Source organism: Oncorhynchus tshawytscha, linkage group LG25 (assembly GCF_018296145.1).
Source record: "Oncorhynchus tshawytscha isolate Ot180627B linkage group LG25, Otsh_v2.0, whole genome shotgun sequence".
NCBI lineage: Eukaryota > Metazoa > Chordata > Actinopteri > Salmoniformes > Salmonidae > Oncorhynchus > Oncorhynchus tshawytscha.
Genome location: NC_056453.1, coordinates 15291665 through 15360070, shown reverse-complemented (window position 1 = coordinate 15360070; position 68406 = coordinate 15291665). Strand labels below are relative to the sequence as shown.

Below are 68406 nucleotides of genomic sequence, written 5' to 3'. Positions count from 1 at the left end.
TAGAGATGAAACACACGTAAACACAGAGAAAGTTCATAGAGCATGTGTCCATCAGGGTCAGCCCATGACCCACGGCCCCTAAAATCCAATCACCATGACAAGCAAACAGACTCTGTTATTTAGGAAGGGTTGCACAGCTAAGTCATGAATATAACGACTCCTTGCAGAACTTGCCCAGCAGCTCAACGTACTTTACATTACATGGGAGGGGAAGGGGGAACTTGCCCGGCTTCTACCAATGTGTCGCACCCACCTGGCTGATGCCACAGCAGTCATTTTTGTGCCAGAGGGCTCAGTTATCGTACCAGTCATGACCAGGCAGGCAGCGCAGGACACAGAGGAGGGCAGAACTCTGACGGCCTGATCTCGCCATCAATATACACCTGCTGTTCCCTAGCCTGCAACTGTTACTCCATGATCTGCCTCCCCGTGCTCCACTCTTTTCCACGCATACTCATACCATTCTGTCCCCACAGCTCACCGTACAACAAACACACAGCCTGTTGTTCCACCTACCCCACTCTACCCCACACACAAGTCGTACCTTGGACACCTGCAGCGGTGTTTGATGCTCAACTCCTCCTTGCAGTCTGAAGCCCCATGGAGCCCCTCCTGAGAGAGTGACCACCACCTCCTCTGCTACCATCACGACTCAGTGACACACACACACGCTGAGTCACACTGCACACAGAGTGTATGTCTCTCTGGTTCTTCCGACTGCTCTGTGTGTTTGCTGTCTCTCTGGTCTGACATACTTCCTCTGTGACCCAGCCCACTCCACCCAGAGAGGGGGGTTGAAAGGGAAGGGGTTAGAGAGAAAGAAAGAGAGAGAGAGAGGAACTGGTTTCCGTCTGCTAACAGTGGAATGCTGTGTCGACTGTCAGGGGGGGCACAGGGTGTGTGTGTGTGTGTGTTTTATATCCACCACACGTGTCATGTCACTCTGCAGGATGCTGATAGATCCTCCCAAAATAACCCCCTGACCCCATCGCACATACTGCCCCGACCCCCAAACCAGCCCTCTCCGAGGCTTTTTGTCCAACTGCCCTGAGTGAAGAGGACAGAGTGAGGTTGGAAAGGAGAGGGTGAGGGGTATTTTAAGAGCAGAACATAAGTCTACATATTGTGATCCACATTCACAGTGAGCGAAGGCCCGCCTGTCATAGCGGGTCAGTGTTGCTAGGGGGCGCTATTACACTGCTGTTATGATAACACCAGAGATTTGTGTCTGAAGCGTAATAACAGTAGCCTACTGATCATATTTTTTTACCGTGACGTCAGCAACTCGTGGCCACATTAAACTGGCCACACGTTTTTCGGATTTAAAAACCTGCGGTCAAATGCTATGTGATTAACCAGGTTTTCATCCATTTTTTTATGCGAGTAAATGCATGTCGGAATAAACGAATGTAATGACAGGCCAGGCCTGATGGAAACAGAAAGATGTTCGGTAAACTTTCAAAATGTCGACAAAACAAAATACGCTAGACAAGGTGGAATCTTTTTGTGTCGGTAAAACGAATTATGCGAGAAATGTCGGTGGATATAATAACAATCATATCGAATTCAACTTGGAGTGACACGATGACGTGTGGTCCTCGCACTACGACTTGTCAGGAAATCATGCTGATTATGATGAACTTCACAGGGCGGTGAACGTTGATAAGCTTGATGCTCCTTTCCAATAAATATCGAGGGTCTTATTCTGGTGACATGATCATCGATGCTGGGCTGCCGTTTGACAAATAAAAATAATCTCATCATGGAGACTATACCGTACAGTACGTGTAATCTTCGCACTGTTGGCTAGAGCGCACGTGCCAATTCCTGAGTGGGCACACATTTTTTTGTAGGAAAACCATCAATAGAGTTGAAAATGCGATGGAAACCCAATTAACTTGTATTTTGTATTCAGTACATGGGAATTTAACTGCACGATGTATTTTAATGTGCACCTCGTAATTACGCACAGTCATTAATCTGCAACAAGTCAATTTGATGGAAACATCTCTGTGGGAAAATGCGCATATTGTTTTAATGCGGAGTTTAGAATATTCGCATGAAAATCTGTCGCCAATTGGATGGAAACCAATCAATATTTTTTGCATTGCGTTCCTTTCATGTCTCATCTGGTGTTCATGAAATATAACTTGATTTTTTGCATCAAATCCCAACGGTATATTGGAATTGGATTTTGCCCCCCACCCCAGTTGTATCATTGGAATGTGATTTGTTTTTTTAACTAGTCAACAATGTGCTTTAGGACCATGCGGCCGCCTCAGAGCGACCGGGTAGGCTGTTTGGAGTGATTATCTGACTGGATAAATAATAATAATAATGTCCCTCCCACTTCTAAAACCAAAGTTGCACCAATGTATTTGAAGGCCAGTCATATTAGACTACATAACAGCCATGCATTATAATGAATGTATAAAAAAATAACAAAGATGTGAAATAATACAAATGTATTACTATTATTCCCACGATACCTTTTAAAAACGTGAACAATTTAACTTGTGTATCTTTATATTACTATCTACTTTATTATTAATATTAAAATATTAGGTCTTCCTCTTTAGACTTCCCTTATAATATTATGTTAAAATGTCACACGTGACAGCTTTAGAGATTTCACATACTGCAATTGTTCTATTCTTACGTGATGAAATCTCTGTTTGATTGCGCAATATCTAGAATAGGATACTACACACTTTTTGCTTAGCCGAAATAGTGGAACTGGCAGTGATCCAAATGTATTGCAGTAGTAACACTCTATTAGGCTCATTACTTTATTTGATCATATTACATTTTTCAGTTTTTTATTAATTCCATATACTAACTTATACATGCGAACAACAACTTACAGACTCACACAATCAGTGACTACATCTCATCTACCCAGACCCACATGCTCACACCCCCATCCCTAGTGCCTGCATTATTGTTTGCCACTTGGCCTTAAATTGTATACATGTATTTTTCTCGGTCGCCCATGCTATTTCAATAATAAATGATTTGATTTTTCCACTGTGTTAGTGATGACAGATTGCTTCATTTCCACGTCTTTGGTCCCCCCCCAAAATAAAGAAAATCGTCCTCATATTTATGCCATGTCTTGAAATATGTAGACAAACGGATTGAAAGTATACCGATAAAAAATATGAACACTAAGATTTTACTATGTTACAGTTCATATGAAGAAATCAGTCAATTGAAATAAATTCATTAGGAATCTGTGGATTTCACATGACTGGGAATACAGAATGCATTTTTTTGGTCACAGATAGGCCTACCTTAAAAGAAAAGTAGGGGCATGGATCAGAAAACCAGTCAGTATCTGGTGTGACCACCATTTTCCTCATCCAGCGCGACACATCTCCTTCGCATAGAGTTGATCAGGCTGTTGTTTGCGGCCTGTGGAATGTTGTCCGACTCCTCTTCAATGGCTGTGCAAAGTTGCTGGATATTGGCGGGAACTGGAACACGCTGTCGTACACGTTGATCCAGAGCATCCCAAACGTGCTCAATGGGTGGCATATCTGGTGATTATACAGGCCATGGAACAACAGGGACATTTTCAGCTTGCAGGAATTGTGTACAGATCTTGCGACATGGGGCAGTGCATTATCATGCTGAAACATGAGGTGATGGCGGCGGATGAATTGCAGGATATAGTCATGGTATCTCTGTGCATTCAAACTGCCATCGATAAAATGCAATTGTGTTCGTTGTCTGCACCTTATGCCTGCCCATACCATAACCCAACTGCCACCATATGGCACTCTGTTCACAACGTTGACATCAGCAAACCGCTCGCTGCTTTCCTTCCTCCATCAGGCTCATTCTTGATCTACACAAGCAATAAGAGCACATGTTTGATTCTACAGTCAAAACCAGGTAAAAGTAAAATCTAGTTTAGCTGGGGAGCAGCGATTTTCTCTGTGGTCAAAGGGCACTTATTGTTACCGTCCTGTGCAGTTCCTCTAGTAATGTGACAGAGGGCAGTGCAGGTCAGATGAGGAGTGGATTGTCTTGCACTACCACTCTCTCCACCACACCTCCATTAGGAGAATTGGGGTAAGGTTAGGAAAAGGATTAGGGCTAGCTAAAATGCTAAAGAAATTGTCCCTGAAGCGACTCTAACATGTCTAGCTACAACCAGGCCTGCCCTGAAAACAGCAGTGGTAGAAAAAGTACCCAATTGTCATTTGAGTAAAAGTAAAGATACCTCAATAGAAAATGACTCAAGTAAAAGCGAAGGTCACCCAGTAAAATTTCAAAAGTATTTGGTTTTAAATATACTTAAGTATCAAAAGTAAATGTAATTGCTCAAATATACTTAAGTATCAAAAGTAAAGTATAAATAATTTCAAATTCCTTATATTAAGCAAACCAGGCGCCACCATTTTCTTGTTTTTTTACATTTATTTACAGATAGCCAGGGGCACGCTCCAACAGTCAGACATCATTTACAAACAAAGCACGTGTTTAGTGAGTCTGCCAGATCAGAGGCAGTAGGGATGACCAGGGTAGTAGTACTTTAAAGTATTTCGTACTTAAGTACTTTACACCACTGGAGAACAGTCTTGCTTTCCACTAATGTGATTCTGAGCTCATCACTCTTGGTCCTCAGCAGATGTCTGTCCATCATACTCATTTAGCACCATGTCCAGAATTGTTGTGTGTTATTACATACAGCTGGAAAGAACTTTTGGATATCAGAGCGGTGCGTAACTCAACAGCACTTTGACCAGGAATATGACTTTCCCGAATTGGATCCTTTGTTTGTACCCCCCGGGGCAATTGAACGTATTCCAGAGGCTGCTCCAAAACACTGGCGGCGGAGAAGAGGTATTCTGAGTGGACTTCTAGTCCAACTCAGGAGGTGTGAACACCATCCACCGCTTCCAAGCATATTACTTGCAAATGTTCAGTCTCTGAATAATAAAGTAGACGAGCTCAAGGCGAAGATCTCCTTCCAGAGAGACATCGGGGATTGTAACATACTCGCGGAAACATGGCTCTCTCTGGATATACTGTCCCCGTCCATACAGCCATCTGGGTTCTCAGAATATCGCACTGACAGTAATAAAGAACTCTCTGGGAAGAAGAAAGGCGGGAGTGTATGTTTCATGAACTACTCATGGTGTGATTGTGATAACATACGGAAACTCAATTCCCTTTTTTCACCCGTCTTAAAATACCTCACAATCAAATGCCGACCGTATTACCTCCCAAGAGAATACTCTTTGGTTATAGTCACAGCCATGTATATTCCCCCTCAAGCAGATACCACGACGATCCTCATAGAACTACACAGGACTTTATGCAAACTGGAAACCACATATCCTGAGGCCACATTTATTGTAGCTGGGGATTTTAACAAAGTAAATTTGAGGAATAGCGCTACCGAAGTTCTACCAAACACATTGACTGTAGTACTCGCTCTGGAAAAACATTAGACCACTGCTACTCAACTTTTCAAAATGTCCTCCCATTGGCAAATCTGATCACGACTCAATTTTGCTCCTCCCTTCCTATGGACAGAAACTCAAACAGGAAGTGCCCGTGCTATGGTCTATTCAAAGCTGGTCTGACTAATTGGAATCCATGCTTCAAGATTGTTTTGATCACGCGGACTGGGATATGTTCCGGGTAGCCTCTGAGAATAACATTGACGAATACACGTATACGGTGACTGAGTTCATCAGGAAGTGTATGCAGTGGTGGGAAAAGTACCCAATTTTCATACTTGAGTAAAAATAAAGATACCTTAAAAGAAAATGACAAAAAAAAGTGAAAGTCATCCAGTAAAATAGTATTTGAGTAAAAGTCTAAAAGTATTTGGTTTTAAATGTACTTACTGTATGTATCAAAAGTAAAAGTATAAATCATTTAAAATTCCTTATATTAAGCAAACCAGAAGACACAATTTTATTGTTTTTTATATTTACGGATAGCCAGGGGCACAGTTCAACACTCAAACATAATTTACAAACTAAGCATTTGTGTTTAATGAGTCTGCCAGATCAGAAGCAGTAGGGATGACCAGGGATGTTCTCTTGATAAGTGCGTGAACTGGACACATTTCCTGTCCTGCTTAGCATTCAAAATGTAACAAGTACTTTTGGGTGCCAGGGAAAATGTAAAAAGTACATTATTTCTTTAGGAATGTAGTGGAGTTAAAGTAAAAGTTGTCAAAAATATTATTAGTAAAGTACAGATACCCCAAAAAACTACATAAGTAGGTTAGTACTTTAAAGTATTTTTACTTAATTACTTTACATCACTGTGTATAGGACATATTGTACCCACTGTGACTATTAAAACCTACACAAACCAGAAACCGTGGATAGATGGCAGCATTCGCGCAAAACTGAAAGCACAAACCACCTCATTAATATGGCCGAATACAAACAGTGTAGTTATTCCCTCCGTAAGGCAACAGGCAAAATGTCAGTACTGAGACAAAGTGGAGTTGCAATTCAATGGCTCAGACACAAGACATACTGTATGTGGAAGGGTCTACAGTCAACCACAGACTACAAAGGGAAAACCAGCCATGTCACGGATACCGGCGTCTTGCTTCCAGACAAGCTAAACACCTTCTTTGCCTGCTTTGAGGATAACACAGTGCCACCTACGTGGCCGGCTACCAAGGACTGTGGGCTCTCCGTCTCTGTGGCCAACGTAAGATATTTAAGCGTGTTAACCATTGCAAGGCTGCCAGCCCAGACGGCCTCCCTAGCTGCTTCCTCAGAGCATGCGCAGACCAGATGGCTGGAGTGTTTACTGACATATTCAATCTCTCCCTATCCCAGTCTGCTGTCCCCACTTGCTTCAAGATATCCACCATTGTTCCTGTACCCAAGAAAGCAAAGGTAACTGAACTAAATGACTATCGCCCCATAGCACTCACTTCTGTCATCATGAAGTGCTTTGAGAGGATAGTTAAGCATCATATCACTACCTTACCTGACACCCTAGACCCATTTCCCCGCACTGCACACTGCCCTATTCCATTTGAACAAGAGGAATACATATCATCAAGGACATAAACCACCCAAGCCCCGGCCTGTTCACCCCGCTATCATCCAGAAGGCGAGGTCAGTACAGGTGCATCAAAGCTGGGACCAAGAGACTGAAAAACAGCTTTTATCTCAAGCCATCAGACTGTTAAATAGCCATCACTAGCCGGCTTCCACCCAGTTACGCAACCCTGCACCTTAGAGGCTGCTGCCCTACATACATAGACTTGGAATCACTGGCCACTTTAATTATGGAACACTAGTCCATTTAATAATGTTTACATACTGCTTTATTCATCTCATATGTATATACTGTATTCTATTCTACTGTATTTTAGTCAATGCTATTCCGACATTGCTCTATCTAATATTTATATATTTCTTAATTCCATTATTTTATTTTTAGATTTGTGTGTATTGTTGTGAATTATTAGATACTATTGCACAGGGGGTCCCTATTGTAAACTGGATCTCTTTCCTCCATTGGAAAAGCCTATAAGACTGTCCAACTTTAGCTACTTCAAGTTGTCCTACTTTAGCTAGCTACAGTATGATTGGTAAAGTGGGACATCAACAACAAAAAATGGGCAACTTTATTATGCATTACATCACAATTTGGGACAGTCTATTATTTGACAGTTTTATAAACTTAACATCAAAAAAAAGAAAAAAAGCTATGTCACTGATCTGTGCTTTGCGTGGTGAGCTTCCTGTTTAAGGCTTGCTCTGCCCTCTCTATGATGTAACACCAGTTATGTGATTTTGGTCATGTGGTTTCTCTGCAAGGGCTTAGTAACAATAGTTTAGATTTTCTCTCGTCAGACCAAGAAATAAACACCTCAGGATATATTTTTTGTAGTTGTATAGCCATCTCTCTGTAAAGTTGTAAAGAAAGGAATATATACAGATGGGTCTATGAATGTACTTGATGTTGGCCCCAAATACGCCAAGCTCGGTTAGACAGGGGCTGAGTTGGAGTGGCGTCCGCAGTCTCAGGAGGAAGTTGTGAACAGGCCGGGCTGAACCTTGTCCATCAGATCATAAACCAGCCATACTCAACTGGCGGACTGCAGTCCGGATCTGCAACCAGAACAGGGTCAATACCAATTTATTTAAAAATTTTACTTAGTCAGGCTTTCAATATAATGCTGTTGAGAGTTGCAATAATAGAATGCACAAGGTGCCATTTCGAAATGTGGTAGTGCATGGGCAGTGGTCATTTACAGACAGATGTGAAGGTTGGTAAATTAGGCTAACTATCTATCTAAATCTTATTGTGGCCAATTGATTTTGTTGAGTCACTCAGGTATTATACACACATAAGACATGACAACATGTAGAGAATTTCAGGAGATTAGCTTTAAAATTGCAAAAAGTTATCTCCGCCTCATGGCAAAATGTGTAGAATTGCAAGAAATTATCTTAAAAACAGAAACATTTTCTTTCCACCAACAACAGGGGTGTGAACAGTTTGGGGTTGAGCGGTGGGGGTTTGTTACTATGACGATAAATTACAATATCCATCCGGACCTTTTCCACCTAGGACCTTCTCCAATAGTAGTTGAGTAGACTACCCCTGATATAGGCCATCCTCTCAGTGCTCTGCTTCACACCCTCCACTAGTAACTGACAGATCTCAGCTACAAAGATGTTGTTGCCTACAGGAGAGGAATTCATCAGCAGACAGGCCAGAGCTTGACTGAGGGCACATTCAAGCAGAAACATTTTTGTCTAGTCAGTGACCATCATTGGTCACCGACTTTTAAAGTGTGAACTTTGCAAAAACCATATGATGAAAGGTCATGCAATTTTTTGATGAAGATGCCTTCAAGTCACTGCAGATGCTGCTCACCTACTTCTTTGTGTGGTTTTCGGGCAGACAAGACACTTTGTTGTACAGTTGAAGTCGGAAGTTTACATACACCTTAGCCAAATACATTTAAAATCAGTTTTTCACAAATCCTGACATTTAATCCTAGTCCCTGTCTTAGGTCAGTGAGGATCACCACTTTATTGTAAGAATGTGAAATGTCTGAATAATAGTAGAGTGATTTATTTCAGCTTTTATTTCTTTCATCACATTCCCAGTGGGTCAGAAGTTTACATACACTCAATAAGTATTTGGCAGCATTGCCGTTAAATTGTTTAAATTGTTCAAATGTTTTGGGGAGCCTTCCACAAGCTTCACACAATAAGTTGGGTGAATTTAGGCCCATTCCTCCTGACAGAGCTGGTGTAACTGAGTCAGGTTTGTAGGCCTCCTGGCTCGCACACACTTTCAGTTCTGCCCACAAATCTTCTATAGGATTGACGTCAGGGCTTTATGATGGCCACTCCAATACCTTGACTTTGTTGTCCTTAAGCCATTTTGCCACAATTTTGGAAGTATGCTTGTGGTTATTGTCCATTTGGAAGACCAATTTGCGACCAAGCTTTAACTTCCTGACTGATGTTTTGAGATGTTGCTTCAATATATCCACATCATTTTCCTGCCTCATGATGCCATCTATTTTGTGAAGTGCACCAGTCCCTCCTGCAGCAAAGCCCCCCCACAACATGATGCTGCCACCCCAATGCTTCACGGTTGGGATGGTGTTCTTCAGCTTGAAAGCTTCCCCCCTTTTCCTCCAAACATAACGATGGTCATTATGGCCAAACAGTTATATTTTTGTTTCATCAGACCAGAGGGCATTCCTCCAAAAAGTGCGATCTTTGTCCCCATGTGCAGTTGCAAACCGTAGTCTGGCTTTTTTATGGCGGTTTTGGAGCAGTGGCTTCTTCCTTGCTGAGCGGCCTTTCAGGTTATGTCGATATTGGACACGTTTTACTGTGGATATAGATACTTTTGTACCTGTTTCCTCCAGCATCTTCACAAGGTCCTTTGCTGTTGTTCTGGGATTGATTTGCACTTTTCGCACCAAAGTATGTTCATCTCTAGGAGACAGAACGCGTCTCCTTCCTGAGCGGTATGACGGCTGCGTGGTCCCATGGTGTTTGTACTTGCGTACTATTGTTTGTACAGATGAACGTGGTACCTTCAGGTGTTTGGAAATTGCTCCCAAGGATGAACCAGACTTGTGGAGGTCTACAAAACAAAAACAAGATTGCTAAATAGCCAATAAAATGGCTACCTGCATTGACCCTTTTTTGCACTGACTCTGTGCACACACTGGAATCCACTCACACACTCACACATACTTACACTGACAAACCAACACACACACACACAAAGAAGAGGTATTCGGAGTGGGCCTCTAGTATTTCTTTTGATTTCCCCATGATGTCAAGCAAAGAGGCACTGAGTTTGAAGGTAGACCTTGAAATACATCCACATGTACACCTCTAATTGACTCAAATGATGTCAATCAGTCTGTCAGAAACTTCTAAAGCCATGACATAATTTTCTGGAATTTTCCAAGCTGTTTAAAGGCACAGTCAACTTAGTGTATGTAAACTTCTGACCCACTGGAATTGTGATACAGTGAATTATAAGTGAAATAATCTGTCTGTCAACAATTCTTGGAAAAATGACTTGTGTCATGCACAAAGTAGATGTCCTAACCGATTTGCCAAAACTATAGTATGTTAACAAGAGATTTGTGGAGTGGTTGAAAAACAAGTTTTAATGACTCCAACCTAAGTGTATGTAAACACTCCACGTTTTCCACCGAAACTACACATTCCTTTGTCCCATGCCACCCTGCACACTTCGTACACCTCGGAATCTCCCTCCTACATACTGATGCAACATGACCATAACCTTGGAACCTGAAACACCGTAGTTGGTTCGGAACAAAAGCTCTTACGGGATAACTGATATACTCTAGCATGATATTATCCAGCAAACACTCAAAACACTGAGGATCCTCAACTTCAGTCGATCCACCTCTCAGGGATTATCACCATGGCTGTTTACATTCCGCCCCAAGCCGACGCCAAAAAGGCTCTCAAAGATCTTCATTGGACCTGGAGACTGCATTCCTGGAGGCAGTGTTCATTGTTGCAGGGGACTTTAACAAAAGTAACTTGAGAACCCGTGCTCCCAAATTATTGCCAACACATCGACTGTCTAACTCATGGACATTCTACTCTTGACCACTGCTAGACGTCTTTTCGTCACGGGTATAAGGCCCCCTTTCTGTCCATGACTCTATCTTGCTTCTCCCGCCTACAAACAAAAACTCAAGATGGATGTTCCGGTGGTCAGGTCTGTACAGCGTTGGTCGAACCAATCAGAATTCACGCTCCAAGACTGTTGATCACATGGACTGAAATATGTCCCATGTCACCTCTGGAGATAATATCAATGAATACGCTGACTCAGTCACCTGATTCATAAAAAAATGCATAGATTACATGACACTGATAATGTCTTTAAAAACGGTTCCCGAATCAAAAACCGTGGATTGATAGCAGCCTTGTAGGAAAACTGAAAGAGCGAGATGCTGATTATAAACAGGGCAAGGTGACCGGGAACAATAGTTTGGTTAAACAGTATAAATACAACCTACGCAGATCGATCAAGATGGCGAAACACGTATAGGGACAAAGTGGAGGAGCAATTTAGCAGGTTGGACACAAGGCGTATGTGGCTCCTAACGATCACGGATTACAAAAAGAAAGCCAGACACATTGCAGTCACCAACGCCACCCTACTGGAGGAGCTAAGCCCCCTTTTCTCACGATTCGAGCTGGCGAGGAGAGCCCCCAATGACAACGTGGGTTGCACACGCACAGTCTCCACAGTGGACGTATGTAAGTCATTCAAACGTGTTAACCCTCGTAAGGCTGCCGGCCAAGACGGCATCCCTAGCCGTGCCCTCAGAGCATGTGCAGACCAGCTGGCTATTGTGTTCTTGGACATTTTCAATCTCTCCCTAGCTCAGGCCACTATACCCACCTGCTTCAAGATGTCCATTATCCTACCTGTGGCAAAGAAAGGGAAAGTAACTGAACTGAATGACTATCGACCAGTAGCACTCACTTCCGTCATCATGAAGTGCTTCGAGAGGCTAGTCAAAGACCATATGACCTCCTCCCTCCCTGACACACTCAGGCCTTCCGCCCTGGCAGATGCACGGACGACGCAATCGCTATTGCACTTCCCTTACCTACCTGGACAAAAAGATTGCATATATGCGGATGCTGTTTATCGACTACAGCTCGGCTTTCAATACCATAGTTCCCTATAAGCTCATTACAAAGCTCACGGCCCTGGTTCTGAACTCCTCCCTTATGCAACTGGAAGTCCTGGACTTCCTGATGGGCGTCCCCCAGGTAGTGGAGATGGGCAACATTAACTCCTTGACACAGATTCTCAACACGGGTGCCCCACAATGGTGCGTCCTCAGTCACCTCCTGTATTCCCTGTATACCCACGACTGCATAGCCTCACACAGTTCCAACTCCATCATCAGAGAAGCTGAAATGGGTGAACCACACGGACACCGTGGTGAAGAAGGCACGACTGTGACTCTTCAACTTCAGGAGGCTGAAGAAATTTGTCCTGTCTCCGAGGGCCCTCACAGTGTCTACAGGAACACCATTGAGAGTATACTGCCAGGCTGCATCACAGCCTGGTACGACAACTCCATTGCCGTGGACTGCAAGCGCTTCAGAGGGTGATACATGCAGTCGAACGCACCATTGGGTGCACACTGCGTGCCCTACAGGACACCTACAACAACAGGTGCTTCAGGGACCCCAGCGACCCAAGCCATGCCCTGTTCTTCCCACTTCAATAATTCAGAGGCGGGCAGTACAGGAGCTTCATGGACAAAACTGGAAGACTGGCCAATAGTTTCTACCCTCAGACCATCAGGCTGCCAAATAGCCACCACTAGTCAGCTACCTGCTCCCCACTCCCCCTATCTACATTTCCCCCCACACCCCCTCAGCGGTAGACCTTACATGCTGCTCCCCATGGACATTTTCCCCCACCTCCCCAAATTACTTTTACTCTGCCACCACCCCAACGACATTCATCCCTATTGCAGTTGTTAGTATGTATATTGTGGATTTTTAAAAATTAGAATTGTAGTGTTTACTTCACTTGGTCCCCACACCCCCTCAATGGTCATGCTCCTCCCCCCTATGGTCAGTCCCCAACACCCTCTAAGCAGTCTTTACTCTGCCTCCACCCCAATGGACATGTATTTATTCATCACTGCTAGTTATGATGTATACTGAACAAAAATATAAATGCAATATGCAATAATATCAAAGATTTTGAGTAAGGAATATATAAGGAAATCAGTCGATTGGAATAAATAAATTAGGCCAAAATCTATGGATTTCGCATGACTGGGCAAGGGCACAACCATTGGTGGGCCAGGCTGAGCCAATCAGAATGAGTTTTTCCCCACAAAATGGCTTTATTACAGACAGAAATAATCCTCACTTTCATCAGTTGTACATGTGGCTGGTCTCAGATGATCCCGCAGGTGAAGAAGCTGGCAGTGGAGGTCCTGGTTACATGTGGTCTGCGGTTGCGAGGCCAGTTGGATGTACTGCCAAATTCTCTAATTTGAAGTTGGAGGAGCTTATGGTAAAGAAATTAACATTCAATTACCTGGCAACAGCTCTGGTGGACATTCCTGCAGTCAGCATGCCAATTGCACGCTCCCTCAAAACTTGAGACATCTGTGGCATTGTGTTGTGTGATAAAACTGCACATTTTAGAGTGGCCTTTTATTGTCCCCAGCACAAGGTGCACTTGTGTAATGGTCATGCTGTTTAATCAGCTTCTTAATATGCCACACCTGTCAGGTGGATGGATTATCGTGTCAAAGGAGAAATGCTCACTAACAGGAATGTAAACATATATGCACAACATTTTAGATTGGCCAATAGAGAAATAAGATTTTTTGCATCTTTTATTTCAGCTAATATATTTTTGTTCAGTATATGTAGTGCTATTTCTATTGTTGTTTTTTACCATCCTGTGCCTAAGATTTCCACACCTGCAACCCTGTATATGTGACTACTAAACACCCTGAATCTGAATCTCTGAACACTCAATGCCACCCCAGTTATTACTATTTTCAGTGGCTCTGTTTCGGAGAGCAAAGCAGAGCACAGCTCTCGTCACAAAACGTTGTACCCTCTCCATATGTGCAGCAGACACAAATCACCTTCTGGATACTTTGACAAAACTCAACTCCTTTACTCAGTCTGATACCACAAATGGATTGACCAAAAGGCATGGATCCACTTTATCCATGAATCGTACTCCCACTGGGCCAGAGTAATCTCAGGCATTTTCCTGATCATTGGGGTTAGGCTCAGAAGCCTTCACCTCACCTGTTGTACAGGTTCAATTTCCCGAGAATTCACTATCCGTCGACTGCTCAGGGTTTTTAGGACCGTAACATGTCTCCTGTATTTGACTAAAAGGAGAAAGTATTTGGCTTCCATTTCGCAGGTGTCAGTTTGGGTTTGAACCTGGCGCCTATCCCGCCTCGTGTCATCTCACCCAATACTGCAAGTCACACTCCACCTGCTCATACTAACAAAACAGCTGTTAGAATTGTAAGTATATGTATGTCCCTTAAGGTCCTTGTGTAATTGTAATGTGATATTGTACCCCTAGCTCGATTGTCCATTGTTTGTAATCAATGTATGCTTGTGTTCCCTCATGTGCTTTATGTATTGATTTGTTGTTAATAAATAAAAAAATAAACTCCACCTGCTCATCTGTGCCATCACTTCCTTGTCACCTGAGTAGGCCTAACAAACATGTGACCAGTGACGTTCAACTCCACATGAGTGTCCCTACTGTACAAAACAAGTTACAACTTTCCAAGACAGACAGCAGATACATATTCAGTTCGGAAATAAGCAGGCCTAAAAAAGATTTAACAATTTTTGTTTAGTAGATAAGGACAGCACCATGATGAAGTAGAATCAACCTCTGAGACTGAAACAATAAAATGTTAGATACGATTTTAGGGAGATTGATAACTGCAATAGGAAACTTTACGTTCCATACACTGTTAAAGGTGTAATAAACCATAGATTTACATAATTCACAACCTTAATTTAACCTCCCTGTTGTTATTGAGCGCTCAGCTGACGCAGTGTCCGGATGTGGACGTGGCAGACAGCTACCTACGACAGTTCCGGTGCGAATGTCCGCTTGGAGAGAAACCAGAGAGGAAAGGATTAGCGAAACACCCCAGGACGGACATCGGCAATAGTTTGACGGCCACTGGCCTTCGGAACCGGTTGTGAGCAGGGACAACCGATCTCTTGGCTAACTCGTTATTTTATCCAGTTTTGAGGTGAGTGTCGAGTTGTATCTTGGTGAAGTATTTCAGTTCCTTTAAAGACAACCTATTAGAAATCGGTGGTAGCATAGCTAGCTAGGTAAATAGCTACCTAACGTCAGCAGGATACTGGCTGTACGCTCCATTATTTAGCTGATTCAGTTGCTGCGAGTGCTGATTCTTGTCATGAATCAACTCCGTGTATGTAGGCCCAAAGACGTCAACTGACATGAAGGTTAGCTAGCTAGTGGTGTTTTACTCAAGGCCGTGTATAGAAGCTGATTGTTTCTCTGATCACAAAAATGAATATTGATTTAGCTACCGTAGCCCGGTGAAATGCGACATGGGTTAGCTAGCCAACTAGAACTAGCCTTAGTTACCCGCGCTAGTTAACGCAACGAGACTGCTTGTCTCTAGCTGGTAGTTAAACGTTAGTTCACGGGACAACAACCTAAAATACCTCTCCTCTCTTGTCCATTGAAGTTGAACACATTTTAGCGGGCTGTATAGCTCAAGCAAATTAGCCGTTTGAACGATAACCAGTTGCTAAACAGACGTTGGCTATCCAATGAACTTTAGCCAGCCAGCCAGCCGTAGCTCAGCACGTTTGACAGTTTCTTCCTTCAACAGGCCCGTTACGCTCGGTAGCTAACGCTAACTGTTAATAGCTACAGTACACAGATCCAACGGTATTGTATTTCTAGCCGTGGCACCTGTTACCTTGAATTATTTAAAGAGCTGTGTCGAATGAACCCGTGTTTATCATCATATAATAATGCTACAGCCGAGGTGGCTAGTTAGCTAAGGTAACCAGTGCAGTGGCTAGTCCTTAATCATGACTCTCAGTGCCATTACACCACACAAGTCATTGGATGAAGGCTGGGGTACGGATTTGGAAGCATAAGGACCTTATATTTTAATATTGACAAGAAAGAAGAAAAAAATCTAAAAACAATAGGTTAAATTGATACACTTAAAAAAATATATATATAAGTTAGTTAGTTAGGGTTCCCACACAAGTATAAATGTCCATGTTACAGGATTGCTTAGGAAAAACGGATAAACGACAGAGTGGACTGCATGTGCTAATTAACGTTAGCTATCTGCTTCCTCCCCCGAACACCTGTGTAAATGGCAGACTGTTGTCACCGAACAATGCTGTCGGCTGAAACTGTGTTTAAACGGTGTACACTAAGTGTGTAGTTTGCGTTTGTGAAATTATTTTTGATGTAATATGAAAGTATAGGGATTTATGTTTCTAGAACCATATTGCAATGGAGAATCGAACATGTAAGGTCCTTGGACTAAGGAGCGACTTTAAGGCACCTTTAGTTCAATATTGGGCTAACCAGTGGCTAATAGATGCAAATTCTGTTAGATGAGGCCAGCAAGTCAATGAGTTAGCATCCAGGTCAGGTCTAGGCAGACTAGGTTAATGCCTTTAACCAGATTTTCAACCTCTTAGATGTAAAGTCCTCTGTTTAGGGGACCTGTGTGGTTCTGGTACTGGTTCCGACTGTCATTTTTGCATATAAATCGATCTGTGGACACCACAGCTTGCATTGAGCGATAGCCCTGGTTCCCACACACAGTAGTATATATTTTTGTGTGACGTAGGATGTGAAATATGAAAACACTGGGATGTCCCTCCTACCATTTAATTTGCTCTTCCGACTGTCCAACTCCTGGCTGAACCTTACATCACAGCCACTGACAAAGCACATGCCTGCAATCCTTACACCATAGCGCAGCAGTCGAGTGGTTTCATCACTATAGCACATTCAGAGATCAATTTGTAGCCAAGTCTAAGTCCAAAAGGCTCCTTAACAGCTTCTACCCCCAAGCCATAAGACTGCTGAACAATTAATCAAATGGCCACCCGGACTACTTATCTTAACCCCAACCCCTTTGTTTTTAAACTGCTGCTACTCACTGTTTATCATCTATGCACAGTCACTTTACTTAGTACTTAGATTATTTAGTACATATTTTCTGGACTCTGTTTTCTTAACTGTATTGTTGGTTATGGGCTTGTAAAGTAAGCATTTCACGGTAAGTGACAAAGAATTTTATTTGAATAAAAATAAGTCATGGATTTTTTTACATACACTTTCTGTTTGTCAGAGATGGATGAGATTAATATTAGGTGAAAGGTGAGTTCCTGGACGAGTTCAGGAAGCCAAGCAAGAGCTAGCTCTGTGTGACGTTCAGAGGTCAGGGCAGATGTTTTGATCAAGAGAGACATTTAGAGAATTAGCACATTTTCTCTAACACCGAACATGCAAATATGTATTTTACAGTTATAAGGTAGGGGAAAGCGTTTAGTTGGTGGCTTTATAATTTGCTTATGCTTTATTTAGAAAGCATATGTCATTTCAAGCCTTATTCAAACAGTTTTGTTGAATAGGAAATGCGTCATAAAATATTTCTTATTTTATCACATTTCTACTGTGTACGTGAGCTTGTGTCTTCCAAAAGTGGCTACACCCCAGCAATTCAAAACTATTTTAACCAGAAAGGTGAGATTAACTTTATTGGAGTATGCAGCATTACTAGTTATTCTTTATGGCCCTCTCATGAGAAATAATTTGCTACATTTAGATTACATGTAACCACATTTGATGTTTTAAAGTTGCACTATGCAGAAATCGCTCCTCCATTTCCTGGTTTCAAAAATTCTACTAGTTCCCCTAATTTCAGCTTATTTGACACAACAAGTAGTCATAAACGGCTGTGAGATATTTTCCATAACCACAAATATTCTATTTTCAGCTGTTTGAAGCTGGTGGACGTCACCGAATGTAAAATACAACGTTTAAGAACAGGAAGCATAGAAATAGCGCACATAGAACATATCTAACACTTAGACTGGCTTTCAATGGGAACGACAGATCTAGAACTCACATTTCTATGTGGATTTGGTTGGGTTGCCCAAAAACGAGCATATTGCATCTTTAAAAGAAAGATGTGTTGTTGGTGAGGTAGCTAACAGGCTTTTTGACAAGTGGGTGGTGTAGCTTGGCCTCTAGTGTCAGTGTACAGAGGACAGGACACTATTCTATCCATTATATGGCTGTCAGCTTGGTTATAGCCAGTCACATGATATTTGATTAAGCCTTGTGTGTCAACAAGGTCTGTCGATTGATCCTACTTGTGCTGTATAGCTAGGGTTAAAATTTTGTTCACATAAAGAGAAATTAGGTTAGGTGTGTTTTTGAAGTTAGTGAATTGGGGAAAAACCTGACCTGTTTGCCAAAATCAGATTGCCCTGTCAGGCCGATGTAGGCGGGGCCAAGTGTGCTAAGTATGGCTGGTCGATATGGCCTAAAAATCATATTTTCAACCTTATGTGCAATTTACGATATATATCTAAATTGTTTTCATGTTTTCTCTAAGCTTTGTGGTAGCAATTTTAAAGGTCAAACACATGGCTGTCTGTGTGTAAATGGGATGGTGGACAGACGCAGCAGAAGGAGCACAGGAGTTATGACCAAAAAGACATTAGAATATGCAAAAGGAGAGAATGTTTTCTGGACACTGTGCAGGTTTGGGGCTGTGACTATTTAGCTAATGGTGCTGAGCAATTTAGTGCTTTTTGAGGTCTGTTTTGGTTTTGGTTGGATTATATATATTTTTTTAAACATTAAATGCATTATGAAATAATGACACTAAACTGATTTTAGAGCTTTTTAATGGAGATTCCAAAGCCCAAAATAGTGAATATTCAATTGGCGAAACAGAACACATTCCATTGTCTCTGTCTGGTCCACATTGGGTAGACATCAATTGAAAAATAGGAACTTACTATAAAATAATGAAATGTTTCAGTTGTATATATTATTGTTTTTTTATTTGAATGTTTTGAATTCCTTTAAAGTTATCATCTCTGCTCAGGTAGTAGCCAAACAAACTTATCTCTGTGCTCCCCATACTGTACTGTCTTGGGTCATCCTATTTAGCAAGGCTAGCCTGCCTTAGAAAGCTGCAGAGCTGTCTCCCAGTCATTTGACTAGTTCTTCAAAGTAGATATATAAGGCATCCTTTCACAAGCTCTCTCTATCCTTCTCATCATGCATTCTGCTCTCATGCGATCAGTTTAGATAAACACAGACCAACGTAGCAGGCATAAAAGTGTATCCCTCCAGAGATCTGTATAAAATGACGAGATGTTCATGTCTCCGCCCTAACAATAGGAGTTGTCCCAAAGGCGGGAAGGCAGGCGACAAGATTAGGTCCAAAATAAGACCATAGAAAAGCTTTGGGCTTATTTTGGACAGATTTTGCCCGAGAGTTAAACCTCTCGCATTGCTTCTTCCTCTCCGATCCATCTCTGCCTGAGCCAGAAACTGGTGCAGTGGAGTATGGTCGTTGTAGTTAATTACCACATTTCTGCACTGAACTAGGTTGAATATTTGCTTAATGAAAACAACGCCTTTCAGTGTCCCACTTAGTTCTTGACTTGATTTCTCTTGAGAATAATTTGATTACTCTCTAGAGAAATGGTGTTGGCTCACAAACCTGACCTGAATGGAATTTAACTATTTGAACAGATGTTGGTCAATTAGTAGTTTAAATGTTTCATAACTCTAGTGTCTTTCTCTCTACTGCAGTGATCTGACACATGATAGGATGCTCTCTAGGAATTTGCTCTCAGCTGTCCAGATCGTTCACATCAGCACTGATGGAGAGCGAGATGAGGACGCTATTGAGATGGAGCCCATGTCTTAAGTGTTGGCCTGGAGCCCTACAGTACTATACTGACTCCAGTACACAGGGGCTGGCCGGGTTATGCTGAGTGGGCATATTTTCCCTCTAGGGGAACCTTTATGGATTCTACATCAACCTTTTTTTTTCTCCCCACCTTGACTTTAAATTATTCGGCTCAGATAGCCAGGGTTCACTTCCAACAACCGGGCACAAAGCAGGGCACGCCCTGGAACTTCAATAGATCCACGCTGGCCCAGACTAGTATTGTTAGGGCAGTGAAGTCAAAGGTATAAATCAAACCCTGCTTGGGGTGCTAAATGCATGTTAACCTCTCCCAGCTCCAGGTATGAACTGAGAATGAATGTGAACCAGCAGACTCCCATGGCGTCTCCGTACGGCCCGCCCCAGCCTGGCTATGGCCAGCCCAGCTACGCTCCCCTGGGAGGGGGCTACCCTGGCCCCTACGGACCCTACAACGGGCCCGCTACAGCCTACCAGCCTGGGGCTCCACCACAAGGTAAGTCTCTCTCTTTCCTTAACCCTAACCCACCTCTTCTGTCTCGCAAGCGATTCTGTCTCTGTTTCTCTCCCTCCTCCCACGAGCTAGCTTACAGTCTGCAAGGTAAAACTTGTCTCTGTCCCTCTTTCTCTGAACCCATCGCAAAGTCCACCCCCTGCCTTTCCCACCATCTTTTTCTGGCAGCTCGTGTGTGTTTGGATGTGGTTGATTGTAGTGTGAATGCATCAACAACCATAGGGATTCTAGTTGCTCCTACTCCTGTTTGTGTGTGTGTGGAGACCTGCGTGAATAAGCATATTATGCGTGTATGTGTTCCTCCATTCTCCCTGGCTTTCTACATTCCTATTCTTGCCTCTGTACACTGTCTCTTTCCTTTCTTGTCTTTCAGGTTACTCTCCCTATGCCAGTTTTCCCTCTAAGGCTGTGGCAGCTAACCCTGTCTCTGACCTGTCCTCTCCTCTTGACTTAGGTAACTGCTCGCTCTCTCTCTCTGCCGCCCCTCTCCCCTACCTACATGCTTCTACAGCCTGCTGATTATTTGGGTTCCCATGGCCCACTTGAAGTTCAAAATCTAAGGTGTAGGTTTCTCACCTGAGATGACTAGCTTCAGGATGACTCATTTGACCAACGAGTGGCGTGAATCTATGCAGGTTTTTCTGTCTGGGAGTAGGCCTAATCATATCTTTAACGTTGATGACGTAATGGTCATCCTAGCTGATCGTTAGGACGTTCTGAATGCCATCCGCTGTGCTTCAAACCTGTGGTCATTTGCAGGCAGGTGCCTAACTCCCCCCTCTCTCTCAGGACCTGCCAGAGGCCCCCTTACCTCTGCCCCCCGTCCAGTCTCCACCCCCCAGGCGTACTCCCAGTATCCCCAGGGAGACTCTCAGAACGGACCCCCACTTATGGATCACTCTATGGCCCAGCCAGCTCACAGGTCAGACCACACACACACACAGTATATATAATAGACAGCGTTGTGTGTGTGTGAAGGTGTGTATGTGACAAGTTGTTTGTGTGTCCAGGTCGCCAGTGTCTCAGCCATATAGCCAAGGTGCTATGAACTTGTCCGGGCCACACCCCTCCTACTCCCAGCAGTACGGTGCTCCGCCCCCCATGCAACAAGTTACCAATCAGATGTCAGGGATGCAGATCGGGTCCGGTCCCCCCACCTCTGTTGGGCCTGGATATGGTAAGAAATGGATTGATTGACGAATTTCGTGCCAAACTTTGCGCCAGCTAAACACAATCCTAGTTACCTGAATTTTCTTTCTCCAGCTCACCATCCCAGCTCCCAGCCTCCAATCAGTGCTGCATACTCCTCTGCAGCCCCACCCTCCTATACGCAAGCTCCTCCCCCATTGTCTGCTGCCCCCTCCCAGCCTCCCCTCCCAGTGAACCTGCAGCCTCCCAGCCTTACTATGGTGGCCCCCTCCCCCCAACAACAACCCTTCCCCTCTGCCCACCATCTCTCCCAACCCTTTGTCTCCTCCTCTCCATACTTGGGCCCTCCCAGCCAACCTCAGGCCCCTCCAGTCTCCCAACAGCAGTCCTTCCCACCTGGCCCCCCTGCTCAGCAACCCTTCCCCAACTCCGCCCCTCCTCCAGTCACCCAGGCCTCCTACTCTGGTCCCCCTCCTCTCACCCAGCACTCTTTCCCTCCCTCCTCCCAATCTGGCCCCTTCCCACCTATCTCTATATCCCCTTCCCAGTACCCAGGTCCACAGCCCCAGTCCCAACCCGGACCCCCTCCCTTCCACTCTGGGCCCTCTCCTCGAGGCCCCATTCCACCCCCCTCCATGTCCCAGCAGCAGGCCAATCACCTTCCCCCCGGCCCCATGCAGCAACAGCAGCCTCCTCAGCCTGGCATGCAGGGAGGATACCCAACCCAGCAGAATGGTGAGTACACCATGTTCAAACCCCTGTTCATCTTCTGCTAGACCACTAGCTTGCTTTTGGCAAGTCTGGAGTTTTTGTAATAGAATGTATTTGGCAGTCAGAATGGATGTGGAAATCAAATGTCATTCTAGTCAAATCAATCAAATCTAATGTTATTTGTCACATGCTTCGTAAACAACCGGTGTAGACGAACAGTGAAGTGTTTTACTTACAGGACCATTTCCAACACTGCGGAGTTAAAGATATAAAATAAAACATAGAAATAGTGACACTATGAATAAATACATGGTGAATAACACAAGTAAAAATAACATGGCTATATACAGTATACCAGTACCAAGTCAATGTGCTGGAGTACAAGGTAATTAAAGTATACATGTACAAATAGGTAGGGGTAAAGTGACTAGGAACATAATTACAAATAGTTTGGAGTGCAGTGTGGAGTGCAATATCATCTGTGGCTCTGTTGGGGCGGTATGCGAATTAGAGAGTGGGTCCAGGGTGTCTGGGACGTCACGTCTGCCAGCTAATGAACGTAAGCCCACCCTGTCGAGTTTATAATCGATCAATACTTTCTTCCTCAGGTGCGTTTGGGCAGCCTAGAGGGCCCCAGCCCGGCTATGCAGGCCCGCAATATCCCGTGCAACAGAACTACGGAGCAGGCCCTGCCCCTGCACCCGCTCCCCCTGCACAGAAGAGACTGGACCCTGATTCCATCCCCAGCCCGGTAAGGCACACACACAATCCGTCCTGGTAACACACGCTCACTTTATCTTGTGATAGTGTATTGGTGATAATGATGTTAGGTATTGGACTGTATGTTGTGTGTGTGCGCGCAGTCTAACAGTTTAACCCAGTCTGTTGAGCATGTGCATCAAACACAGAGGATTTGCTTGCCTTCTCTCTGAGGACTGACTAATCTATAACCAATAATCACAGAATCAGTCAGGGAGTTAATAATCCTGCTACCGAGTTATTTACGTCCTCTTCTCTCTGTCCCCTGTTTTCTGTTGGTTTTGTTTGATTTGATAATTTGCTGGACAAATCTCTGTTGTGAATGTAAAGCAAGCGTCTGAGCTGCCGGCTGTGCAGAAATCGAGACATAGAATAGACCCAGACGCTATCCCCAGCCCAGTAAGTCCTGTCTACCTCCTAACCCCTATGCCCTTCCCCTTAACCTATTATCCTTAGTGCTGAGCGATTAACTGAAATGTGTTTATTTACGTTTTTTTTAAATAACTAATTGACCGACATTGGTTCAATTATTTGAATTCCATTTGTTTTATTTTGTTTTCTGAGCTCAATGTGCTATATCTCTATAAAGATTTCATGTTGTCCAACTCATCATAGTTAAGCGCAAGAAAAAGTTGCAATTAACTACAATGACCAGAATACAATGTGCCTCCAGCTGCCTGTTCTCATTGGTTCTTGCCCCAGGCAAGCCTGTGGGTCCAGCAGAAAGACGAGGAGAGGAAGAGCGATAGACACGAGGGATAGAGAGCAGTTGCTTAAGTATCTCTACCTGACAAAACATCTTATTGATTGATGGTTCTTATTTAGCGGTCTTAAACATATTCACTATGCGGTCCAACTCATCCCAAACCGACTAAATTGGGTTGAGGTCAGGTGATTGTGGAGGCCAGGTCATCTGATGCAGCACTCCATCACTCTTCTACTTGGTCAAATAGCCCCTAAACAGCCTGAAGGTGTGTTGGGTCATTGTCCTGTTAAAAAAACAAATGATAGTCCCACTAAGTGGAAACCAGATGGGATGGCGTATCGCTGCAGAATGCTGTGGTAGCCGTGCCGGTTATGTGTGCCTTGAATTCTAAATAAATAACTGATGGTGACACCAGCGACGCACCATAACACCACCACCTCCATGCTTCACGGTGGGAACCACCCATGTGGAGATCATCCATTAACCTACTACACGTCTCACAAAGACGCAGCAGCTGGAACCAAAAATCTCAAATTTGGACTCGTCAGACCAAAGGACAGATTTCTACAGGTCTAATGTCCATTGCTCGTGTTTCTTGGCCCAAGCAAGTCTCTTCTTATTATTGGTTTCCTTTTAAAAGTGGCTTCTTTGCAGCAATTTGACCATGAAGGCCTGATTCACACAGACTCCTCTGAACAGTTGATGTTGAGATGTGTCTTTTACTTGAACTCTGAAGAATTTATTTGGGCTGCATTTTCTGAGGCCGGTAACTCTAATGAACTTATCCTCCGCAGCAGAGGCAGCTCTGGGTATTCCTTTCCTGTAGCGGTCCTCATGAGAGCCAGTTTCATCATAGCGCTTAATGGTTTTTGCGACTGCACTTGAAGAAACTTTAAAAGTTCTTGAAATTTTCCGAATTGACTGACCTTCATGTCTTAAAGTAATGATGGACTGTCGTCTCTTTGCTTATTTGAGCTGTTCTTGTCATAATATGGACTTGGTGTTTTACCAAATAGGGCTATTTTGTCACAACACAACTGATTGCCTCAAATGCATAAAGAAGTTAAAAGTTCATTTGTGGACTTTCTTTCCAAGGCACACCTGTTAAAGCAGGTGACTACCTCATGAAGCTGGTTCAGAGAATGCCTCGATGACAGCTTGACACTCTTGGCAAAGGATGGCTACTTTGAAGAATCTGAAATATAAAATATATATTTTAATTTTTTAACACTTTTTTTTTTTTTTTTTGATTACTGCATGATTGCATATGTTCATGTTTTCACTAATCTACAATGTAAAAAAAGGAAAACCCTTGAATGAGTAGGTGAGTCCATACTTTTGACAGGTACTGTATATACACAAGTAAGCTGCCCCATGTCAACCGTTTAAGAGCAACAATGGCTCAGCCACGAAGTGGTAGGCCACACAAGCTCACAGAACGGGACCGCCGAGTGCTGAAGCGCGTAGCGATTAAAAATTCCCTGTCCTTGGGTGCAACACTTATTCCCGAGTTCCAAACTGCCTCTGGAAGCAATGTCAGCACAATAACTGTTAGTAGGGAGCTTCATGAAATGGGTTTCCATTGCCAAGCAGCTGTACACAAGCCTAAGATCATGCGCAATGCCAAGCGTCGGCTGGAGTGGTGTAAAGCTCATCGCCGTTGGACTCTGGAGCAGTGGAACCGTCTTCTCTGGAGTGATGAATCACACTTCACCATCTGGCAGTCTGACTGACAAATGTTTTTTTTCACATGCCAGGAGAGTGCTACCTGCCTCAATGCATAATTCCAACTGTAAAGTTTGGTGGAGGAGGGATAATGGTCTGGGCTGTTTTTCATGGTTTGGGCTAGGCCCCTTAGTTCCAGTGAAGGGAAATATTATCGCTACAGCATACAATGATATTCTAGAGGAATCTATGCTTCCAACTTTGGCAGCAGTTTGGGGAAGGCCCTTTTCTGTTTCAGCATGACAATGCCCCCGTGCACAAAGTGAGGTCCATACAGAAATGTTTTTTTGTCGAACGGTGTGGAAGGACTTGCCTGCTCCGAGCCCTGACCTCAACCCCATCGAACACTTTTGAATTGGAATGCTGACTGCGAGCCAGACCTAATCGCCCAACATCAGTACCCGACCTCACTAATGCTCTTGTGGCTGAATGGATGCAAGTCCCCGCAGTAATGTTCCAACATCTAGTGGAAAGCCTTCCCAGAAGAGTGGAGGCTGTTATAGCAGCAAGGGGGGACTCCATATTAATGCCCATGATTTTAGAATGAAATGTACAGCAAGCAAGTGTCCACATACTTTTGGTGATGTAGTGTAGATGGCTGGCTGTTACTACCTGAGCACAGATGATATGATGACTTGGAATGAAATAGTAAGTCTTCAAATAAAGTGAGAGAAAGGTAATCCCCTGTTGAATAAAGTAATGTGAGAAAAAAATGCTTATTATTAAGTGATAAATGTAATGGCCAGTCTGCTCTCATTGGAGTTTCATGAAATAGTCATCGTACTAAAAAGAAATGTCATTTACAGTGCATTCGGAAAAGTTTCAGACCCCTTGACTTTTTCCACATTCTGTTATGTTAAGGCCTTTTTAATCAACTTTAGAAAATATAGTTTTTTTTCTCCCCCCTCATCATTCTACACACAATAACCCCATTGCATAACTTTTTCCTCTGTACTTTGTTGAAGTGCCTTAAGCAGCGATTACAGCCTTGAGTCTTCTTGGGTATGATGCTACAAGCTTGGCACACCTGTATCTGGGGAGTTTATCTAATTCTTCTCTGCAGATCCTCTCAAGCTGTGTCAGGTTGGATATGGGGAGCATCGCTGCACAGATATTTTCAGGTCTCTCCAGAGATGTTTGGTTGGATTCAAGTCTGGGCTCAGGCCAATCAAGGACATTCAGAGAATTGTCTTAAAGCCACTCCTGCGTTGTCTTGACTGTGTTTAGTGTCTTTGCCCCCTGTTGGAAAGTGAACCTTTGCCCCATTCTGAGCTCTCTGGAGCAGGTTCATCAAGGATCTCTGTACTTTGCTCCGTTCATCTTTCCCTTGATCCTGTCCCTGCCCCACATCATGATTTTGCCACCACCATGCTTCACCTTAAGGATGGTGCCAGGTTTCCTCCAGGTGTGAATCTTGGCATTCAGGCCAAAGAGTTCTTGGTATCATCAGACCAGAGAATCTCGTTTCTCATGGTCTAAGAGTCCTTTAGGTGCCTTTTGGCAAACTCCAAGCAGGCTGTCCATGTGCCTTTTACTGAGGAGTGGCTTCTGTCTGGCCACTCTACCATAAAGGCCTGATTTGGTGGAGTGCTGCAGGGATGGCCGTCCTTCTGGAAGGTTCTCCTCTGTGGAGATGGGAGCTCTGTCAGTGACCGTTGGGTTCTTGATCACCTCCCTGACCAAGGCCCTTATCCCCCGGCTCAGTTTGGCCGTGCAGCCAGTTCTAGGAAGAGTTCCAAATGTCTTCCATTTAAGAATGATGGAGGCCATTGTGTTCTTGGGGACCTTCAATGCTGCAGAAATGTTTTGGTACCCTTACCCCAGATCTGTGCCTCGACACAGTCCTGTCTCGGAACTCTACGGCCAATCCTTCAATCTGGCTTGGTTTTTGCTCTGACATGCACTGTCAACTGTGGGACCTTTTTATATAGACAGGTGTGTACCTTTCCAAATCATGTCCAATCAATTGAATTCTACAATCAAGTTGTAGAAACGTCTCAAGGATGATCAATGGAAACAGGATGCATGTGAGCTCAATTTCAAGTCTCATAACAAAGGGTCTGAATACTTATATAAGGTGTTTCTGTTTGATTTTTGTATACATTTGCAAACATGTCAACCTGTAACGCTTTAATGTAACATTGTGGAAAAAGGGAAGAGGTCTGAGTACTTTCCAAATGCGCTGTACACAACCAAAATATTTTATTTAAGGAAAGTAATGTGAATAAGTGATTGTTGGAGCCTAATAAGTTGTTTTACCATCAATTGTTTTATGCTATGCTGTTACAGCATTGAACCCACATATTGCATCATTTTTGAGGGGGAACTGAAATTAAAGAACCTCAAAGCACACAGCTCAGCACACAGCTCAGCACTACCTTATCTCCAGCCCAGCAGTCTTCTCTGTAACTGCTACAACCCTAACCTTTGAACCCAGACCCTCTGAAGCATACCAATGTTACTATGCCTGACCAGCAGGTCATTGGTGCGTTCTGACCCCCCCCACACCTCTTCTCTTCATCCTCGCATGCCAGCCTGCAGTGTCTCACACACGACTCACCCATAATTCCTTGCTTTCTGACATTTGCCCACAATTCCTAGCACCCTGAAATTAGCCCAAATTCCTTGCATTTTTTTGTTGTCCACAATCATGCTACATCTGCGTATTAAGCCCTCCCTAGTAGTGTTGGTGTGTTGTGCACTGTTGCCATGGTTGCTGTGTCATTGTGTTTATATTATAGAATGGTTTTTGGTTCATCTTCTCTGTTCTCTTTGGGAGATCTGTTATTTTTTTAACTCTCCTGCAGGAGAATAGGTTTGTGTGTGGTGGATAGATTCTTCCCCTGCATGTCTTTTATACTCCACCCTCTGTCAAATTAACATTAGTGTGTCTGTAAAACTCGCTTTCTCGTTCTACCTCAGATTCAGGTGATTGAGGATGACCGGGTCAACAAGAGCAGTGAGCCGTTCACCACTGGGGTCAAAGGTCAGGCTCCACCCCTGGTCACCACCAACTTCCAGGTGAAAGACCAGGGCAATGCCAGCCCGCGGTTCATCCGCTGTACAGCCTACAACATGCCCTGCACCGCCGACATGGCCAAACAGTCCCAGGTCCCCTTGGCCGCTGTAATCAAACCCCTGGCTATGCTGCCCCCCGACGAGGTGAGACACACACACCCCCTCAATCTCCTCTGGTCTGTTCTCCTCTCAAAACACTCTCTTACGTCTTGCTCGCTGTCTCTCTCGTATGTGTTTAATTTGTTCGCACAAATCGGAGGCCTCCGCCGTTTCTTGGTTTGAACTATGGTATAAGATGCTAAACAGACCCCCCCCCCTCTCTCTCTCTCAGACCCCTCCGTACATCGTGGACCATGGGGACGGCGGTCCTATCCGCTGTAACCGCTGTAAGGCCTACATGTGTCCCTACATGCAGTTCATCGAGGGCGGACGCCGCTTCCAGTGTGGCTTCTGCAGCTGCGTCACAGAGGGTATGTGCGCGTGGGTGATATTGTGTGTGTCTGACGTCAGCGTTATTTTTTGTTATAACACTCCCTCTTTCTCTCTCCCATAGTTCCTCCCCACTACTTCCAGCATCTGGACCACACAGGGAAGAGGGTGGACTGCTACGATCGGCCAGAGCTCTCTCAGGGCAGCTATGAGTTTGTGGCCACCGTCGACTATTGTAAGGTAGGCGTCTACTTTTAGAAAAGACTGGAGGCCCGTAGCGTTGCGCTATTTTGGAGCAGGAGATTTTCATGAAGAGCCAGGTTCTGTCGTCACAATGACCAGGTTTGGCACATAGCAGAGATTCTCGACCAAAGAAAGGCTGTGCCGTTATGTAATATGTGAACTGTCTCGTCTAAATTCTTCTTTCACTCTCTCTCTCTCTCTCTCGTTCTCTCCTCCTTTCTCTCTCTCAGAACAATAAGCTCCCCCAGCCCCCATCGTTCATCTTCTTCATCGATGTGTCTTACAACGCCGTGAAGAGCGGCATGGTTAACATCGTCTGTCAGGAGCTCAAGACTCTACTGGACTACCTGCCCAGGTACACCCACACACACACTATTCACCCATGTAAACACACACCCACTAGCTAATTAATGACATTTGCTCCCCCCCCCAACTCACCCTCCAGGGAGAATCCAGAGGCAGACTCGGTGGTGCGTGTGGGTTTTGTGACCTACAACAAGGTGTTGCACTTCTACAACGTCAAGTCCAGCCTGGCCCAGCCCCAGATGATGGTGGTCAGTGACGTCAGTGACATGTTCCTCCCTCTGCTCGACGGCTTCCTGGTCGGCGTCAACGACAGCCGGATGGTCATCGAGAGGTACGCAAGCGCACACATCTCCACCGGGGCTCCAGACTTAAGATTCCCGTCGTGGCACCTATCCCGTGATCTAATCTCACAGCACCAATGTTCTGTAAAACAGTAGGAAGGGTAGGAAGTCACTGTCAGTTGCTACAGAATAAGGGGAAAACGCATAAATATGCTAAGCATTGTGTAAATGACTTGGAGTCATCTTCTTCTTCAGTGCTTTATTAAGGAGTGCAATCAACAACTGAGATGACATTTAAGAAATGAATTGTTTCATCTAGCATGTTGTGATTCAAACTATTTTGATGCGCATCCTAATCCAGTGGTTGTCATGTATTTTGGGTTGACAATTAGGCTGTTATATTTTACTGTTAAAATAGGTTCAATAGAGATTCATTTGCCTACATCTTTATGTGCACTAATATCATTGGATACTTTTTGGGGGGCTAATTCACCCCCTAGGTGGGAACTCAAAACACATTTTCTAGATCGCTAACTCGAAGTATAAAACCCACTGCTAGTAGTCATATGTTAATCTAACAGCAAATGTGATGTCCTAAAATAAAAAAAAACTGCAGTTGTAGCCTACTACCAAAAACCTGTGCAAATGTAATGGCTGCTCTCAAAGCCATATCAAATACCAGGGTTGTAAAATAGTTGCTATTTAGCTTCATAGTCAAAGTTGAGAAAGTGTACCTACATAAAGCTCAGAACCTCCTCTCAGCGTTACACAGGATACCTGTGTTTTTACCCTGCAATTGGATTTGAAAATGTTATACAATCAGAATGCTTTTTTTTTTTTTTTTCCGGGAAAGGCTGTGAGAGGCTCGCTCATCACAGTGGCAGGCGGCAGAGGAGGCAGCCGCAGGGCATGAACTTTCATTAGATGAATCATCAGGATAATGCACTTTACTGTTTGACCAAATCATGGCTTAAGCCTCCCCCAAAAAATAGGAAGATTGAGAAATATCACATTTAATTTAATCGCACAGCTAAGCCAACGGGTCACTGTCTGGAGCCCTGGTAAACACACATGAACATTTATATCCATCACATGTATTGAAGCAGATTTCTCATCTGTCCAGACTTTGCAACTGGTTTAAGTTGTGTAGACTCATTTGGTGTGTGTGTGTGTGTGTGTGTGTGTCAGTTTGCTAGACCAGATTCCGGAGATGTTTGCAGACACCAGGGAGACTGAGACGGTGTTTGGACCAGTCATTCAGGCAGGACTGGAGGCACTGAAGGCTGCAGACTGTGCCGGGAAGCTGTTTGTGTTCCACTCCACTCTGCCCATCGCTGAGGCTCCTGGGAAACTGAAGAATAGAGAGGACAAGAAACTAGTGGGAACAGACAAGGAGAAGGTACACACAAACACATTGATACACTCATACACATGTATTCTCACACACACACACATACTAATAAGGACAAGATAAACTGATATGGCAACTGTGTGGCAGATACTGTTGCAATTAGACACAGAACACATAAAGAACCCTCATTCTGGAGAAAGTGTCCTATCTGCTAGTGGTTGTCATTGACTCGGTCTATGCATCTCTCTCTGTCCAGTCTCTGTTCCAGCCCCAGTCTGGTTTCTATAGTAACCTCTCTAAGGAGTGTGTAGCACAGGGCTGCTGTGTAGACCTCTTCCTGTTTCCCAACCAGTACGTCGACGTGGCAACGCTTGGCGTGGTGCCAGTCTCCACTGGGGGTTCCGTCTACAAATACACCTACTTCCAGGTAAGAGACACACCTCTCTCTTGATTGATGGATGGTACCAAGAATATGCATATCCTTGCTTCAGGTCCTGAGTTACAGGCAGTTAGATTTGGGTCATTTTAGGTGAAAATTGAAGGGGGAAAAAAGGTGGATCCTTAAGAGGTTGAATTGAAGATGTCACCCATCAGATTGTCAGTTTAATCTCGTCCTTAGGCTACATCTATTATAGGCCTATGTGTGAAATTAGTTTCGATATAGTTTGTTTAGTTTCAATTGGCCAGTGACAGATGGCAGCCAACTATCGGGGTGAAGGGCAGGCAGGGGGGGAATGGCTATGTCCTAAAACTGCTTATAACACAACTCTGTGTTATTGAAATTCTAGCAACGACCGTGTTGAATCAACTTATTTAGGACAAGCCAAGCATGGGGGAGACATGACTTTGAAAATTAGGGTAATTCAAATGTTAAATTCTTAACCTCAATGATGCTCTCTGAGCTCCTAGTGTTAATCCACAGATAAAAGGGAACACCTGGTTAGTCTTTAGTTAGTTGTCTAGAGGGCTGTTGGGGTGACAGTGTTACTGCCACACCGGCAGTCATGAGTCATGACCACAGTCAAATTCCACGTGACTTGGGCCTCGCAGTGCTTGAGGCTTCATTACAGACCCGGATTCGATCCCAGGCTGCGTCGCAGCCGGCCGCGACCGGGAGACTCACGAGGCGGCACACAACTGGCCCAACGTCGTCCGGGTTACGGGAGGGTTTGGCCGGCCAGGATGTCCTTGTCCCATCTCTCTCTAGCGACCCCCTTGTGCCGGGCTGGGCACATGCACGGGGATTTTGGTCGCCAGTTGTAGGTGTTTCCTCCAACACATTGGTGTGGCTGATTTAGAGAGCAGCGTGTCATGAAGCAGTGCGACTTGGCAGGGTCGTGTTTCGGCTTTTGACCTTCTCCTTTGTAACTACCAATTGGATATCAAAAAATTGTGGAGAAAAAGGGGTAAAAAGTCACAGTATTTTTGCACCCTGGACATGTGATGGCAGTACCCATCTTGGTAACGACCCGCTAGTGGTTTGGTACTCAGGGCTCTGTTGTCCCTCTAACCACTCTGACATCAATGCAAATGCTATGGAAAATCACATCGAACAATTTATCAAAACAGTATCATGCTTTTAAAACTCAGTTAGGCTACTTTTTTTTTTTGACCTCACTGTGATTATCAAACTGAAGAAAATAGTTCAACAACCGGTTGAAACTGAGCGAACGACATGATCGTTGTGTTTGGCTTTGAAACATCCACAACTAAATGGGCGACGCTTTCTAAGGTGATGATTAATTCAGAACGTTGAAGACGTTGCATTTAGAACCCTATGCATATTAGAGCTTTAGGCCTCTATGAGCCCAAGCCCACTTATTCTGCCTTCATTAAAATAATGATTGTGCCGTTACGCAACACAGTGCATTCGGAAAGTATTCAGACCCCTTTTTCCCCACATTTTGTTACGTTACAGCCTTATACTAAAATGGATTACAAAAATAATAATAATCCTCATCAATCTACACACAATACCCCATAATGACACAGCAAAACCAGTTTTTGTTTTTTTCGATCTTTTTACTAAGTTATTAAAAATAATATACCTTATTTACATACGTTTTCAGACCCTTTTGCTATGAAACTTGTAATAAAGCTCAGGTGCATCCTGTTTCCATTGATCATCCTTGAGATGTTTCTACAACGTTGATTGGAACAGTTTAAAAAAAAGAAAGAATATTTAGTCCGTTTTAGAATAAGGCAGTAAAAAGTGGTCTGAATACTTTCCGAATGACCTGTATTTGTCCATTGACTAATGGCCTACTGCATATTACACGTGGAGGGAAAACTGTGTAAAACAAACTGGTTATCTTATGCTGCACTCAACTTTCTATCCATGAGTCTGGGAGAGAACATACGGGCCTAGGCAACGCTGTTGGTTCATTGATTGTGCAGGGCGGCTTACAGAGTTAGCCTACAATAATTAGATTTTGAATAGCCTAGTAATGGGGCATTTTAATATTTTCATAACTAATAGGCTGACTACCTTCAGCTATACAGAATATCTCACCTCTGTGCGTTTCCATCTCTTGCCTTCATTCCTTTCTCGAGCGTGCAGAGAGCGGGCCTGTCAGCAGTTTATTTATGTTTCGTTGTGAAAACATGTTACTATTGATGCTCCCGAACAGATTTCTGTTGGTTTCCCATATTTAAGCACTGGATGGCTTCAGGAACATGGTTGGAGAGCCCTTGGTATACAGATTTTGGGCGGTGTATCACTTGTCACGCAGCGAGAGGCTGCATGCTCCTCAGTGGTCGACGCGTGAAATGGAATAAGTGTTCTTTATAAGCCCAGATATTTCTATATGCAATCCTGTGTTGAAAGCAGAGTTTTGATGGTTGCTACTAAAAAGAGGATCCCGGCTGCTACTCTATTTCTCTGCTGCTCCGCTATAAAACCAGACTGTGAAAGCAGCCTCCATTTGCTATTCCAGTGCATACAGATGACGACATATTTTTTCCCCCTGCCCCGTTTCTGCCCATTTGATAATTTGGCTTTTCTAAATCGAAACAAATGTTACATATTAATAAAGACAATATTACATTTGAGAGTAGTCTGTTGGGTGAAAATATGATCACTTGAGAGAACTGTGTTCGCCGCCTGAGTCCAGGAACAGAGCACAAGCTTTTTTTCAACAGCCCATTGTAGCAGCATGCAGCCCATTGTAGCAGCATGCAGCCTATTGTAGCAGCATGCAGGCCATTGTTGCAGCATGCAGGCCATTGTTGCAGCATGCAGCCCATAGAGGATATGTTTTGGTTTCTAAGACATTCTAAGGTTTGCAGAGGTTGACCGATTTTATGATTTTTCAACGCCGATACCGATTATTGGAGAACCCAAAAAGGCCGATGTCGGCTTTAAAATAAAAATGAAAAAAAAAAAAATGTTTTTTATTTATTTGTAATAATAACAATTACAACAATACTGAATGAACACTTTTATTTTAACTTAATATAATATATCAATAAAATCTATTTAGTCTCATAAATAATGAAATATGTTCAATTTGGTTTAAATAATGCAAAAACAAAGTGCTGGAGGAGAAAGTAAAAGTGCCATGTAAAAAGGCTAACGTTTAAGTTCCTTGCTCAGAACATGTGAAAGCTGGTGGTTCAATATTCCCAGTTCTTCAATATTCCCAGTTCTTCAATATTCCCAGTTGATACGTTTTTAGGTTGTAGTTATTATAGGAATTATGACGCGTCGACTATTTCTCCCTCTACCATTTATATTTCATATACCTTTGACTATTGTATGTTCTAGTAGGCACGTTAGTATTGCCAGCCTAATCTCAGGAGTTGATAGGCTTGAATTCATAAACAGCGCTGTGAAGCAAGCATTGCTAAGAGCTGCTGGCAAACGCAGTAAAGTTTGAATGAATGCTTACGAGCCTGCTGCTGCCTACCACTGCTCAGACAGACTGCTCTATCAAATCATAGACTAATTATAATATAATAAACACAGAAATACGAGCCTTTGATCATTAATATGGTCAAATCCGGAAACTATCATTTCGAGAGAAAGAAAAAAAGTTTATTCCATCAGTGAAATACGGATCTGTTCCGTATTTTATCGAGCGGGTGGCAACGCTAAGTCAAAATATTGCTGTTACATTGAAGGTTGTGCAATGTTATGTCATAATTATGTAAAATTCTGGAGAATTAGTTCACAGTTGGCAACTAGCCAGGCGGCCCAAACTGCTGCATATACCCTGACTCTGCTTGCACTGAACACAAGAGAAGTGACACAATTTCCCTAGTTAATATTGTCTGCTAACATGAATTTCTTAACTAAATATGCAGGTTTATAAATATATATACTTCTGTGTATTGATTTTAAGAAAGGCTTTGATGATTAGGTACGATTGTGCTTTTTCCGCGAATGCGGTTTTTGTTAAATCATCACCCGTTTGGCGAAGTTGAAGTAGGCTGTGATTTCAATGATGAATTAACAGGCACCGCATTGATTATATGCAACGCAGGACAAGCTAGTGAACTAAACATGGTTGGTGATATTACTAGGTTAACTAGTGATTATGAAGATTGTTTTTTTTACAAGATAAGTTTAATGCTAGCTAGCAACTTACCTTTGCTCCTTGCAGCCACAAGGTCCTTTTGATGCTGCACTCGCGTAACAGGTGGTCAGCCTGCCGTAACAGGTGGTCAGCCTGCCGTAACAGGTGGTCAGCCTGCCGTAACATGTGGTCAGCCTGCCGTAACATGTGGTCAGCCTGCCGTAACAGGTGGTCAGCCCGCCACGCAATATCCTTGTGGATTGCAATGTAATCGGCCATAATCTGTGTCCAAAAAGGCCGATTACCGATTTATGAACTTGAAATCGGCCATGCCGATCGACCTCTAGTTTGTATCATTCACAGCTCAATCTAGCGTATAGTACCCGTTTTCAAAAGATCACTTTTATGGTCAACATAGGCACTTCATATGCGCACTCGCTCCGGGAATAGGGACAAATATCATCATGTTTCTTTAGACGTGCCTAAAATACGTGGATTTATTGTGATGGACTTTTATGTAGATTTCCAAAGGCGTGCAGCAGCGACTTGTGTGCATGGAGGCCTGGAGATGCTAAATGTGTTTTATGTTAATGAATGGTCAATTACCATGAGACCGACAGTCATTTTCGAGACGATAACCGTCTGACACAATTTGGTGACCGCCGCAGCCCTAAGTTACCTACGATTGAATCACTCCTGGTTCTTCTTTCAAATACCCACGTGGGTTTGAATGCTCCTGAAAACCAATCATTAGATGGGAGAGGTGGGACTTGCAGTGCGTCAAGCGTCTCAAATGGAACCAAGTTCTGTTTTTACCGAGAGGCTACGTTGTTGACGCGCACGAGCGGTGTGGATGAAATGTTTGAATAACATTTGAGTACATTTTATTTTACAACTCTCGTGCACGCAATGCTGTGGGGCTCGTTTGGGTGTAACCACGTCCACCTGTTACCTGCCTTCACTCGCTGTCTGTGTGGTTTGTCAGGCCGAGACGGACCGTGAGCGGTTCCTGAATGATCTGCGGCGAGACGTTCAGAAGCCGATGGGCTTCGATGCTGTCATGAGGGTCCGAACCAGCACAGGTAAGTGTCTTGCTCTCTCTCGCTCACACTGTCTCACACACTCACAATTGTTTTGTTTTTTTAAATGTGGGGGGGGGGGCTAGATCAGCTGTAACCTAACAACTGTGGAAAAGGTTAAGGGGTCTGAATACTTTCTGAAGGCACTGTGTGTACACACAGTTTGTTTTTCTTTATGTTCCCCTAAACCAGCATGTCAATCTACTGTCCCCCATAGTACAAAAGTCGACATTCTATGCGAGAAATAAATATTCCAAACATAGTCTGGAACCGTTTTGGGTTGCAATAGAGCCCAAATTAATACAACCACTTGAATCAAAACTTTTGTTATGCAATGTGGCTGATGCAACAGATCAGAACATTTAGCTTAAAATGTTGATAAACTTTTAGGCTATTTCTTCACATTATAGGCGCAGCAATGCACACGTGGTAGTAAGCTATAACCCATTATCTAAAGTGACCGCAAATGCAATTATCCATGTGATGCTTTTATTATAAAGGGGGGAAAATGCATGTCGTCTATGCACTTAAATAGCAAATGGAGGAAGCTTTTCCAATTGTTCATTTTCATGCCAGACAGATAGGCTATACTCCTGTTGTTAGGAAAGTTGATATATATATATATTAGGCCTAGCCTATAGAAAACTGATGGGATCCTCACTCTGTTTTCTCTCACAATTGCATAGCCTATGTAAATGTTGCGCAACATGAGCTCTTGGGCTCTCGGTAAGTGTTTGATTAGATTTTGCATTGATGTCAGTGACTAGAGGGGCAATGGAGCGCTAGCTTGTTTTGGTAGGCTACTAATGACCAGCATCAGCGCTTGGAGAAGCCTAATTATCGTGACTAAACGGTCACATGGAATTTTGACTACCTTCACGACTTGTGACCGCCAGTGTGGCGGTAGTACGGTCACCGTAACAGCCGTAGTCACAACACTGAAGTGAAAGGGACCTCCACAAGTCTTTATTTACCACCTGGTTCCTGTTTCAGTAATAATGAAATCAGACCTTGTTGAGTGTCTGATAACCACTCCAATAAAAATAGTAGATTAAAACATGCTGACAACGGTCCCCTGAGTACATCAGCAAAGGATTGGTATACCTCCACTGGTATGCCATCCAGCCCCAGACGTAAAGGCTTTAATTGCATCAAGAAGTTCCTCCTCTGTAATTTGGCCTTCGCATGAGTCTTTCCGTACATTTTTACATTCTTAATAGAAGAAGCAAAATCGATACAGTTGAACTTTGTTTAGTGGAGATGGAGGAGACTGAAAATAACCATATGCTTCAAGTACTTTGCTTCTTCTTTCAAAATATTGTTTGGTGAACTAAGTTTCATGAAATAATTTTTTGGCGGCATTTCTATGACGAAGATAACTCATTCTGTGTGTCTCTGGAACCATTTTGTATTTTGCCGTCTGTCTGTGGACTCACTCTTCACCTAGTGGTGTTTATTTACTGCCGCCGTAACGTCCTCTCCTCCTCCAGGTATCAGAGCGACAGATTTCTTTGGCTCGTTCTTCATGAGCAACACGACAGACGTGGAGCTGGCAGGCCTGGACTGTGACAAGACTGTCACTGTGGAATTCCGCCACGATGACAAGCTCAGCGAGGACACCGGCGCGCTCATGCAGTGCGCGGTGTTGTACACCAGCTGTAGTGGTCAGCGGCGTCTGCGGGTCCACAACATGGCGGTCAACTGCTGCTCCCAGCTCGCCGACCTCTACCGGAACTGCGAGACGGACACAATCATCAACTTCTTCTCCAAGTACGGTCAGTATCACACGCTCACTATCTGTCTATACAGCTGTGAAATTGTGTAGTATGTTTTGAGATTGTTACTAAGAGAAAGAATGTATAAAGATCAGCAGGGGTCCAATCACCGAACACCTACATCTACTTTAGGTGTGAGATACTGTAGATTTGATTGATACCAGTAGGATTCAAATCAACTTACGGTCTTTATGTCCGGAAATGGAAACCAATGGTCCTTTTCTCTCTGTGTCTGTGTGTAGCGTACCGTAGCATATTGAACACCCCCACCAAGACCGTGAGAGACACCATGGTGAACCAGTGTGCCCAGATTCTGGCCTGCTACCGCAAGAACTGTGCCAGCCCCTCGTCTGCCGGACAGGTCGGTCACTCGCGCACACACACACCCAATTAGACAAGTCAGTGACACACACCCAATACACACGCACGATATACACATTCCCCCCCGACACCATTCAGACACTGTCACATACATACAGACTATACATTCACCCCATTACCACCCACACACTGCAGTCAGTCTCTCACACAAATCAACACCCCAAAAATGTACACACTCAATCACTTCCCCTCTCTCCTTTTGTAGCTGATCCTACCAGAGTGTATGAAGCTGCTGCCGGTCTATCTGAACTGTGTGTTGAAGAGTGACGTGCTGCAGCCGGGAGCTGACATCTCATTGGACGACAGAGCCTACCTGAGACAGCTGCTCAGCTGTATGGACGTATCCGAGAGCCACATCTTCTTCTATCCCCGCCTACTGCCCCTGGTGAGAGGCCCTGCTCTCCAACTCGCTCTCTTTCTGTCTCTCGAATTCACTTCAATCAGCCTCTTTTGGCATGACAAGGCACCATCTTACTTTGCTGAAGCAAACATGTAAGAACATATTACATTAATGTGAAATCAGTTTGTTAAATCGTGTGTTAATCAATTACCTTTCCATCTCAGGTGAAGTTGGATGGAGGGTCGTTGCCAATGGCAGTGCGTAACTCAGAGGAGCGCCTGTCGAAGGGCGGAGTCTACCTCCTGGAGACAGGGCTCCACCTCTTCCTGTGGGTGGGAGCCAATGCTCAGCAGGAGCTGCTTAGCAACATCTTTGGAACGCCCACCTTCAGCCAGATAGACCCCAACATGGTGAGACACACACACACACACAGACTTCAACCTCTTACAAATCATTGTCTTGATTTGAAGTGTGTGGGTGTGTTGCTATCTCCTAAATGTGTGTGTTGTGTTCCAGACGAGTCTGCCGGAGCTGGACAACCCGTTCTCCCAGAGACTCCGAGAGATCATCGACTCCTTCAGGTCACAACGGTCACGATACATGAAGGTCAGACTCCACTACCTCTCTCTGTCTCTCTCTCTTCTTTCTTCCCTCTGTATCTTTCCATCTCAATTTGTTTTGTCAGGGAACAATACTGCGACCAAAACAGTCACGTTGCAACCGTTTGACTTGGCAGTGCAACACACATTTTTAATTGGCACCCATTACACCTTTTGTGAGACTAACTACCACATGGACACACTTCATGCGTGTGTTTGTTTGGATAAAGCTGTCTATTTAATGCATGACAACTAAAATCTTTTAACTAATTTCTACCAGCGTGTCATCTGTACAACTAGAGGCAAAAAAAACTCTAGGTCACCTTTACTCCACACACAGAGATGCATACAAAGCTCTCCCTCCATTTGGCAGATCTGACCATAACTCTATCCTCCTGATTCCTGCTTACAAGCAAAAGCAAAAACTCAGAGGAAGTACCAGCGACGCAGAGTGATCAAACGGGCAACGTGTCAATACAGAACTAAGTTTGAATCGTACTACACCGGCTCTGATGCTCGACGGAGGTGGCAGGGCTGGCAAACAATCACAAAGGGAAAACCATCTTGTGAGCTGCCCAGTGACGTGAGCCTAACAAACAAGCAAGGCAAGCAACAGGCAAGCAACAACGACCCATGTATGAGAGCTCCAGCTGTTCCGGATGACTGTGTGATCACGCTCTCTGTAGCCAATGCAAGTAAAACCTTTAAACAGGTTAAGAGACAGATTACCCTGATGCGTACTCAGAACATGCTCTGACCAGCTGGCAAGTGTCTTGAACTTGCCAACTTCTCCCTGACCCCGTCTGTAATACCTACATATTTCAAGCAGACCACCATCGTCCCTGTAACCAAGGTAACCTGTCTAGATGACTATCGCTCAGTAGCACTCGCATCTGTAGCCATGAAATGTTTTGAAAGGCTGGCCATCCCTTACATCAACACCATCATCCCTGAGACCCAGTCCAGTTCACGAACCACCGATGACGCAATGTCTATTACACTCCACACTGCCCTTTTCCACCTGGACAAATGGAACACCTACGTGAGAATGCTGTTCATTGACTACTCAGCGTTGACTACACCGTAGTGCCCTCCAAGCTCAGGGCCCTGGGACTGACCACCTCCCTCTGCAACTGGATCCTGTACTTCCTGACTGGTCGCCCCCAGGTGGTGAGGGTAGGCAACAACACATCTTCCACGCTGACCCTCAACACGGGGGCCCTTCAGGGTTGTGTTCTTAGTCTCCTCCTGTACTCCCTGTTCACCCATGACTGTGGCCGCGCACGACTCCAACACCATTAAGTTTGCCAATATTCACGACGGTGGGAGGCCTGATTGACGATGATGAGACAACCTATAAGGAGGTAGTCAGAACACACCGTCGTGAAGAGGGCACGACAATGTCGCTTCCCCCTCAGGAGGCTGAGAAGATTTGGCACGGGCCCTCAGCTCCTCAAACAGTTCTACAGCTGCACCATTGTAAGCTTCTTGACTGGCTGCATCACCACTTGGTATGGCAGCTGCTTGGCGTCCGACCTCAAGGCGCTGCAGAGGATGATGTGTACGGTCCTGTACATCACTCGGGCCGAGTCTGGGACCAAAATGCTCCTGAACAGCTTCTACCCCCCCCAAATCAGAAGACTGTTGAACAGTTCATCAAATGGCTACCTTTTTTATTTTGCACCGACTATGCACACTCACTAAACTTGACCCACACACACACTACGCTGACACTCCATCACACACACACACTACGCTGACACTCCATCACACACACACACTACGCTGACACTCCATCACACACACACACTACGCTGACACTCCATCACACACACACACACTACGCTGACACTCCATCACACACACACACTACGCTGACACTCCATCACACACACACACTACGCTGACACTCCATCACACACACACACTACGCTGACACTCCATCACACACACACACTACGCTGACACTCCATCACACACACACACTACGCTGACACTCCATCACACACACACACTACGCTGACACTCCATCACACACACACACTACGCTGACACTCCATCCATCACTACGCTGACACTCCACACACACTACGCTGACACTCCATCACACACACACACTACGCTGACACTCCATCACACACACACACACTACGCTGACACTCCATCACACACACACACTACGCTGACACTCCATCACACACACACACTACGCTGACACTCCATCACACACACACACACACACTACGCTGACACTCCATCACACACACTATGCTGACACGCCATCACACACACTATGCTGACACGCCATCACACACACTATGCTGACACGCCATCACACACACTATGCTGACACGCCATCACACACACTATGCTGACACGCCATCACACACACTATGCTGACACGCCATCACACACACTACGCTGACACGCCATCACACACACACACTACGCTGACACTCCATCACACACACACACTACGCTGACACTCCATCACACACACACACTACGCTGACACTCCATCACACACACACACTACGCTGACACTCCATCACACACACACACTACGCTGACACTCCATCACACACACACACTACGCTGACACTCCATCACACACACACACACACTACGCTGACACTCCATCCACACACACACACACACACTCCATCACGCTGACACTCCATCACACACACACACTACGCTGACACTCCATCACACACACACACTACGCTGACACTCCATCACACACACACTATGCTGACACTCCATCACACACACTATGCTGACACTCCATCACACACACTATGCTGACACTCCATCACACACACTATGCTGACACTCCATCACACACACTATGCTGACACTCCATCACACACACTATGCTGACACGCCATCACACACACTATGCTGACACGCCATCACACACACTATGCTGACACGCCATCACACACACTACGCTGACACGCCATCACACACACACACTACGCTGACACGCCATCACACACACACACTACGCTGACACTCCATCACACACACACACTACGCTGACACTCCATCACACACACTACGCTGACACTCCATCACACACACTATGCTGACACTCCATCACACACACTATGCTGACACTCCATCACACACACTATGCTGACACTCCATCACACACACTATGCTGACACTCCATCACACACACTATGCTGACACTCCATCACACACACTATGCTGACACGCCATCACACACACTATGCTGACACGCCATCACACACACTATGCTGACACGCCATCACACACACTATGCTGACACGCCATCACACACACTATGCTGACACGCCATCACACACACTATGCTGACACGCCATCACACACACTATGCTGACACGCCATCACACACACTATGCTGACACGCCATCACACACACTATGCTGACACGCCATCACACACACTATGCTGACACGCACTACGCTCATCACACACTATGCTGACACGCCATCACACACACTACGCTGACACGCCATCACACACACTACGCTGACACGCCATCACACACACTACGCTGACACGCCATCACACACACTACGCTGACACGCCATCACACACACGCTCATCACACACTACGCTGACACGCCATCACACACACTACGCTGACACGCCATCACACACACTACGCTGACACGCCATCACACACACTACGCTGACACGCCATCACACACACTACGCTGACACGCCATCACACACTACGCTGACACGCCATCACACACACTACGCTGACACGCCATCACACACTACGCTGACACGCCATCACACACACTACGCTGACACGCCATCACACACACTATGCTGACACTCCATCACACACACTATGCTGACACTCCATCACACACACTATGCTGACACTCCATCACACACTACGCTGACACTCCATCACACACTACGCTGCATACACTGACACACGTGCACATTTTTCTTTTTAACTCTGCATTGTTGGGAAAGGGATCATAAGTAAGCATTTCACTGTGAAGTCTACACCTGTTATGTCCTGTGCATGTGACAAATAAATTAGATTTAGATTGTATTTAGTCAGGCAATGCTCGAATTATACAGATTAAAATTACAAGTGTCAATGCATAATACTGTTGGTAAGTCCTATTAAAACCAGCATTATTATTAGTAGGAACGCATGCAATTTGAGTTGTATTTTTTTTTCTGTAGGCTATTACAACATTTAAATATAAAATGTAGGACCTTAAATTACAAATCAATGAATCAAATGTATTTAGAAAGCCCTTCTCCACATCAGCAGTTGTCGCAATTAAGTGCTTGAAAAAGTCCTAAAGTCCTTGAATTTGACTTGCCAATGTCTGTATGAACCCTGTATAGGCTACTTGCCCAAGCCCCTGCAAATGAAAAATAAAATCACAGGCTATTGAAATGATGCACGCATCATTCCCTTTCCTGTAAGATCTTTAAGAAATGTATTCTGGCCAGTAACTTTGTTGGCACTGGCCTGGGTGTGTCACTAGTAAATTTGAATGAATGTTGAGCCCTGCGTGTTGCGAGTGTCTACTACGTTGTGAAGCCGTTAGCGATGCTAATGATAGCCTGACCGTTTTCAGGGAGATGGAAAAAGCACTTAAAAGGTAACTACAAAGTAGCCTATGCATCCCTGGCAGATTCAGGATGATTTGCATCATCCAGTCACCGTTTGTTTTGACATCGCCACAAGTGCCCTACAGAAACATCACGTCATTGAATTAAAGGGTAACTACACTGAAATGGCTATATTTTCCCCAGACCTAAAAAATTGTCCCCTGATGTGGTTTAAGCATTGTTGTGGACTTAGAACGTCCAATTTTGTTGTTTTTTTTCTATTAAAGTGAGATTTGAAAGTGAAAACATGAAGAAAAAAGAGGACTATTAGTCCTCCCTAGTTTAATTATTTTTTTGAAGTATAGTTTTTTTTCTTCTTCTGACCTCTAGAGGATTTTGCAGAAAAGAACACACATGGCAATAACGCAATACATTTGACACTTTATTTTCCGTCTTCTTTGCTGTTACAGTAAATCTATCCAAATCGATGTAAGAACACAGGTTAAAAGATGATAGCCAGGTTCTGGAAGGAATGCAGGCACATTATGGGCGACAGGCTCATTGTCATCAATCGTCATTATCGACTAAATCATGTGCTTCTGCCATTGCTTGCTCTTTGGGGTTTTAGACTGGGTTTCTATAAGCACTTTGTGACATCTGCTGTTGTAAAAAGGGCTTTATAAATGAATTTGATGTGCGTGTGCCACCAACTAGAAAAAGTAAATGGAGATCCCTGGTTGTAGTACAGAAGCATAAGGTGTGTGTGTGTTAACATCTCTTTCTCTCTCCACACGTGTCTGTAGTTGATGGTGGTGAAGCAGGAGGACAAGGCGGAGCTAATCTTTAAGCACTTCCTGTGTGAGGACAAGAGCACCAGCGGAGGAGCTTCCTATGTCGACTTCCTGTGTCACATGCACAAGGAGATCCGCCAGCTACTCAGCTAGGGCCCTGATTTCTGACCCTTCAAACCTGACCCCGGCACCTCTCAACCCCCCCCTGATGCGCTTTATCTTTTATTTACCTAATAAACTTAACCCCTCCCCCTCTGTCAGCGAGAGGCCGGAGACGTATACACAGCCTCGTGGCAGATTCCGTGTGTTTGTCCTCATACGACTCTACTCTTCCAAACGTCAGGCTCTAAAACAGCTGGAGCTGATCCACTGGCCAATGGAAGTGTGTGTGTGTGTATTTTGTGAGTGTGTTTGTGAGGGAGAGAGTTGCTGTTGATTGTAGTAGGTGTTCTGTCTAACACTAGCACTGAAAGGCTGTTGTGGGTGTACCGGCCGCTGGTAGAAACTCTTTTTGTATGATTCAGACCCAGTAGAGCTGAAGATGACAAACTATACATGACATGAAATAAATGTTTTTTTTTTCCATCTCTAGAATTATTTTTCTATTTGTCTTATTCTCTCTCCCTCAGACATGACCGTGTGTGTGTGTGTGTGTGCTGACTTACAAACACTACTGAGGCAATAGGAGAGCAGGAGGAGTATATAGAGATCTGTGATTGAGGTTAAACTCCCAATAAAAGTCTATGCATCTAATCATCCAGAGGCGCGGGGGTTTGAACGTTCAACCAGCGTGGGGGTCCCACTATGGCTCACACAGTATAGACTGTTTGGTTGAGGTGTGTGTGTGTCATGTTGTTTTACTAACGTGTGTGTATCAGCTTGACACCATTCTCTGACATGATGCCTGTTTGTCTTCCTGTCTTGTGAAGGGAAGGAGTAACTGGCTGTGCTTCTCAAAATTGAGGTCAGTCCAAGAAAGTGTGATGAGAATAATGTTGGGCATAGTCATGTTCTGTAGGCACGAAAACAGGTGAGAACTATTTGCTGAACATGACCCTGTGCTCTACACACAGCTGTGTCTGAGTTGTCCCACACTGCGGCCGGTCTGCTATAGAACCTTGGTTCGTTTACACATATAACCTACGTCTATAACCTGTACAGAATTAAATCCTCCGGTTTTTAAACACCTGTGTCAAATGCTGTGGTTTGTCAGTCCTCTCCGTCGCCGCCGCTCACACAAAAGCAGTCCTGCTTTTTTGTGTGCAGCTTCGTGTGTGTGTGTGTGTGTGTGTGAGAGAGGGTGGATGTGTGGGGTTCTGGAGGCAGATCCTGGTGAATTTCTCAAGGAAAAGAGGGATCCGTCTACATCCTGACTTGTTTTCGTTCTCGTGTCTTAACACAAGTGTTGCTGCCCTCTTCTCTGACCCATCTCTCTGTTGAATGGACTTTCTGACTGACCGTGATCTGACCGTTTTCCTTTTCTCTGTTTTTGTCATTGCCTCCTGGACTGTTAATAAAGTTATTGAATCACCATGCCATGCTTCTCCCATCCCTGCTCTCATTGGCTTGTTGGTACTATGGTTACAGTAAGGGACTTTCTCCTAGCCAAACTCTTTGTCACTCATCAAATCAAATTTATTTATATAGCCCTTCGTACATCAGCTGATATCTCAAAGTGCTGTACAGAAACCCAGCCTAAAACCCCAAACAGCAAGCAATGCAGGTGTAGAAGCACGGTGGCTAGGAAAAACTCCCTAGAAAGGCCAAAACCTAGAGAGGAACCAGGCTATGTGGAGTGGCCAGTCCTCTTCTGACTGTGCCGGGTGGAGATTATAATAGAACATGGCCAAGATGTTCAAATGTTCATAAATGACCAGCATGGTCGACTAATAATAAGGCAGAACAGTTGAAACTGGAGCAGCAGCACGGCCAGGTGGACTGGGGACAGCAAGGAGTCATCATGTCAGGTAGTCCTGGGGCATGGTCCTAGGGCTCAGGTCCTCCGAGAAAGAGAGAATTAGAGAACGCACACTTAGACTCACACAGGACACCGAATAGAACAGGAGAGGTACTCCAGATATAACAAACTGACCCTAGCCCCCCGACACACAAACTACTGCAGCATAAATACTGGAGGCTGAGACAGGAGGGGTCAGGAGACACTGTGGCCCCATCCGAGGACACCCCCGGACAGGGCCAAACAGCAAGGATATAACCCCACCCACTTTGCCGAAGCACAGCCCCCACACCACTAGAGGGATATCTTCAACCACCAACTTACCATCCTGAGACAAGGCTGAGTATAGCCCACAAAGATCTCCGCCATGGCACAACCCAAGGGGGGGAGCCAACCCAGACAGGATGACCACATCAGTGAATCAACCCACTCAGGTGACGCACCCCTTCCAGGGACGGCATGAGAGAGCCCCAGTAAGCCAGTGACTCAGCCCCTGTAATAGGGTTAGAGGCAGAGAATCCCAGTGGAAAGAGGGGAACTGGCCAGGCAGAGACAGCAAGGGCGTTTCGTTGCTCCAGAGCCTTTCTGTTCACCTTCCCACTCCTGGGCCAGACTACACTCAATCATATGACCCACTGAAGAGATGAGTCTTCAGTAAAGACTTAAAGGTTGAGACCGAGTTTGCGTCTCTCACATGGGTAGGCAGACCGTTCCATAAAAATGGAGCTCTATAGGAGAAAGCCCTGCCTCCAGCTGTTTGCTTAGAAATTCTAGGGACAATTAGGAGGCCTGCGTCTTGTGACCGTAGCGTATGTGTAGGTATGTACGGCAGGACCAAATCAGAGAGATAGGTAGGAGCAAGCCCATGTAATGCTTTGTAGGTTAGCAGTAAAACCTTGAAATCAGCCCTTGCTTTGACAGGAAGCCAGTGTAGAGAGGCTAGCACTGGAGTAATATGATCAAATATTTTGGTTCTAGTCAGGATTCTAGCAGCCGTATTTAGCACCAACTGAAGTTTATTTAGTGCTATACCCGGGTAGCCGGAAAGTAGAGCATTGCAGTAGTCTAACCTAGAAGTGACAAAAGCATGGATTAATTTTTCTGCATCATTTTGGACATAGAGTTTCTGATTTTTGCAATGTTACGTAGATGGAAAAAAGCTGTCCTTGAAATGGTCTTGATATGTTCTTCAAAAGAGAGATCAGGGTCCAGATTAACGCCGAGGTCCTTCACAGTTTTATTTGAGACGACTGTACAACCATTAAGATTAATTGTCAGATTCAACAGAAGATCTCTTTGTTTCTTGGGACCTAGAACAAGCATCTCTGTTTTGTCCGAGTTTAAAAGTAGAAAGTTTGCAGCCATCCACTTCCTTATGTCTGAAACACATGCTTCTAGCAAGGGCAATTTTGGGGCTTCACCATGTTTCATTGAAATGTACAGCTGTGTGTCATCCGCATAGCAGTGAAAGTTAACATTATGTTTTCGAATAACATCCCCAAGAGGTAAAATATATAGTGAAAACAATAGTGGTCCCAAAACGGAACCTTGAGGAACACCGAAATTTACAGTTGATTTGTCAGAGGACAAACCATTCACAGAGACAAACTGATATCTTTCCGACAGATAAACCAGGCCAGAACTTGTCCGTGTAGACCAATTTGGGTTTCCAATCTCTCCAAAAGAATGTGGTGATCGATGGTATCAAAAGCAGCACTAAGGTCTAGGAGCACGAGGACAGATGCAGAGCCTCGGTCCGATGCCATTAAAATGTCATTTACCACCTTCACAAGTGCCGTCTCAGTGCTATGATGGGGTCTAAAACCAGACTGAAGCATTTCGTATACATTGTTTGTCTTCAGGAAGGCAGTAAGTTGCTGCGCAACAGCCTTTTCTAAAATCTTTGAGAGGAATGGAAGATTCGATATAGGCCGATTAGTTTTTTATATTTTCTGGGTCTAAGTTTGGCTTTTTCAAGAGAGGCTTTATTACTGCCACTTTTAGTGAGTTTGGTACACATCCGGTGGATAGAGAGCCGTTTATTATGTTCAACATAGGAGGGCCAAGCACAGGAAGCAGCTCTTTCAGTAGTTTAGTTGAAATAGGGTCCAGTATGCAGCTTGAAGGTTTAGAGGCCATGATTATTTTCATCATTGTGTCAAGAGATATAGTACTAAAACACTTGAGCGTCTCTCTTGATCCTAGGTCCTGGGAGAGTTGTGCAGACTCAGGACAACTGAGCTTTGAAGGAATACGCAGATTTAAAGAGGAGTCCGTAATTTGCTTTCTAATAATCATAATCTTTTCCTCAAAGAAGTTCATGAATTTATCACTGCTAAAGTGAAAGTCATCCTCTCTTGGGGAATGCTGCTTTTTAGTTAGCTTTGCGACAGTATCAAAAAGGAATTTCGGATTGTTCTTATTTTACTCAACTAAGTTAGAAAAATAGGATGATCGAGCAGCAGTAAGGGCTCTACGGTACTGCACGGTACTGTCTTTCCAAGCTAGTCGGAAGACTTCCAGTTTGGTGTGGCGCCATTTCCGTTCCAATTTTCTGGAAGCTTGCTTCAGAGCTCGGGTATTTTCTATATACCAGGGAGCTAGTTTCTTATGAGAAATGTTTTTAGTTTTTAGGGGTGCAACTGCATCTAGGGTATTGCGCAAGGTTAAATTGAGTTCCTCAGTTAGGTGGTTAACTGATTTTTGTCCTCTGGCGTCCTTGGGTAGACAGAGGGAATCTGGAAGGACATCAAGGAATCTTTGTGTTGTCTGAATTTATAGCACGACTTTTGATGTTCCTTGGTTGGGGTCTGAGCAGATTATTTGTTGCAATTGCAAACGTAATAAAAGTGGTCCGATAGTCCAGGATTATGAGGAAAAACATTAAGATCCACAACATTTATTCCATGGGACAAAACTAGGTCCAGTGTATGACTGTGACAGTGAGTGGGTCCAGAGACATGTTGGACAAAACCCACTGAGTCGATGATGGCTCCGAAAGCCTTTTGGAGTGGGTCTGTGGACTTTTCCATGTGAATATTAAAGTCACCAAAGATTAGAATATTATCTGCTATGACTACAAGGTCCGATAGGAATTCAGGGAACTCAGTGAGGAACGCTGTATATGGCCCAGGAGGCCTGTAAACAGTAGCTATAAAAAGTGATTGAGTAGGCTGCATAGATTTCATGACTAGAAGCTCAAAAGACGAAAACGTCTTTTTTTTTTTTTGTAAATTGAAATTTGCTATCGTAAATGTTAGCAACACCTCCGCCTTTGCGGGATGCACAGGGGATATGTTCACTAGTGTAGCCAGGAGGTGAGGCCTCATTTAACACAGTAAATTCATCAGGCTTAAGCCATGTTTCAGTCAGGCCAATCACATCAAGATTATGGTCAGTGATTAGTTCATTGACTATAATTGACTTTGAAGTAAGGGATCTAACATTAAGTAGCCCTATTTTGAGATGTGAGGTATCATGATCTCTTTCAATAATGACAGGAATTGCACCTGATAAGACTGCCCAAAAGTAGTGCACCATATACAGTTGCAGCCAAATATATTGACACCCTTGAGCTTTTCTTAAATAATTCCCTATTGCTGCTTACCAACTGCTGCTTTCAGCTCTCGCCATATATTTAGATGTGGACTCTTGGAGGGCCACTCTAGAACAGTCCAGCGTTTTCTTCTTGAACTATTCCTGGGTACTTTTTGATGTGTGTTTGGGGTTGTCTTGCTGGAAGACCAACAGCCTTCAATGGAGACCCATGTTTTTGGACACAGGGTTGAACATTGGACTCAACACCAGATATTCTGCTGGTTTCAAGATGCCTTTGCTCACGTTTTAAGGCCCCCAGTACCAGAGGCAGAAAATCAACCCCACAGTATTACCAAACCACCCCCATGTTTGATTGTGGGGAGGGTGTTATTTTCATTGAATGCATCATTTGGTCATTGTAAACACTGCTCTGATCTGTGTTGTCAAAGAACTCATTTTGTTTCATTGGCACAGAACATGTTCCACAGGCTTTAGATTTGTTTTGGAGGGATTTTGAGAAGATCAGCAGGAGGCGCTTCCTATGTCTACCAACGAACTAATTAAACATTCAAGAAAATAACACCCTCCCTACATTCAAACATAGGGAAGGTTTGATAATGTTGAGTTTCTTTGCTGTCTCTGGTACTGGGGGCCTTGAACATACGCAAGACATCATGAAAACCGCAGATTACCAAGGTGTTTTGGGGGTGAAATGTTCAACCCAGTGTCCAAAAACAGAGTCTCTGTTGAAGGATGGAGTGGCCAGCGAAGAGTCCAGATCTAAATCGCATCAATAAATCACATCCGTAAATCACATCTATGGCGAGAGCTGGAAAAAGCAGTTGGTGTTGGATACCCCGCAAACGTTCAAGAATTAGAGCAGTTTGCTGCTGAAGATTGCAAATTGCTTGTAAGAAGGTGCAGCAAATCATTTGCAGTTATTTTTGCCAAAAGCTGTGCAACCAAGTACTACAGTGGGGCAAAAAAGTATTTAGTCAGCCACCAATTGTGCAAGTTCTCCCACTTAAAAAGATGAGAGAGGCCTGTAATTTTCATCATAGGTACACTTCAACTATGACAGACAAAATGAGAAAAATCCAGAAAATCATATTGTAGGATTTTTAATGAATTTATTTGCAAATTATGGTGGAAAATAAGTATTTGGTCACCTTCAAACAAGCAAGATTTCTGGGTCTCACAGACCTGTAACTTCTTTAAGAGGCTCCTCTGTCCTCCACTCGTTACCTGTATTAATGGCACCTGTTTGAACTTGGTATCAGTATAAAAGACACCTGTCCACAACCTCAAACAGTCACACTCCAAACTCCACTAAGGCCAAGACCAAAGAGCTGTCAAAGGACACCAGAAACAAAATTGTAGACCTGCACCACGCTGGGAAGACTGAATCTGCAATAGGTAAGCAGCTTGGTTTGAAGAAATCAACTGTGGGAGCAATTATTAGGAAATGGAAGACATACAAGACCACTGATAATCTCCCTCGATCTGTGGCTCCACGCAAGATCTCACCCCGTGGGGTCAAAATGATCACAAGAACAGTGAGCAAAAATCCCAGAACCACACGGGGGGACTTAGTGAATGACCTGCAGAGAGCTGGGACCAAAGTAACAAAGCCTACCATCAGTAACACACTACGTCGCCAGGGACTCAAATCCTGCAGTGCCAGACATGTCCAGGCCCGTCTGAAGTTTGCTAGAGAGCATTTGGATGATCCAGAAGAAGATTGGGAGAATGCCATTTGGTCAGATGAAACCAAAATAGAACCTTTTGGTAAAAACTCAACTCGTCGTGTTTGGAGGACAAAGAATGCTGAGTTGCATCCAAAGAACACCATACCTACTGTGAAGCATATGGGTGGAAACATCATGCTTTGGGGCTGTTTTTCTGCAAAGGGGCCAGGACGACTGATCCGTGTAAAGGAAAGAATGAATGGGGCCGTGTATCGTGAGATTTTGAGTGAAAACCTCCTTCCATCAGCAAGGGCATTGAAGATGAAACGTGGCTCAGTCTTTCAGCATGACAATGATCCCAAACACACCGCCCGGGCAACAAAGGAGTGGCTTCGTAAGAAGCATTTCAAGGTTCTGGAGTGGCCTAGCCAGTCTCCAGATCTCAACCCCATAGAAAATCTTTGGAGGGAGTTGAAAGTCTGTGTAGCCCAGCAACAGCCCCAAAACATCACTGCTCTAGAGGAGATCTGCATGGAGGAATGGGCCAAAATACCAGCAACAGTGTGTGAAAACCTTGTGAAGACTTACAGAAAACGTTTGACCTCTGTCATTGCCAACAAAGGGTATATAACAAAGTATTGAGAAACTTTTGTTATTGACCAAATATTTTCCACCATAATTTGCAAATAAATTCATTAAAAATCCTACAATGTGATTTTCTGGATTTTTTTTTCTCATTTTGTCTGTCATAGTTGACGTTTACCTATGATGAAAATTACAGGCCTCTAACATCTTTTTAAGTGGGAGAACTTGCACAATTGGTGGCTGACTAAATACTTTTTTACCCCACTGTATGTGAATATAGATTTAGGGGTTACGTTATCTTTGTCATCTGCTGTATGTTACACACACATCTCCCTGTAGTCTCAGGTGTTCCTCCAGGGAGGCTACTCTACCTGACACGGGGACACTGACGAGTCCATCCAGCCTAGCCTAAACCCTCGATAGAATGGCTCCGTGGATGTGGAGTGGAACGTGTGCAGGTGGGTCAGTGTGTTAGAGGAGACACTGTAGAAGGACAGAGTGCCAGCCGGCCAGTCTAGATACACTCCTACTCTGTTAGAGAGAGAGGAGGTGGTTATGTCAGTGCTCTTGTCATTGTGCCATGTAGTGTAACTGTCATTAGAGCAGTTCAGACTCCAGGACACAGCGTTTCATCCGAAACCAGCAGTCATGTCCCCCTCTCCTCCTTCTGATCCCACTCCACTCTGTCTCCCAATAGCAGCGCCCAGTCAGACCCTCTACACAGCAGCTTCCTCCAGCAGTCAAATCTCTCTGGGTGATCAGGAAACGGCTGCTCTTTCCCTCGCATCACCTTCCTGTTCTCCGCAGACAGCGAGAGCTCTCTGTGTGCTGTGTTTGGGTCCAGTCTGAGGTCACAGGTATCTGGGAGGGGGAAAAAATTAAACTCATAGTAGAATATCACACCCATACTGTACATACATCTCTGTGGTCCTGGTCTGATCCTGAACTCAGCGCAGTACGCCACACTGTCGGAGAGAGAGGCAGTAAAACAGGGCTGGGATTCACACAGTCTCACTCAATCCCAAACCGAGTTAATGTCTTCTTTTTTTACACACATTCATTATTTCCTATGTTTCCTCAGTTTACAGTGTGGATCTTCCAGTACAGCAGAGGGAAGCTTCACTCCTGAGTCTCCTGGGTGATTGTAGCTCAGGTCCCGCTCTCTCAGGTGTGAGGGGTTGGAATTGAGAGGGGAGGCCATAAAACCACATCCTTCCACTGTGAAAGTACAAAGTGAAAACCTATAAACAAAAAGAGAAAAACGTTTAACATTTTAGCTGCCTCTAAAAGTGGTGATAAGCAAATTACATATAAATTACAATTATATATTACATGTATATACTTGTTTTCTACCAGTATAACCAGAGTGTTTATAAAACACTCACCTTACTATCACCAGTTTACTGTCTGGACTGCCCAGTGTTTACAGTTTACTGTCTGGACTGCACAGTGTTTACAGTGCCCAGTCTGGACTGCCCAGTGTTTACAGTGCCCAGTGTTTACAGTGTACAGTCTGGACTGCCCAGTGTTTACAGTTTACAGTGACCAGTGTTTACAGTTTACTGTCTGGACTGCCCAGTGTTTACAGTTTACAGTCTGGACTGCCCAGTGTTTACAGTTTACAGTGCCCAGTGTTTGCAGTTTACAGTCTGGACTGCCCAGTGTTTACAGTTTACAGTCTGGACTGCCCAGTGTTTACAGTTTACTGTCTGGACTGCCCAGTGTTTACAGTGCCCAGTGTTTACAGTGCCCAGTGTTTACAGTTTACAGTCCGGACTGCCCAGTGTTTACAGTTTACTGTCTGGACTGCACAGTGTTTACAGTTTACTGTCTGGACTGCCCAGTGTTTACAGTGCCCAGTGTTTACAGTTTACAGTCTGGACTGCCCAGTGTTTACAGTTTACAGTCTGGACTGCCCAGTGTTTACAGTTTACAGTCTGGACTACCCAGTGTTTACAGTTTACAGTGCCCAGTGTTTGCAGTTTACAGTCTGGACTGCACAGTGTTTACAGTTTACAGTCTGGACTGCCCAGTGTTTACAGTTTACAGTCTGGACTGCCCAGTGTTTACAGTGCCCAGTGTTTACAGTTTGCAGTGCCCAGTGTTTAAACTGTAAACACTGGGCAGTCCAGAGAGTAAACTGTACAGTCTGGACTGCCCAGTGTTTACAGTGCCCAGTGTTTACAGTGTACAGTCTGGACTTCCCAGTGTTTACAGTGTACAGTCTGGACTGCCCAGTGTTTACAGTTTACAGTGCCCAGTGTTTGCAGTTTACAAGTTGCAAGTTTACTGTCTGGACTGCCCAGTGTTTACAGTTTACTGTCTGGTCTGCCCAGTGTTTACAGTTTACTGTCTGGACTGCCCAGTGTTTACAGTTTACTGTCTGGACTGCCCAGTGTTTACAGTTTACAGTCTGGACTGCCCAGTGTTTACAGTTTACTGTCTGGACTGCCCAGTGTTTACAGTTTACAGTGCCCAGCGTTTGCAGTTTTCTGGACTGCCCAGTGTTTACAGTTTACAGTCTGGACTACCCAGTGTTTACAGTGCCCAGTGTTTGCAGTTTACAGTCTGGACTGCACAGTGTTTACAGTTTACAGTCTGGACTGCCCAGTGTTTACAGTGCCCGGTGTTTACAGTTTGCAGTGCCCAGTGTTTACAGTTTACTGTCTGGACTGCCCAGTGTTTACAGTTTACAGTCTGGACTACCCAGTGTTTACAGTTTACAGTCTGGACTGCCCAGTGTTTACAGTTTACAGTCTGGACTGCCCAGTGTTTACAGTTTACTGTCTGGACTGCCCAGTGTTTATAGTTTACAGTTTGGACTGCCCAGTGTTTGCAGTTTACTGTCTGGACTGCCCAGTGTTTACAGTTTACAGTCTGGACTGCCCAGTGTTTACAGTTTACAGTCTGGACTGCCCAGTGTTTACAGTTTACAGTCTGGACTGCCCAGTGTTTACAGTTTACAGTGCCCAGTGTTTACAGTTTACTGTCTGGACTGCCCAGTGTTTACAGTTTACTGTCTGGACTGCCCAGTGTTTACAGTTTACTGTCTGGACTGCCCAGTGTTTACAGTTTACTGTCTGGACTGCCCAGTGTTTATAGTTTACAGTTTGGACTGCCCAGTGTTTGCAGTTTACTGTCTGGACTGCCCAGTGTTTACAGTTTACAGTCTGGACTGCCCAGTGTTTACAGTTTACAGTCTGGACTGCCCAGTGTTTACAGTTTACAGTGCCCAGTGTTTACAGTTTACTGTCTGGACTGCCCAGTGTTTACAGTTTACTGTCTGGACTGCCCAGTGTTTACAGTTTACTGTCTGGACTGCCCAGTGTTTACAGTTTACAGTGTGGACTTGCCAGTCCAGAAGAGAGCAGCTTCACCCCTGAATCCTACAGGTCATTGTCACTCATGTCCATCTCTCTCTGGTGTGAGTACTAAGAGCTGAGGCCAATGCTTCACAGCATCTCTCTGTGAGTTTGCGTCAATTCAGCCTAAGAAATATAATGGATAAACTCAACTCTTAACCTGACTAAACTGAAAGAGTGAGAAGAGTGTGTGCAGTGTCTGTTGATGTGCTGACCACTGTGCAGGTGACAGTTTGGCTCTAGATAGACTTCCTGAGCTCAGGTGGCTTTGGATCTCCTCATGGTCATGTAGTTAATTCAGACAGTGGAATAGATTTATGCATCTTTCTGGAGAGGGATTCTCATTTGAAATGATCTTTGATGGGCTTGACTGTTTCCTTGTTGGTCTGCTTATCCTCTGAGTTAGCAAGTATCGTAGGAGAATCTGATTGGACTCCAGTGAGAGAGGCCCAGAAGGAAGCGGAGGAAAGGGTCCAGGTGTCCACTCACTCTGTATGGCCTTTTCCACTGCTGCTTTGTAAAAGCTGGTTGAAGATGAATCTCTGAATGGAAAATGTTTTTAAAAAAGGATTGCTGTTTGGCTAATAGATTCACATGATCACCGAAGAATGTGAGAAACACATACAGAGCATCCATAAACTCCTGAATACTGAGATGGACAAAGCAGAAAACCTTTCCCTGGCACAGGGTCGGTTCCTCACTGAAGATCTCAGTGCACACTCCTGAGTACGCAGACGCCTCCCTGACGTTTATGCCACACTCTTTCACGTCTTCCTCATAGAAGATCAGGTTGCCTTTCTCCAGCTGTTGGAAAGCTGGAGTTTTTCCCAGGGACTTGATGCTTTTTCTCATTGAGTCAGGGCAAAGGTTTCCTCTTCTGTGAAGCATATGACTCATGTCTTTCTCTTGAAATACCAGGAAATGTGAGTACATCTGTGTCAGGGTCTTGGGCGTCTCTCCACTCTCTGCTTTTACCAGCTTGTTCTCCAGAACGGTGGCTGCGATCCAACAGAGTACAGGTATGTGGCACATGATGTAGAGGCTTCTTGATGTCTTTATGTGTGTGATAATTCTGCTGACCAGGTTCTCATCACTGATTCTCTTCCTGAAGTACTCCCCCTTTTGTGGGTCATTGAACCCTCTTACCTCTGTCATCTGGTCAACACACTCAGGAAGGAATCTGATTGTCTGCTGCAAGTCGGGAGGTTATCCAAAGTTGAGCAGAGGGAAGCAGAGGTTTGTTAGCAGTACGTCCACTGAGGTTGACTCGGTTCTATCAAACAATACGTCATTGTTGTGGAAGTCGACACTCATCCAGACCACCGAACACAAATAAAACCTGATACTTCTTGTAGTTTGATATATCTGATTCTTTTGTTTCCTTAAAAATCAGTAGAGAAGCTCATCAAATTCAGCTGTCGAAAAGAAAGAGGAAATATCAACTGTAGATCTTGATTGGCTTTTCCTTCAGCTCAGTCCAGAATGAACTTCTGCACTGAGACGTTGTTCCCGATGCCAGCAACTCCCTTTTGTCAGAACAGTTCTGATAGGTTGATCTTGTCCAGGTGAATGGTTGAAAGATGTCATTGCATTGGATTGGTGTTTCTTGTGTTGCTGGTCTCCTGGATGCTGTCTCAATCTGTCTCACCTCATGTTCATTATTGAGCTTTGTACGTCTGTGTAGACCATGTCGTGGCAGAATTAGTTAGGTAACATTGATAAATAAGATGTTTTATTGACATAATAATGCTTATGTGAGATATTTGTCATTAGAATGTCTTCTTTTGGATAATACTGTTGGCAGTTGCATTTTCCTCTTTCTTCTCCAGGGAAAAGTCACTTGAGGCCCAGAGAGGGGAGAGGTCAGGCTTGTCTTTTATCTGTCTCGTAATAGGCAGAATATCAGAAAGGGAGAAGTCAGAATTGAACAGTGTCTTCCAATGTATCAGTTAAACCATGTGAAGGGCTCCACAATGTCTGTGTGCCAGTCACTCCCCTCTGTGAGTTTATCCAGGAGGGGGTGTATTTGAGATGGGAGTATCTAGAATTGACAATTGATATATGCCATTGGATGAGGTAATGTTTTGGTACTAAGAAGTACCAGGAACGAGATTACAATCTCGGTTTAGGAGACCAAACTGAACAATAATTTATAGCTAATGCTATCTGGCTATGGGATACTCCTCTTTCAAGTAAAAGGCACTTTGTGAAGTTCCTAAGATCTGTGGGGGGTGGATCTTTGCTATAAAAGATCTCAGTTGCCATTTTGTAAGCACTCTCAGAGAATTAATTTATAGACACTGAATTGATCTGAGAGTCACAGGGCTATGGTGAAGCTCATTTAATTAAAATATGAAGTTTATGTCTAACTCTGACTGGTGTGTGGTTTGTAACTCTCCTTATTTAGTAATACAGGAAATTTCCACGACAACCAGTGGCGATTTGTTGGGGGAGCCTTGTCTGGCAGCGAAATAGTTAATTTAGCCTTATTTACTGCCTTTTTTTAAAAACATAGCTGGTATGGCTGACTTGCTTAAACAAATGTGGCTTCTACTGACAATTGACATGAGCAAACTATGGCATAAGGGAACGATGAGCGGATAAGAGGCAATCCGTCATTTTGATTAAGACATTAATGAGCGAGCTAAGATGGACGTAGTCAATACAACTATTTGTTCAGCACTTTTCAAATGTACAGCGACATAATTCAGAACATGGGACATTCTTACAATATTCTCTCTGTATACCAAGTAGGATAAATAAAGTGGGCATATGAGCAGACAGTGAAAGCTCTTACAATATTAAATGATGTCATTTCTATAAAACAGGCTATAGGCTACATGTGCACCACCAAGTCAGAACAGTAGGCTAAGTTATGAGGGGCTTTCTAACTAAGATTTTAAAAGTAAGATTTTGACATGATCAGTCCAATCAAAGCTACGGTAGATATAATGTGATTTGACGTAATTTTATTTGTAGCCAATGACCTTGAGCCTTCTTGGATGGACACTTCTAATGTAAATTTAAGGCAGCCCCCAAGGGGCTTGAATTTTCGAGCTCTCCCCATAGATTTTGCGGTGACGTAGTCTCCCCATGAGTGATAGAACACTGAGCCAATCACAGCGCAACTAGAGAACATTACCAACCCCTACACTCCGTATTTCCCTTTGGGTGCCCCACCACAACAGAAAACACTGAGCTAGGCTGAAACACCTGCATTTTGGAGCTGCCTTACTCAAAAAAACAAAAAAAGAGACCATGTTAGTATGCAGCTTTATTAACTCAATGATTTTTTTCAGACATTGTTTGCAAACTGATATGTGACAGGTATGTGACATGCAAAACAGGCTTCAAACACACAGTAGAACCTCCTTTTCAGATTGAGTTTGAGTAGTTGGCACCTCTCCAAGTATGTAAAATGTGTATGTAAAATGTATATGTAAAATGTATGTACATGTAGCAGAAAAGCTGTAAATAAATAAAAAATGTTAAAACGTGTGTCATCCCTGATGGGTTAAAATCTATATTTTTAAATAATAATAATACAAAAGTTGGCACCTCTAGATTCGCTCATCTGGTAAAATAAACAAGTGACAAACACAGTATAAAAAGGTTCCTGTGTATGTAAAATAGATGGTTCTGTGGATTATCCTGTAAATATCCCACTCAAACTGAAACTGTTTCGAGACTGCAGTATAATAATGCAGGTTTAGGGTGTGGCGGATGAATCAGAATTAGTTGGGTAACATAGATAAATAAGATGTTTTATTTACATAATATGCTTATGTGAGATACTTGTCATTAGAATGTATCCTTTTGGACTATAGTGTTGGCAGTTGCACTTTTTTCTCAGCTGGGGCTCAGTCACTTGGGGCTCAGTCACTTGGGGCTCAGTCATTTGGGGCCCAGAGAGGGGAGAGGTCAGGCTTGTCTTTAGTATGTCACTCGTGCTATGCAGAATATCAGAAAGGGAAGAGGACAGAATGGAACATTGTCTTCATATGTGAATGTATCTGTTAAACCATGTGAAGGGATGGCGTGATTAAGGGGGAACCAATTACTTGTCTCCACAATGTCTGTGCGCAAGTCACTCCCCTCAGTGAGCTTGTCCAGGAGTGGGGTCAAGAGGGGATTTACTTGAGATGGGAGTATCTAGAATTGACAATTGAGTTATGCCTTGGATGAGGTAATGTTTTTGTACTATGAAGTACCAGGAACGAGATTTGAACCTCTTCTTAGAGACCAAACTGAACGATAATTTATAGCGAATGCTATCTGGCTATGGGATACTCCTCTCTCAAGTAAAAGTCTTTCTTTGTGAACTGTTCCTAAGATCTGTGGTTCGTCATGTAAGTTGAGAGAGGTGTATCTTGGCTATAGAAGATCTTTGTATTCTTCTGTAGGCACTCTCAGAATTCATTATTGACACAGAATTGATCTGAGAATCAAAAGGGCTATGGTAAAGCTCATATTATTAAAGATGAAGTTTAAGTATAACTCTGACTGGTGTGTGGTTTGTAACTCTCCTCATTTGGTAATACAGGAAATTGCCACGACAAGGGCTGCTTGATCGTGCGCTCTCTAAATACAGGTTACTGGACAACGTTGCAATCTTGTGGTTCCTCATACCAAAATCAACTTCAGTTCCAAAGCGTTTCCCTGTTCTTACCACTGCCCGAACAACCTTCTCCATACAGATCTACAGTAAGACTGCCAAACACCCCATTCTATCTGTCTTACCGTTGTCCTCAGTCTTTACAGGAACAGATTGAAACATGGTGAGACAGGCAGGTGATGCTTTAGATTAAACGACAGGCTCTGAGAAGAGAGAAAGAGAGGTGGAGAGAGGAAAGGACAAGATAAATGACTTTAAATAACGCAAGGGGATTTACATTTTTAGAACTCATCAATACTTTAGAAGTATGTAGGCTGCTTACCATCTATGGAGTTGACTCTGATGTTGAAGTGAATTGGACCATCAATATAGCAGCCGGGGTGTGAAGGGGCCACAACATGGCCGCCAGTCTGAGATGTACAGGTGAGGTAGACAGGAGAGGCAGGAACCGGAATTGAGGCAGCTGCTCCATCAATCTCAGCCTTTACAGAGAGAGCGAAAGAGAATAGTTTTTTTCTCAACTCCTACACAGATTTTTCCAGCATATTTCTTTTCTCAAGCAATACTAAGCAGTACAGGAGTGAAAGAATATGGTATACCCACCTTTGTGATCTGCCATTCACTTCTGATTCATCTTCATGATTTCCAGGGAGATCGTCATAGCTCCATCGTGGCCGTGGGAGTTCACCATGGTATCCGCGCGGTGTCTTGCCTGTCGGCGTTCTCCAGATGGCCCTTGGGGATGAGATGAAAGCCATCTGGTACGTTCTGAGTCAGGTACCAGTGAAATGTCCAACCATGTGTGTGAAGTGCTCCTTCAGAGTAGCCCGTGGCAGCTCGGGGACAGGAGCAGGTGTCGCCATCGTAGAGCACAGAACACTTCAGGGACGGACATGTTCAAAACGTGTTGAACTGAACGTTGTGCATCTATTCAGGCGGGTTCTCTGCAGAAATGGATCAACGATTTCTCGGTCTAGCTTCTGAAATGTCCATCACTCCTTTACTTTGCATCACTACATCTCCCTCTCTCTCTTTATTAGTCATCTCTTTGTTTTCTGTCTCATGCAAATGTCCTTTCGTGCCAGTGTACCAGTCAGGGAAACAGTTTCCTGTATGATGGGCTTGGTGGCGTGCTGCAGATGAAAACAGGGAGCTGTCCGTCTGTGGTTTGATGTTCATTGCTAAAAACGGTCATTTCCCCAGACTCTACCATGTTTTGTTGAATCATGGGTGCCTTTTTCATGTCCTCACATGCCCCGCAGAGCCCAACAGCTCTACCTTCTGCCATATTAGTTAAGCTAGTATCCCTCTGATAACTTCCCCACTGGGCAATTCAACGTCTATTCCACGTTGGTTCAGTGTAATTTCATTGAAATGACGTGGAAACAACGTTGATTCAACCAGTGTGTGCCCATTGGGTCCTTTGGGCTGTGGTGGCAGAATATGACACAACCTGTGTCATATTGTACTAGAGATTAGTAGAACTGTCTAACATCATCATAACCACAAATGTAATTCCTTGTACAAAACAATTCAAATGCTACTTACACAAGAAAATGGCAAAGGATTCATTTGCTCCATATTGTGGTTTGCACAAACACTGATTTTGTTTCTTTTTGGCTCATTGAATTGAAATCAATTATAGTCAAACAATTATACACCGTGTGCAAAACATTAAGAACACCTTCCTAATATTGAGTTGTACCCCGCCCTGTTGCCCTCAAAACAGCTTCAATTCGTCGGGGCATGGACTCTACAAGGTGTCTAATGCGTTCCAGAAGGATGCTGGCCCACGTTGACTCCAATGCTTCCCAGTCAAGTTGGCTGGATGTCCTTTGGGTGGTGGACCATTATTGATACACACGGGAAACTGTTGAGCATCAAAAACAGCAGTGTTGCAGTTCTTGACACAAACCAGTCCGCTTGGCACCTACCATACCCCCTTCAAAAGCAGTTAAATGTCTGTCATGCCCATTCCCCATCTGAATGGCACACAAACACAATCCATGTCTCAGTTATCTCAAGGCTGAAAAATCCTTCTTTAACCTGTCTCCTCCCCTTCATCAACACTGATTTGAAGTGGATTTAACAAGTGACATCATTAAGGGATCATAGCTTTCACCTGGTCAGTCTGTCATGGAAAGATCACGTGTTCCTAATGTTTTGTGCACTCGGTGTAAGGGACGTTATTGTTACTCAGAAATGATTTTATGTGGAATTTCTTACCACTGTGCAGCCCCTTTTAAACACACACACACACAGCTCAGTTAGAGAGAGCGGGAGAGAGGTAGTTTCATGTTGACAGTTGAGTATTTATTATAAGCAGACAGACAAACCGACACCCCTCCTGCTGTTACACTACATTTGGCACAGTGAAATAGTGTGACCAGGAACAATTTTACCCCGGGGTGCACATAGCATCACTACATCGCCTCTAACAGGCCTGCTATATGAACCACCTCTGTATTTAAGACTGTACACTATACACAATTATTCTTAGAGAGTGTGTGGATGTGTGTGTGTGTACACTATATAGGGAAGGGTGCGATTCCCTCCACTAGCTACTGTTGACAATTTACAAAACAGAACATTAAAAGGAAATATCAGTAGAAAAGCAGCAGGAACTAAAAGTCGTTTTGGCTGAGAGAAATGGCTTCTGGGAGTAGGGGGGTGTACTATGGGAACGAAAGTCACAAACGCACACACGCACACGCACGCACACACACACACACGGAGTGTGAGAGTGAGGTAGTCTGTACTACATTGAGGACTACTCATCTCTGATTGGGTGAAAGTAGTTGAAATGAACCAGTGGAACGTTGACGCATAAGCAAATGAAACAAACTGTACAAACAAAACAATATTAACCAATCAAATACATCGCCAGTCAAGAAAAGAAACAATACAATACATATCCAGCCAAGAAATAAACACACCGATAAAATATATATATAATCAGGGTCAGGCGGTGCGTTTCTTTCACATTGGAGTTTGCAATTTTGGGACTATTCTATTGGTTCCTTTGTACCAGACAAACCAAATAAAGCACAACACAGGTATTTTACGAATGTATTTGACAGATGTACTTGACCCAAGGTATAGTTTTTCTCACTACAGTGGACAGTAATAATAATAGTAACCAGTAGCACTGGTCCATGCTTCAGACTTCTCTACAGACACAACACTTTGTAACCAATCAACACAGGCTTTATACAACACACCTAAACCGTAGAGTTCTCAAGTCTGTATCTCTGCACAGAAAGAGAAGCCTTTAAAGTCCTCCTGGTTGATCTGCCTGATAACAGCCTCGTCTGTGGGAGTTAACACTGGGTCTTCTCTGGTGAAGTCCTGGTCAAAGTTATTCACGTCACGCCTCGTCTTCTACAGAGAGAAGAGAGAGAGAAGAGAGAGAGAGAGAGCAGGAGAGAGAGAGAGAGCAGGAGAGAGAGAGAGAGCAGGAGAGAGAGAGAGCAGGAGAGAGAAGAGAGAAGAGAGAGAGCAGGAGAGAGAGAGAGCAGGAGAGAGAAGAGAGAAGAGAGAGAGCAGGAGAGAGAGAGAGAGCAGGAGAGAGAGAGAGAAGAGAGAGAGAAAGAGAAGGCGGAGTCAACCAGGAGACACGTGTTTGTGTGTGTGCAAGTGCGTGTGCTTGTGACTTACAATGCGTGGTTTGAAGGGGGGTTTGAGTCGTCTCTGTTCCAGCAGGGTCCAATCGATGTCTTTGAAGAATGAGTGTTTCTTAATGGCCTCGTCACAGCCCTGAGACAACACACACCCTAACCTCTGGGCTGGAGCCTTTGTCATAAACTACACACACACACACACACACACACACACACACACACACACACACACACACACACACACACACACACACACACACACACACACACACACACACACACACACACACACACACACACACACACACACACACACACACACACACACACACACACACACACACACACACAGTAAGAGAGAGATCAGTACAGACACAAAGATATTAGAGAGACAGAAAGAGAGAGACAGAGAAATAGAGAAAAACAGAAAGGGAGATATCTGTTCACACAGATGTAAGAGGGATGGATGGAGGGATGAGATAGACAAAGGTGTATAATGATGGAGGGATGGTACGTACAGCTCTGAGGATGGATACAGCCTCCTTGCTGAGCCAGACAGGGTAGAGGACATCGTCATGGAGGATAGACTCAAACAGATCGTCTTCGTTGTCTGCTTCAAACGGAGGCTGGCCAGCCAACATCTCATACATTAACACTCCCAGAGCCCACCAGTCCACTGATGGACCGTACTCCAACTCCTGCAGGATCTACACACACACACACACACACCATCATCGTTATCTTTAACATCTGAGGCTCTAAAAACACCGTAGGGGGCAGAAATGTGTGTAACACTGGCTCAGCTCACCTCAGGGGCTATGTAGTCAGGCGTGCCACAGAATGTGGTGGTGGTGACTCCATTGATGATGCCCTCCTTACACATGCCAAAGTCTGCCAGCTTACAGTGTCCCTCTGCATCCAACAATATGTTATCTAACTTCAGATCCCTGAGAGAGGGAGAGAGAGAGGACATGGTTGCCACCAACAACCAAAAAACATAACACTGGTACAACAACAGCAGTTGCCACGATATAATTCTCATGTTGTGCCGGCACGTGTGGGCTGTGGTTCAAGGTCAGGGGTTAAAGGTCGGACGTTACCTGTAAATGACCCCGTTGCGGTGCAGGAACATGAGTGCAGAGGTAACTTCAGCGGCGTAGAAGCGCGAGCGAGCCTCGTCAAACTTCCTGGAGCGTTGGATCTGAAACATCAGGTCACCTCCATTCACGTACTCCATCACGAAGAACAGACGGTCCTGGAGAAGCAGGGAGAGGGTTGGGGTGTGAGTGTATATATGTGTGTGTAGTGTGTACCCGGGTCTGGAAGCAGCAGTAGAGCTGGCAGAGGTAGGGGTTGTGTGCGTGTGTAGTGTGTAGTGTGTACCCATGTCTGGAAGCAGCAGTAGAGCTGGCAGTGGTAGGGGGGTGTGTAGTGTGTAGTGTGTACCCGGGTCTGGAAGCAGCAGTAGAGCTGGCAGAGGTAGGGGTGTGTGTGTAGTGTGTACCCGGGTCTGGAAGCAGCAGTAGAGCTGGCAGAGATAGTGGTGTGTGCGTGGTAGGGGTAGAGCTGGCAGAGGTGGGTGTGTAGTGTGTAGTGTGTACCCGGGTCTGGAAGCCGCAGTAGAGCTGGCAGAGGTAGGGGTGTGTGTGTAGTGTGTACCCGGGTCTGGAAGCAGCAGTAGAGCTGGCAGAGATAGTGGTGTGTGCGTGTGTAGTGTGTACCCGGGTCTGGAAGCAGCAGTAGAGCTGGCAGTGGTAGGGGTGTGTGTAGTGTGTGCCCGGGTCTGGAAGCAGCAGTAGAGCTGGCAGAGGTAGGGGTGTGTGCGTGTGTAGTGTGTAGTGTGTACCCGGGTCTGGAAGCAGCAGTAGAGCTGGCAGAGGTAGGGGTGTGTGCGTGTGTATTGTGTAGTGTGTACCCGGGTCTGGAAGCAGCAGTAGAGCTGGCAGTGGTAGGGGTGTGTGTGTGTAGTGTGTACCCGGGTCTGGAAGCAGCAGTAGAGCTGACAGAGGTAGGGGTGTGTGTGTGTAGTGTGTACCCGGGTCTGGAAGCAGCAGTAGACCTGGCAGAGGTAGGGGTGTGTGCGTGTGTAGTGTGTAGTGTGTACCCGGGTCTGGAAGCAGCAGTAGAGCTGGCAGTGGTAGGGCTGTGTGTGTGTGTAGTTTGTACCCGGGTCTGGAATCAGCAGTAGAGCTGGCAGAGGTAGGGGTGTGTGTGTGTAGTGTGTACCCGGGTCTGGAAGCAACAGTAGAGCTGGCAGAGGTAGGGCTGTGTGTGTGTGTAGTTTGTACCCGGGTCTGGAATCAGCAGTAGAGCTGGCAGAGGTAGGGGTGTGTGTAGTGTGTACCCAGGTCTGGAAGCAGCAGTAGAGCTGACAGAGGTAGGGGTGTGTGTGTGTAGTGTGTACCCAGGTCTGGAAGCAGCAGTAGAGCTGACAGAGGTAGGGGTGTGTGTGTGTAGTGTGTACCCGGGTCTGGAAGCAGCAGTAGAGCTGGCAGAGGTAGGGGTGTGTGCGTGTGTAGTGTGTAGTGTGTAGCCGGGTCTGGAAGCAGCAGTAGAGCTGGCAGAGGTAGGGGTGTGTGCGTGTGTAGTGTGTAGTGTGTACCCGGGTCTGGAAGCAGCAGTAGAGCTGGCAGTGGTAGGGGTGTGTGTGTGTAGTGTGTACCCGGGTCTGGAAGCAGCAGTAGAGCTGACAGAGGTAGGGGTGTGTGTGTGTAGTGTGTACCCGGGTCTGGAAGCAGCAGTAGACCTGGCAGAGGTAGGGGTGTGTGCGTGTGTAGTATGTAGTGTGTACCCGGGTCTGGAAGCAGCAGTAGAGCTGGCAGTGGTAGGGCTGTGTGTGTGTGTAGTTTGTACCCGGGTCTGGAATCAGCAGTAGAGCTGGCAGAGGTAGGGGTGTGTGTGTGTAGTGTGTACCTGGGTCTGGAAGCAACAGTAGAGCTGGCAGAGGTAGGGCTGTGTGTGTGTGTAGTTTGTACCCGGGTCTGGAATCAGCAGTAGAGCTGGCAGAGGTAGGGGTGTGTGTAGTGTGTACCCAGGTCTGGAAGCAGCAGTAGAGCTGACAGAGGTAGGGGTGTGTGTAGTGTGTACCCGGGTCTGGAAGCAGCAGTAGAGCTGACAGAGGTAGGGTGTGTGTAGTGTGTACCCGGGTCTGGAAGCAGCAGTAGAGCTGGCAGAGGTAGGGGTGTGTGTAGTGTGTACCCGGGTCTGGAAGCAGCAGTAGAGCTGGCACTGGTAGGGGTGTGTGTAGTGTGTACCCGGGTCTGGAAGCAGCAGTAGAGCTGGCAGAGGTAGGGGTGTGTGCGTGCCAGGGCCAGGATTCGCTTCTCTGTCAGGGTGCAGTCCACATCGTCATCCTGCTGGATCACATCCTTCTTCAACACCTTTACTGCAAACACCTCCTCACTGCCTTTCAGCTCTGCTAACATCACCTGCAGAGGGAGTGGGGGGGGGAGAGGGGAGGGGCGAGAGAGAAAAAGAGAGACTTTACACCTCCTCACAGCCCTTAAACACCAGCTCCATCCCCATGTCCATTCTCCGTCCCGTCCTCCTCTTTCCCTCCTCCTAGGGCTGTTACGGTGGCCAGTTGAGTCACGGGAACTAGGGTTCTCCAAAACTGCACTCTGATGCCGCTGATGGTCATTAGTAGCCTACCTGACCTCGCTAACGGCCAGACGCTAATGGCCTGGTACTCAGCGCTCTATTGTCCCTCTAATCACACTGACATCAATGCAAATGCAATCAAAAATCACTTCAAACACTTCATC

General features: G+C 44.7%; 3 protein-coding genes across 6 annotated transcripts in view; 1 reads left to right on the top strand and 2 right to left on the bottom strand.

Moving 5' to 3' along the window:
• LOC112224302 (synaptopodin 2-like protein) overlaps positions 1 to 775 on the bottom strand; it is an 11143-nt gene extending 10368 nt beyond the window's left edge. The window contains exon 1 of the mRNA XM_042306001.1: positions 545 to 775. Within this exon, the coding sequence (XP_042161935.1) occupies positions 545 to 646 (102 nt within the window). The 5' untranslated portion in view covers positions 647 to 775. The remainder of the gene's footprint in view (positions 1 to 544) is intronic.
• Positions 776 to 15104: 14329 nt separating this feature from the next.
• Positions 15105 to 46814, top strand: sec24c (SEC24 homolog C, COPII coat complex component). Of its 4 annotated transcripts, XM_042305996.1 has the most exons (22): positions 15105 to 15310; positions 20341 to 20519; positions 20911 to 20991; positions 21327 to 21459; positions 21548 to 21714; positions 21801 to 22421; positions 23006 to 23148; positions 23487 to 23555; positions 28510 to 28749; positions 28937 to 29075; positions 29159 to 29274; positions 29508 to 29632; positions 29723 to 29914; positions 31053 to 31263; positions 31472 to 31642; positions 36718 to 36814; positions 38302 to 38586; positions 38829 to 38947; positions 39173 to 39352; positions 39532 to 39717; positions 39824 to 39913; positions 45291 to 46814. In XM_042305996.1, exons 2-22 carry the CDS (start codon positions 20360 to 20362, stop codon positions 45429 to 45431), a joined length of 3666 nt encoding a protein of 1221 aa, XP_042161930.1. In that variant the 5' UTR covers positions 15105 to 15310; positions 20341 to 20359; the 3' UTR covers positions 45432 to 46814. The 4 variants fall into 4 exon arrangements, with proteins under 4 accessions (XP_042161930.1, XP_042161933.1, XP_042161932.1 ...); XM_042305999.1 differs by lacking the exon at positions 20911 to 20991; XM_042305998.1 differs by lacking the exon at positions 23487 to 23555.
• Positions 46815 to 64077: 17263 nt separating this feature from the next.
• The window catches only part of LOC112224299 (protein kinase C epsilon type-like), a 17263-nt gene continuing 12934 nt past the window's right edge, over positions 64078 to 68406 (bottom strand). Inside the window, exons 11-16 of the mRNA XM_042305995.1 lie at positions 67897 to 68070; positions 65743 to 65897; positions 65451 to 65589; positions 65161 to 65349; positions 64680 to 64826; positions 64078 to 64403 (exon numbers count right to left, since the gene is read on the bottom strand). Of these exons, the coding sequence (XP_042161929.1) occupies positions 64260 to 64403; positions 64680 to 64826; positions 65161 to 65349; positions 65451 to 65589; positions 65743 to 65897; positions 67897 to 68070 (948 nt within the window). The 3' untranslated portion in view covers positions 64078 to 64259. The remainder of the gene's footprint in view (positions 64404 to 64679; positions 64827 to 65160; positions 65350 to 65450; positions 65590 to 65742; positions 65898 to 67896; positions 68071 to 68406) is intronic.

What these genes read in the sequence shown, in the direction of transcription:
- sec24c (XM_042305996.1), top strand. Translation starts at nt 20,360, where the DNA reads ATGAATGTGAACCAGCAGACTCCCATGGCGTCTCCGTACGGCCCGCCC. An exon ending in CTATGCTGCCCCCCGACGAG is followed by an intron (nt 28,750 to 28,936) that starts GTGAGACACACA and finishes TCTCTCTCTCAG; the next exon opens with ACCCCTCCGTACATCGTGGA. An exon ending in CAACTTCTTCTCCAAGTACG is followed by an intron (nt 38,587 to 38,828) that starts GTCAGTATCACA and finishes GTCTGTGTGTAG; the next exon opens with CGTACCGTAGCATATTGAAC.